Consider the following 62,063-nt stretch of genomic DNA (forward strand, 5'->3'; position numbering starts at 1 on the left):
ACCAAAGTAAAAAGTTAACAGTAGACGATCACGTCTAGACTATGGACACATGCAAAATTGATTTGCAAAGACCCAATAGTGATCCCCGAGAACAATATGGTTCACATTATTTAGCACACATGCTTTACCGGGACACTCGATGTCAAGAGACATGAGAAACGACCTAAGAGGTCAAAGTGGTCTAGATACGGCTTAGTAATGAACTTGGCCGATTACTCTCTTCCTACATATACAGGAAAGATCACGCACCAGATGCGTAGAATGTAGAAACCTACACTGAGGTTCACATCAGAGGGAGTAGTGCGTGTTGTACTCTTTTTCCTTCATCATGGTTTTGTCCCAATGGGTTTTCATGATAAGGTTTTAATGAGGCAACATGAAGTGTACTACAAATCCTGTATGGTTATGGCATCCAAGGGGGAGTGTTATAAATCATAGAGTGGATTGCCATTAACCAGGCCCTGTCCAAGACCAGCCCAATACCTAGAAGATGGAGAGACGGCCGAAGCCCTAGAGAGAAGAGAGAGAGAGCCGACTTCAGGAGAGAGAGAATGTCGACCACAAAGCTTAGAGAAATGAAAACCCTTTCCTTTTCCTAGTAGATGTAATTTTTCCATTATTATGTATTAGTAGTTTTCCTAATCATAGTGAATTTAGGTTTTGAATACTTTCTATTTATCTTCATCTTGTAATCCTTATATAAAGGAACCTCCTTGATCATTAATAAATACAAAAATATTCAGTCTCTAAACTCTCTAATTTACAACAATTCTATGCATTTTATCATTTTCCCCACCATGAGAATTGGTCCTCACATTTTTTCCATAGAATATATATATTCATATGGAAGATAATTAAATTAATTGTGTTAGCCTAGCTAATGCCAAATTAATATTCTTATTTATTTCTTTTATAACCTTTTGAAGAGCACTTTGAAATTATTATTTTTATAAAAGACCACTTTGAAAAGAGTTGCGTAATAAGAATACCCTTAGGTTCCAGATAGAAAAGTTGGCGATAAAACATGTTTTAACTTCGTCTATATAGCCTAATCGAACGGCCAGTGTTCTCAAATTCCACGTGAACAATTCTTGACCATCCATCTGTACCTCTTCCCAACCTCTTTGTTTTAATTTTAACTATAGATTCCAACTAAAATAAATAAGAAGAGAACAAAGAAATAAAAAAAAATAGAGAAAAAAGGAAAAAAAGACCTCTCTCTTCTTATTTCTTCTTCATCAACCATTGCCATTCTCTCTATAACTCATCATATCTCTGTTTTTCTCTGTTCCGTATCTGTACTTTGTTTTCAGGTAAAAAAGATTCTCATCATTTCTTTCACACATACACACACACACGTTTGAAGCTATGTTGTTCTTATAATCTTATGAGTCTTTTAACTTTTGCGCTTGACCTTTATCTGAATTCTTTGTATATATAATATGTGTGTTTAGTGCTCTGTTTCTTGTGATTAGACTCAACAGTCTTATCTTCAAAAAGAAGAAAATAAAAAAAAGTATATATATCGTTCACGTCTAGTAGTAAGCTTTTTTTTAGTACGACTAAGTATTCAGACATCTGCTCACGTTACTAATGTTTGTGTCTGTTCTATACTTACATATATTCTGTATACTTACATATATTCTGTCTATTGATTGGTTTCTTGGAAGATTTCTCAGAGAACGTTTGTTTATATGTTTCAGTCACTGAAGATATGGTGAAGAGCCTTAAAGTGGATCCTCTTGCTAAGGTCACTGCCTCCACCACTTCCATGGTAAAACATTTTTTTTTCTTCTTTTGTGTAATCTCTTGAGAACATTATCTCTCTCTGTTAATTAACATTATATGTCTTTTTGTACTTGTTTGTTTTGGTTTTGTGTGGTATAGAAGAGCCCATCAGAGCCATATTACAAAATTCTTGAGACGTATCAGGGCCTGCCTTGTCCATATGGTGGCTACTATGGATTCTACTATCCAGGTCTTGATGGTTCAGTTGGAGAAGCAAAGGATAATGGATACTATGGTTATGGAACAGAAGTTCAGTACCCGGTAACTAATAAGTTTCTTGTGAATCAAGGATTAGTTTACTCGATGAATCGAGCTTTTTAATTGATCATTTTCTTGATCTTGATTTGAAGGTTATGCAAGGGGAAGATGGATCTTTAATCTACATGATGCCAGGGTTTCAATCTTATGATGCTAGTCCCACTTCTATGCCTATAACCGCGGGTAGTGTGTCAAGTCAGGCTCTTCGTTCACCCATGTATGCAGCTCAAGGATATTATCAGAACCAATATGGCTATGGGGATGTTTCATCGCCCAACTATTTATGGGATGTGTATGGTGTAGCTTCAAGTAACCAACCTTTGAAACATAACACATCGTCTTCAAGTCATAACTATAGCAGTTATTACCCAAAGAGCAAGACTTCTTATGGCATGGGAGATAGGCCTAAAACACCGCGAAAAGTAACATCTTTCTTCCTTTGTTGTCTTCTTCTCTCTTTCACATATACTGAGAAGACTTGACTGGTCTTTTTCTTTGTTGTTTGGTTGGTGTTATATGAATTACAGAGCAGCTATGCTCCACTCCCAATACATAATGAAACAGAGAAGGTGAAAGCGAGAAACAAAGATAATGTTAATAGTACTGAAGGAGAATGTGAGTCCTGTGTAGGTTATGTGATCAAAAGGGATCAGTATAACCTCCCTAGCTTTCAGACCAAGTATGAAGAAGCAATGTTCTTTGTGATAAAATCATATAGCGAAGACGACATTCACAAGAGCATCAAGTACAATGTTTGGTCTAGTACTCTCAATGGGAACAAGAAGTTAGACAGTGCATATCAAGAATCTCAAAAGAAGATTGCAGAGAAAGGTGGAACGTGCCCGGTCTTCCTCTTCTTCTCGGTAATGCAGCGTACTCTCTATGGTTCATATTATAAGATGTTATGCATAAAACACAAAAACTAAGAAAATTACTTCTATCTAAAAATAGCATTAAAAAAATAAATTAAACAATCAATGATAAAAAACTATAAAATGTAATTGGTATTAGCAGTTTTCAATAGAGTAAAAGTTGACATTTTATATTTTGAAACACCAAAAACCTTATAAAACATCATATATTATGAAACATAGAGAGTATAATTTATTCATTTGAGACATATCTTGGTGGTGTCTGATGGGTTTTGTTTGTACTCAGGTGAATGCAAGTGGTCAGTTTTGTGGTGTAGCTGAGATGACTGGGAGAGTGGATTATGAGAAGAGCATGGAGTTTTGGCAGCAAGATAAGTGGACTGGCTATTTTCCTGTCAAGTGGCACATAATCAAAGATGTTCCAAATCCGCAGTTACGCCATGTAATACTAGAGAACAATGAGAACAAGCCTGTAACAAATAGCAGAGACACACAAGAGGTAAAAACAATCTATTAGTGATTCAAGAAGAACTCATCTCATTGTGTTTTACCTTCATGTATAGGTGAGGTTGCCACAAGGGAATGAAGTGTTGGACATCTTCAAGAACTATGCAGCAAAGACATCTATATTAGATGATTTCGATTTTTATGAAAACAGAGAGAAGGTTTTGGTTCAGAAGAAGCTAAGGTTACATCCGGTTCAGATAAAGGTACTTATATCTCTCCTCTTTTAAGAATCCTTTTCTCGTTGTATGTATGTTATTCTCACGAGGAACATGGCCTTTCTTTCTAATGTCTTTGATTACAGAAGAAAGAAGAAGCAGACGTGGTTGCTGACTTCAAATCAATGGAGATATCAAATACAGTCAAAGAAGGAGGCACAGACTTAACAGGAACTGTGAACTAACTAGGAGAAGCTGTCGTGTTTTGGTTTGGATTGGATTTTATTACAAGTGAGTGGCTTCTTGTTCTATTGTTTTGCTGTATTGTGTTTTGCAATTTGTAATCACTGGCAATGTAAGAATTTGATTTTTACAGTGAGACTTGAGAACAATAAAAATGCAGAAAAAGGATTATATATGAAATGAGTTCTCTACGATCAACAGTTTTCTCTTCAATGTGCCTGCAAATGATGGAAACATAAACATGGTTCTATAAACCGGTCTAGGCGGTAACTCAATCTTACCAAATTTTTTTTATTAAAATCCGATCTATTAGATTCAAATGATCTAAATTAGTTAAAAATTTAAAATCGGTTACAGTCAGGTTTAAATCGCCTAGTCACTAGTTTTAGACAGAGCATAATTACGGCCTAGTGATTTCTTGAACACTGTCTAAAAGAGATTATGGCTGGCTCGGGGATTGTCCCCCTCCACCACCACGTGAGGTTCGGCCACCACGAGTAAGCGTTCAATTGCCTCCTCGAACGTTTACCACTCAACCACGACCTCTGAAGGGAACTTGTAAAGGAGCTTGGTTGCCTGGTGAAGGAGCTCAGGCTCTTCCTAGAGTGGCTACTCCGGCTTGTCTTAGAGCTTCTTGCTCCTTTGCTTTATCAGCTATATGAGTTGTTCTACTTGGCGACTGCTAATTTTTTTTTCATTTCTTCAGCTTCTGGAGTAGAGTAAGTGGAAGGAGTAGCAGATGCTGAGACAGTATCGGCCCCAGCAACTTGTTAACTGTTTTTTTTGTTTGTAAATAGCTATTTGTTAATTGTTACCACTGTTGGTTTTATGAGAGGCTTCTTCAGCAGCTACATCACCTCCTTCATCGTTCTTAACATCTTCTAGAGGTGGTTCAATGGTTGTTTCAGCTTCCTCTGTTAATGCAAATGAGGCGAGGAAAAACAAGTGCAGACAATAAGAACACACAAAATTTGTCAATAGGGTCTGTTTCCTACATCTCCGGGACCTCGTCTAGATTTCATTGACTTAGAACAAGAAGCAACCTACAATTGATATATGGTATAACACACACTAGTGTCTACCACTCTTTCTAAGTAAATAATCTACAAAAATTAGGAATAAAGCATGCATGCATAAATCCATCCGGCGCACCAGAACACACTGTCTTCTACCGCTGCAATCTTTACAGACCACTTCAATGAAACCTCACGTGCTAAACTCCTCTGAGTCTAGACTTCAATCTTCCATCTCTTCGGAAGTACTTCACCAAATACGTCAGCACCCAACGCACACCAGTGACACAAAACGCTTGATCCCCCAAGCACACACGAAGCTCACCACGGGCTACACACGATGGCTAATTCCATCACACAAAGCGCCAACTCCAACGCCACCAAACTAAGTCCACGCTTCAGAATGTCCTTCGACACCAAGCAGTAACACACACCAAGGAAAACTCTCTCTCTTCTTTGAGGTCTGGTTTTTTCATAAAGCACGTCCCTCCTGCAGACCAGATCTTGCTCTCCACGTCTTCAACTTTCTCTCCAAGTCTTTTAAATACACTTAAGACAACTTTCCATTTTCTTTAATGGAAAACTTCATCTTCAAATAACTCTTTTTTTCTTTATGGAAAACGTCCATATGTCTTCATTCAGCTCCATCTTCATGACACACGCATGTAGTACCTCATGTAATACTTCGCGAACTGATACAGATCATCTCAGCAGACTGCATCTTCATCCTCCATTGTTGTCTGAACCTTACTAGGTGACCGTGTAGCTACATCCATAGTTTCTTCTTTGTCACCTTAAGCCTCTTGTTGGGCTTCAGCTATACTAGCTTAAGTATATTTGTTATATATAGTTTTGATTTATTAATTGTTGAACCGTCTTAGCTCAGTGGTTGAGCGCGTGAATTTTAATCCTGTGGCCGAGGGTTCGATGCCCACAGACATCGAATGTTGTGTTGCTTTTGAGTGAGCCTTATTTTTTACTATTGTTACCACTTATGAGAGGCTTAAGTGAATATTATCTGTTTTGAGTTATTGTAAGTGAATTTGAATAATGTATAAGCTTTTGTTTTGTAGATTGACATTTACCATACATTCTTTTAAGCTGTTATTTATTTTGGGGTTATCCTATTTTTCCTGAGTTTTTTTTGGTTAAAATCTGACTTGTGTCACAAGAAATCAACCATTTATTTGCTGATAAGGAAATCCGTAACGTGTTGAAACATACGTTGATAATGCTAACTGATCAATGATATAACATGGAATTGCTCGTGCCTACAAGAGATGGTGTGCACAACAACAACAAGCCAAGCCAGTTCCCAATTATTTATTTCTCACAATTAAGATGCGTAAAAGTCTTGCCATACCATTCCTCACAATCTATACAATGTTTGTACGTTTTAAGCTTTTTATTTGGAAGAAAGAACAAAGCCATGGACGTTTACTTTTCTTCTCTAAACGGTTAAACCAATAATAATATTGGTGGCATTTTGGATATATTTGAATAATTAGAATATAGTTTATATCTCAAATTTGATATATTTAATTACATTATAAGGCTAATTTACGTAATATAATACTCCATGTGTTCCTAAATGATGTAAGTTTATATGTTTTTACACATATTAAATTTTGTTATTAAATCTATTATTTTATGTTTATCAATTTCCAATTATTTTACACCAACAAGATTTCAAGAAGTGTTTTTTTGAAGTTTGTAATTTATCATTATTAACTAATAAAATATATTTAGTAAAAATAAAACATATATTTTTTGAAATAATATTTTGTAAGAACATTTATCTCTTAGAAACAGAGTGAGTATATACAGAATGGAATCGTGATTAAATAAATAATGGGGTTGATTGGCAAGTGTTTTAGAAGTGATGTAAGATTTCTCTACAACCTAAATTATTTCTACAGTCCAAAATTTTGCCAATCATGCTTTGTAAATTTTTTTTAAAGTTACAGATTTTTCTTTCCTTTTTATTTATTTTTAGCTGTGGAAAATCTAGAGCACTTAATTTTTCTTTAGAATATTTATATGTACGTTTTTGAATCTTTTTAAGCATACAGCTAATATTGGACATCAAAATTATCTACACCCACATCAAAAAAAATCTACAGATTTATTTCTAAAGCAAAAATATAAAGCTAAAGCTCTTTCCAATCATCCCCAATAGTTCATATTAAAAATTTGAAAAAAGTTATCTTTATTCTTTTATGGAACGTTATTAATTAAAGGCTTCTTTAATTTATAATAGTAATCAACATTAGTATCTTGACCAAAGAAAAAGCAATAAACGTTACTATAAAACCATGGAGAACGACGAGATGTATTGTAACAGCTCACGATCATCATCTTTAAAAAAGGAAAAACAGCTCACGATCAAAATCAAAAACAAAATTATTTTGTGAAGCGGACCTTTTGAGGTATCATCGATGGCGAAGAAAGCAGTATTGATCGGAATCAACTACCCTGGAACCAAGGCGGAGCTACGAGGCTGCGTCAACGATGTTAAGAGGATGCACAAATGCCTAGTCGATCGGTTCGGTTTCTCCGAGAGAAACATCACTGAGCTGATCGATACCGACAACTCTTCCACCAAACCTACAGGCAAGAACATCCGACGTGCGTTGTTGAATCTAGTTGAGTCGGCTAGATCTGGCGATGTTCTCGTTGTTCATTACAGTGGACATGGGACGAGGTTGCCGGCTGAGACAGGGGAAGATGATGATACTGGTTATGATGAGTGTATTGTTCCTTGCGATATGAATCTTATTACCGGTAAGTGACAAAACTAGATTGTAGTTGAAATGGTTTGCTTCATGAACATTATCTTTCTTGGGATCAAAGTATTCTCGAATTTATCAGCAGATGATTAAAGGAATAAATTGCTTAGGGTTTCAGATTCAATCTCAGGTTGAGATCTGGATGAACTGAAGCATGGTTTTGATGTTTTTATTTGGTTAAAGTCAGATACAAAAAAAAAATTACATGTATGAATCTCGCCCTAAGTAATATACCAATTAAAGATTCAGACTCTCCTAAGTAATAAAAAAAAATCAAATGCAATTTCTCATCAATTTTTCTTTCAGCTCAAGAAAATATTTTGCATATAGGCTATATAGCTTCAGATTCACTCTTTTTCATATGCATATTCTTATGTGGTGATTCTATTCTCAGATGATGAGTTCAGGGAGCTTGTGAAGAAGGTGCCAAAAGATGCACAGATTACAATCATCTCAGACTCTTGTCACAGTGGTGGGCTCATTGATGAAGCTAAGGAGCAGATAGGAGAGAGCACAAAGAAGGATAAGAAAGATAAAAATGATAAGAAGGATAAAAAGGATAAGAAGGATAAGAAGAAGTCAAAGAAAGACTCTGGAACCTCTTCAAGATTTGGAATCAAAGACTTGGTGACTGAGGCTGTAGAAGAAGCGTTTGAATCTAAAGGGATCCACATTCCTCACCACAAAGATGAGAAACAAGAAGCCAAGGTTAAAGAGGTTGAACTAGACAATGATGAAAAAGTCCATGTTGTGAACAAATCTCTGCCTCTACAAACCCTAATCGATATCCTCAAGCATGACACCGGTAACAATGACATCGAAGTTGGCAAAATCAGACCAACACTTTTCAATGTGTTTGGAGAAGATGCTTCTCCAAAGGTGAAGAAGTTCATGAAAGTGCTTCTAACGAAGCTACAAGAAGGCAAAAGTGAAGGTGGGATATTGGGAATGGTTGGGAAACTAGCTCAAGAGTTTCTTGAACACAAGCTGAACAATGATGAAGAGTATGCGAAGCCTGCGATGAAGACAGATGTGGAGAGAAAGCAAGATGTCTATGCAGGTGCAAGCAATGGTTCTCTTGCTGATAATGGTATTCTCATAAGTGGTTGTCAAACTGATCAAACTTCCGCGGATGCAAGTCCTGTGGGGAAACCTGAGATGGCTTATGGAGCATTTAGTAATGCTGTGCAGATCATACTTGGGGAGACAAAAAGTGAGATTACATACAAGGAACTTGTTATGAAAGCAAGAAAGCTTCTTAAGAAACAGGGCTATGCTCAACGACCGGGGCTGTATTGTAGCGATGAGTATGTGAATGCTCCGTTTATTTGTTAAGGGTTGGTACTCAACAAAGTATGTGGAGTTACGTGTTGAATAAGTTATCTGATTTCTTTGTTGTTATGTTATTGTAACTTTGATTTGAATGTCAAGCGTTCATTGTCCATTGGTTATTTTAAATTTTTTACCTATTTTTATTTAAATTCTCAAATATTATTTCTGAGAACTGTGCTTGCTGAGAAAAATATTCTTTTAACTTCTTAACTTTGTATGTTTTGGACATGCATATATCATATTTGTCCACTAAGGAAACGTTTAAGACCAAAGCAGAGGAAGTTTCTTGTTAGATAATAATCTTACATCTTCTTGCCAATTTACCATGTGATATACAAGCCTGATACTAAGACTAAGAAAATATTAAGCCTATAAAGTTCAGAATTATCAAAGAATTGATAAAATAACTAAGACGGTTTGGTTTCACCAGGGGCTCATTACACTAAGAGGTCTGAGTTTCAATTCCCGGATAAGGCGGAATTATACGAATTAAAGGAGAAAAGACTTACAAAATATCTGCAGCATGGCGCAAGCAGTACCCGTCAAGCATAGATCCCATAGGACGGCTCAGGTGATGTAGTCAGACGTGAATCCTCGAACGGCAGGTAGAATTGTCGGCAGTAGAATCGTCTGTAATATTTCACATAGTTGTAATATCATAATTATCTAGTGTTAAAAAATAAAACTAAGACGGTCTTGCCAATCTTTATTTCTTTTTTCCTTTTTTTTTTTTTTGGACAAAATATTTCTTTTTTCCTTTAATTTAACAATAAATAAATAAAAATACGAATCGGCATGGAGGAACTTGGCTGCAGAGCTTGGAGGGTTGGACTTGGTGTATGTCTTCTTCTTACAAATAGGACAAGAAATACTGTTTTTGTCTCAATCATCTATCTTCTGAACCCATGCTAAATCTGCAAGAAAACAAAGCGACACTAATCAATCGCCAAAGTAATCATTCAAGATATACTCAAGATGGAAACTACATGAGAAAACTTTTTTTGAAAATAACTACATGAGAAAAGTTTTTGTGATAATACCTTGTAATACAGTTTCTACAGCTGCATTTGGGATAGAGAGTCCCACTATTCTCTGATTATCCGTTGTAGTCTCTATGCGTGTGACTTTGACGTGCCTGCAAACAAAACGAAACCACTGTTAAGTTTTCTGGCCAAAACTAAAAAAGAATATTAGAGAAATTTAGCAAAGATTTACTTGTTTGGAAAGAGCTTTCTCAATGGTTCCCCATATGGGAATAATGAGGCCACCCACAACGTTTACTTCCTGTATTATTCTTGCAATACTCTTCCAGCTTACACTACCGTGCATACACTGTACCTCAGATACAAACTCATATCATTAATGCACAATGCTACATCAACGGTTATGACTTGTGGTGTGCTCTGCTCTATCTATTTCTGCCTGAAGAAAAGGGGTTATTTGGTGGTGGTGTGCTCTGCTCTATCTTTTTGTAATGCGATCATATATGAATCAGAGAACCAGAGCGGCGTGAGAGTGCAAGACTTGATCTTTTTTTTTTGAAACAAAAAAGTGCAAGACTTGATCTATATACAAATATTATACATACAGATTGATTTTTATTACATATGAAAGTTACCCTGTTTATGAATACATATGCAACGAATATACGTAAAACACACTCGAATTCATAATGAATAACAAAAAGTACAATTTCTTATATCTTGGATATTTCTAAATTAAGTTGACATATGAAAGAACATTTTTTATAGTATAATAGATTTTCGACATTTAAAACCAATGAAAGCATATCTACCACTACCAACAAGCGTACGACAATCAGGGCCGTGCCGGAAGAATGATGGGCCCCAAGCCGAAAATATCTAGGCCAATAATTAATATGCTGAGAAACAGTAAAAAGAAAGTTTGGGGAATGTTTGAACCTATGACCTTAGACTATCAAAAGTAAATAATTAAACTATAACCGATCCTTAGTTGAGTATTTTGGACACCGATTATTAGAGGGGTTTCTATCACACGTGTCAACACACAATGAAACATGATTTTTTTTTTCTCTTGGTTTCTCAGACGACGATGTCTTTTACGACAAAGGCCGATCTTTTCTTTTTGTTTCTGTTGATAAAAATTCAATTAGTTTCCCTTCGATGAAGATCAGAGTCATCCATTCACTCTTCTCCGCGTTTCTCGTAAACCCACCACTTGTTTCTCTTCGTCAAGGACTCAATGGTCTCAGCTCAGCCCTGGAAGAAGAGTTCCGTTGAGAAAAAGATTCTTCTTATTGCCTCCAAAAGCCACCAGAGAGCAATCAGGTCTTAAATTGATTTTTTCCCCAAAAGTTGTAGCCTAAAGTTGTAGCCTTTGCTGTTGAAAGTTCTGAATTTAGAGAGTCTTTTGGTATTTCCTTTAAGGTTAAGTGGGAGGAGAAGACGTGGTTCTGAATTTAGAGAGTCTTTTGTTTTTGGTTTCTTAGGGTAAAGGCTTCATCTTTGGTTTGGGTACAGGGAACAATAGGTTCTGATGTCTCGTTTATTCTTGGAAGCTTCAATGGCTTGTGTTTCTGGAAATCCGATCCTCAATGATGAAGAATTTGATCAGCTCAAACTTAAACTTAAGGTTCTATTCCACTCAAAATACACATATCATCATTCCTCTGAGCTTCATGGAGCACACAATTTATGGGTTTAACCTAAGCTCTTTCTTAAACCCACCAAACTCTTTTGAGTTTCTGTCTGAAAATAAGGACATGTCGACCTCATCCTCTGTTTCGTTGTGTTGATCGTCAACCCAAGTCAATGGGTTCGGTCTTAGGCCTCAAAGGTCGCTCCTTTACCAACCCACTTCCTTCTCTTTCTCCAGGTACTTCATCATTAGATGATTTGGTTATTTTAAGTCAATGCCTTTCAATGTGTTTGTGGATATGATTGAGTGTAAACATTAGTATAAGTTGAAAAGAATCAGTCTTGCATTAATTGTTATCCTCAAAGTCACACACTTTGGCTTTTGTTCAGAAGGAGAACACATGGTGTTTGCTTTTTTTTTCAGTAGAGTTGGCAGGTTGTGATTGGATCCATGTTGATGTGATGGACGGTCGTTTTGTTCCAAATATCATAATTGGACTTCTCGTGGTTGATGCTTTGCGCCCTGTGACTGATCTTCCCTTGGATGTTCATCTTGTAATGCTCTCTCTCTCTCCTTATTGGTTTATTGATATTCCAAGACAGGTTTTGATTTTTGAGATTTTTCCATTACTAGATGATAATGGAGCCGGATCAGAGAGTACCAGATTTCATCAAAGCCGGTGCAGATATAGTCAGTGTACATTGTGAGCAGTCATCAACTATCCATTTGCATCGCACTGTCAATCAAGTACATTGATACTTTCTAGCTTCCTTTCTTTTGCTTCAGGTGGAATATTATTCTTACAGTTAAGCTTACCTTTGTTTAGATAAAGAACTTGAACCTTTAATTAAAAAACTCCCCAATGGAGTACAAAATCTATGGATTTCTTAACTAAATTTCTTAACTAACTTTTATTATTAAATAATTCATTAAGAAATCCAAAAGAGTTTATAGGGTTAATGATGCTCTTAGGATGTGAGAAGAAAATATAAATACCACCAGATTACAACAGAAGTTTTGATTAAATTTGGCTCCTAAAATAATTAATATGGAAAAGGCCCCAAGCCAATGCTTGCTTAGCTTGCATCCAGGACCGCCCCTCACGACAATGTATGGTTTGTGTTCTTCGCATTCACTATTACTAACATAGCCAACTACCACTTTTTTTTTTGTAACACAATTTTCATTAATTCTTAAACATTCAAACTACAAAGAAGAAAAGAGTTTAAACAAACTTTACAAACAAAAGACGATACAACATAAGCGATAGATATAGAAAAACCTCTAAGATAGGTTGACAGCGAACTCAGAGAAAAACTCGAATGCGTCGAAGCAAGCTTCATGGCAATGCCAGAAACTTGAGAGATAGTCACTTTGTGTGACGTTGATACCCAATCCGCACCTCGGAATACCGTCGAAACGAAATCCGTTGCATCTTCAGACTCCGAACGGACCGCTCCACAAGATAGACAAACGATTATAGATATGGGCATACACCTCCATTTAACGTTTAGAGGAAAAACACTCATTGAAAAGGAGACTGGGGATAAGACGGATCGCTTCTCTGAAGAAAAGGATGCTAATGATTATAAAGACGAAAGTCCCGGTGAGTCCACCGGTGAATGAAAAGGTTGTAACTTCTTCATAAAAGAGAGATGACACATTGTGTGCAAGTATGTTTCGGTAAAAATCCCAATGAATCCACTGGAAATCTTTAGAAAATTGATCAAAAATATCAACATCCCCCACAATAACATGGGCGGTGAAACTTTTGGGCTGACTAACAAATCATCAAGAACTGTTGGGTCCACCAGGCCCAATCTCATTACTTTGTGGCTCAGCTCGAAATGGACGGAGCAACGCCGGCGATAGGTTGGATTGTCAAGTTCAATGTAGCGCCAGGTGAACGAACGGTTTTGGTTCGGTGAGAGGAGGAACGCCGGTGACCTCCGATCTACTGGTGTTGAGCTTACGTGTGGCGGAGTAGCGTGACAGAAGCTATCACTTTCCCGGAGGTGCAAGAGATGCTTCAGAACCAGAACAGATGGTGAAGGCGGTGGAGATGGCTTGTGGGTGGAGGTGAAGGGGGGGGGGGAGAGACGGTAAGGGGAATCCCCTGAAAATAACAGATCTAGCGGACCTATAGCAAGAAAGCCAGCAGCTTCCATCCTCAACGCCAAGTTGCCTCCGAGAAGAAATGTCGGTTTGAGATGGAGTGTTGATAGTAGCGACGGAGACGAGGACGAGACTTGAACAAGATGTTGACACCACGGAGACCCGAGGAAGACAGCAAGCGAGAGATGAAGGTGGATCTGGCTAGTGAGGAGCAGACCCATGGGGATACGACTCTGGGAAGTAGATCCATGGGTTTGAAGCATAAACACGGTGGTTGAAGGTAGAGCGGAGCACGGTGTGAAGGGGAGTCCCCCAGAGAGAGCCGAATCCGGTAAGAACAGTCCCGCGAAGCGGTCGCCAGCACATTCTGACGAACAGTCTCCAAAGAGAAGTTCCGGCGTTAAGCAAAGCGACCGTCACAACGGAGATAAAAAAACAGAAGCTTGAAAAAATGATCAAAACAGAGAAGAGAAGAATCATAGAGAGAGAAAGGTAAGCACTGGCCCGACGCCGACGGCCAAGGACGCCGCCGGCGTCATGAAATGGTAATAGCGCGGTTTCTTGATATTCGCGCTCTGAGAGAGTTTTGAAACTAGGGCGAACTATGATGATATATTCCTTCAGCCAACTACCACTAATAACTACAGTTAATAGTATTCATCCCAGGATTGGAAGTTGGAACGAAGATCATAGAAAATCATTTCAAATAACTCGTACATCTTCCATTAACATTAAAGCTAGATTATACATAAAACGACAATGATGTGCTTATAATTAAATCTACATTACATGCATTCAAAAATCTTCACCATATTCATATCATGCAATCACACTACTAATGATATCATTGTTACCCTGCCGATCTTTGCACTCTTCCTCGTCCATAGTGTCGCATAGATCACTCCCTCTAGTCTCTGGCAACGCGACGGCAAACAAACCAAGCAAGCCTATAGCTAAACCAAACAACCCGAACGACCAGAACCCGTTTTTCCGACCAGCTGCCACCATAATCGGGCTGAAAACCCCACCAAGCACCAATGCCTGTCTAGTCATTGCGATCGCCGAGTTCCTCACGCATGTCGGAAACAACTCGATTGTGTATATCATCTCAATGTTAAAAGCCGAACACGCGCAAAAGTAAGAGATCAGCTCTAATACCAATTGTAACGTCCCGTGGCTCCCGATTCTCATATTCGGTAACGCGAATATGAGAACGCTCGAGACACCTCCTAAGGCCGTAAACCCGATGAGTGCGTTTCTCCTGCTGAGTTTGTCCACGAGGAAAAGCGTTATGAGGTTCGCTGGCAAATCCATCAACGCGTTAAACGCTGCACTCATATAAACGTTGAAATCGAGATTGGATAACGCTAAAGGCATCCCGTAGTAGACCAAACCGATCCCAAACGCAACCGCCATAACCGCGGTTAATCTCCTAAGCGCCCATCTTTTTTCCACCAACACCTTCATGGCCGCGTAGATGTTAACACTAGGCTTCTCGTCTTCCTCCTCAGTTGGTAAGCTCGAAAAGCTCATGGTACCATCACTCATAGGAATCGAAGCAACTCTTTTGAGAATCGAAATGGCTTCTTCTCTACGACCTCTAACGAACAGCCACCTCGGAGACTCGCAGACGAAATACCGAACCAGAACACAGTAGATTATGGTCGGAACCGAGGTCCAGATGTAGAGTATCCTCCACGAGTTCCCTCTATTCATATAAGCCATGGCAGGGAGAGACAAGAAGCCAAGCATGAAGCCGAAGAAGCTCATGATCCCGACACGTCCTCGCCACCTCTTTCCGACAAGCTCCGTCGAGAGAACAAGCGCACACGTCCCGATCGTCGCTCGACCAAACCCGTTAACGAACCGGAGAAAAGCGTAAACCCAGATGTTCGGCGAGAAAACCGTAAGCATCGTTGATATCGACATCAAGAGACAGGAGAGAAACAGCATGTTCTTACGACCGAGAGAAGAATCTGCTAACGTTGAGAGAATCAAACCTCCGATTAAACACCCGACGAAGAAGGAACTCTCAGGCAAGCCTTTGACGAACGAGCCTGAGCATTGGAGACCCCACTCGGAGATGACGGAGACGTGAGGAGGGAAGTCCCAGGACCATGAGGTTTTGGGAAGGATGCAGATGTTGGAGATGGAGTCGTGACAGAACGACTCGGTGCAGTGCCATTTGGGTTCGAAGTCTGTGAAGACGGAGATGAATGTCTGTTGAGCGTCGAAAACTCCTGAGAAGGAGACTAATGTGGCCTGGAGGAACTGGGCCCACCCAAAGCTTCCAATGTAACTCTCGATCGTGTCGTCGAGGGATCTCGGCGGTGACGAGTTTGAATCGTTCAGAAGCGGCTGAGTTGGTTCAGCCATGTTGCACGAGTTTTTTCTTTTCTTTTTTTCGCTTTTCTCCCTTGTCTTGTGCCACAGCTTCTCAAGCGGCGAGTCTTTTGTCCTGCTTTTATTACAGAACATTGTGTTGACTTTTCAACATGGTAATAACAATTAATTTTTATCAAATTTTCTGCAAACTTCCATTAGATTCATTTAGCAAATTCGATGATATAGGTTAAATGCAACTTTGATTTGTATATAATCTGATATACACGTTATTAGTCTTCCTCTATTTCAATTTATTTGATGTTTTTAAAAAGTATTGCAAAATAGGTATTTATGACCAACTAAATAATACTGCAATTTTTAATTATATTTAATTATTTTATGTAACCAAGATAAAGTTTATAAAATTAGCAATTGCTTAATTTATGTATATCAATTTAAAATATCAACTAAATGATATAGAGAAAGTATGTATTTTAATTTGGTAACACTATAGTAAATAAAATAGTTAGTTTTATGTTGAATTTTAGAGAGTTTAGATGATTTTAAGTTTTCTATATATTTAGCGGTTTAATCATTGGTTGCGTTGCTGGGATTTTTCTACGTGTACTTAGAAATCCATCAAAATAAGATAGTGTATAATCTGACCTATACTTTATAATATAGTGTTAGTGTTAAGTGTTAACCAATTTGGAGGTAAAGCGTAGCTTGAGTAAACAACAATTGTACAGTGGTCCTTGTTATGCTAGATAATAGGCTGGTTGGTTGAGATCACGAGACACATGTGCTATAGAAACTATACCAACTTGTACTTTAACAGTCTACATTATAACGAGACGGTTTGGTTACTCGCCAGCGTGCTACATCAGCATTTTGTGGATCCTATTTTTAAAAAATGTGAAAAAATATCAAGTACATGGTTTGAACCCAAGTTATTATTAAGATATAAACACCAACATTTATATCACTAAACTAAATGATACTTTGTACATTGATGTCCGAAACTAATATATATTAATGAAGGCCGGAAGCCATTGCTTCTTCGGCTTGTTCTGAGGGTCGGGCCTACAAGTGTATTATGAATTTCATTTTTAAATGGGATTCATCACGTTATAAGAAAAAAGCTTAAGTTTGCAACAATTATAGTTTTCCCAAATTAAATTGTCGTCGTTTAACATGAGTTATGGTTCTTTTCATCATTGTCTCAGACAAGTCTGAGTTACAGAATTGCACCGTGTATCTGTTCGTAATCTATTTTTTTCACTGGTGAACTCTTCATCTCTCCATCTTAAATCGCTTGATCATAAATGTTCCTGATTTATAGTCCCTCTGTAAACCATATATATATGATTCTCATCTTTGATGAACCCGATCTGCATCTCCACAAAACTCATTGATTCCTCTTAGATTTAACCATCTTTTAGAAAATGTTTCTCTCTGCCTCTCCAGTTCCTCAAACCGGCGTCCCGGTGTCCGTCATTCAACCTTCGAGTCTCTCCGTCTTGGTCGTAGTAGTCAGAGCATAGCCTCTGGCTTCCTCCATTTCTGGGATTCCCTGAACTTCAAGAAAGACATGGAGTTTGTGGGAATCACGGTTCTCTTCCTTGATGAAAAGGTAAGTTAATCTTCGATCTATCACACTTATTTAACATAATTGTTTTTAATTGATTTTCTGATTCTTTGTTGAATAATATTATTTGCAGATTATGTGATTCATGGGTTTATTCCCGCCGGACGTCCTAATCATTACATGTCATCTTTGAAAGTCGGTTCCATTGTGAAAGTCGATCGTTTTGAGGTTGCTAGGTGCTCAAGCATGTACAAGATAACTGATCATTCATTCCTTATTCGTTTAATCTCACCAACCATTATTGATAAAGTCATCACAAGTGCTCCTGAGATCAATCTCTTGTCATGATTTGACTGTTCGACAATCTTCAAGTGATTGCGAACACAAACCTAGAACTCCCAAGTATATTATCATATTGTATTTGGGTTTATATGTTTCGAAATCATAACTGATATTTAAATTCGCAGATGTGGTTGGGCAAATCCGTTCTGTCCAGGGCTCTGACCTCACCAAAGAAACAACTCGAGTCATTATCCGTCTCCTCATTGATCCGTAAGAAACAATCAACACACAACTCCCTTTAAATTACTGTCTATATTGTGCTGACATCAATAATCAAAAATATTTCATACCCAAGATCTGTGGTCGTCTATTTATCTCCATTACTTACCAAATTAATTTTCAAAATAATTTTATTTTACAGCTCAAAAGAAACCACAACAACCCAAACAATCAAAACACCAAAAACTAGAACCCCAAAAAGACGAATCATTAATGATCACCTCTTTTTTTTGTCTAATCTTACAAATAAACTTCAAAACAAATATATCAAACCAATCACATCAACTAAAACTCAACTACACATACATCGAGTCAGCTAAACAAATACAAACTATAAAACTATTTAACAAGTTATAAACTTACTTTCGCAGATGCTTACGAAGAAGACGAAGATGACAACCAAGATCAGTGAAATTACCTAAACAAAAAAATAATAATAAGTTACGAACTCTGATAAATACAAATAATAATGATTTTTGTTTACATATTACCCATCGAATAAAAGAGAAACAAACACATCCACACCAGGAGATACAAGAGACAATCCCGACAGACACAAAAGCGGCAACAACATCTCCACCTGCTCACTCTTCTTGTCTTATAAAAATAGCTTACATGTCCAATGTCAACAGACCAATGTTATTGTCTTCTTATTAAAAATACATAAATTCGTTTAAAACCCATTAATGCTCAAATACTCAGAATTGTCACTCATTTTATAGTTATTTCTACAAGTCTTCATGTATTTGTTTTAAAGGTCCGTGAAAAGAACAACTTTAAAAATAAAATAAAACATATAACAAACATAATAAGGATAATAAAATTATTACTTAATACACACAACTAAACTACAGAAAAAAATATCCAAAAACAAAATGTACTCTCAACAACCTTAATATAATTATGTACTCTCAACATTACAAGAAACAAATTAAAAAGACAAACAAACAATAAGTTTCAGTGACACAGCAAGCAACACCACGAATTATATCAATCACATTACTAACACAGTTTAGTCATTCATAAGTGGAGAACTATGCATACACAGTTCATCATCACAATTCTAACCATATAACAATAAAAAACTTGAAAAACAATGATAAACCCAAAACGAAAAATTCACAACTACAATAACCCTAGTGTTATAAACCATATTGTGCATGTCCATAACCGGGCCGTCCATAACCGGCCCGTCCGTTAAAGAGAGAGAGTCGGCGTAGAGAGAGAGAGAGTCGGCGTAGAGAGAGAGAGAGAGAGTCGGCCGGCTGGTTTTCTTTTCTCTTGGCCGAGTTTCCTTATCCCTTTATACTTATGATTTGTACTCTTTCCTATTTGTAGTCTTTCCATTATTCTATGACGGTTTATCTATCTTGTAATTCTCTATATATAAAGAGTCCCTTGTTTAAGATTAATAAGAATAAGAAACTATTCTCCTAAGTTTCACAACACGTTATCAGCACGATTACTCTAAGAACCCTAAGCTAAAATCCAAAATTGAAAAAACCTAAAACCCTAGCCGACGAACCCTAATCCCGATCGCGAGAACCATCCTGATCGTGAACCTTCCCGATCCAAGCTTCTTCGCGTCCCGATCAGTTTCAGCTCACGGCGATCTCAGCTTGGACAGCTAACGTTCCGAATATCAGCTTCAACCTGTTCGCTTCCTGATCTAAGCAAGAACAGCTCGCGGCCTTCTCTTGTCCGATAGACGATCTCAGCCAGCTCGCGTTCCCGAAGGACAGCTCGCGTTCCCAATCCAACAGACGACGTCTCAGCTCGTTCCAGCTAGTTCGTGTTTCCGATCAGCAACGTCCAGCTCGCGTCTCTTCTCATTGATGGTCCATTCAACACATCTGAGGTTATGGTAACTCGAAACCCTAATGATCAATCATTGAACCCAAAATCAAATTTTGATTGCTTGATATGAATTGAAACCATAAAACCTTAAACCCTAATCGAAACTAATAAGCAAATTGAAATCTTAATGTGTTGAAATCGAAACCATAAACCCTAATTCGAAACCTTAATGGTTTTGAATTGAAACCTTAATGATCTAATGATCAAAATCGATTTCCTAAACCCCAATGATCTAATGATCAAAATCGAAACCTTAATACTTTAAATCCCTAGCCGCATGCATAATGCATGTTATGCATAAAATCGAACCAAACCCTAATTAATCTTTGAAATCAAAATTGATTGTTTTGATTGATTGAATATGATCACATAGAATGTTAAACCCATACTTGAATTTGGTTGATTGAATTGATGAACCTATTGAATGTTTTGAGATAAAGGAATTGCCTAAGGTAATTGTTCTCATCCTGTTTAAGACTTAACCTGACCGGCTTTGTTCATATGTTTAAAACCCTAGTCGCATTGAATATGATCCGTTAAGTTGATAGTAATTAACACCTTGATGCATTGCTTGATTGCTTGATCACTTAGAAACCGATTGCTAAGATGTATGAACCGATTGCATTAAGATCATATAGAAACCGTTTGATAAGATTGTTCATACCTTGTCTTGGCCGTGCGGCTTATCTTGCATCATACTCGTATGAAATGAATGCATCATATCCGTTTGGTCGTGTGACCAATTCGCATTACATACCTGATTGTCTTGTATAATCATAAGAACACTAAGAACATTATAATCTTTAAAGATCTAAATTATAAAACATATGATTTCAGATGTCGAAAATCAACAACTTGGATTTTGCTGCCCTAAATCTCTCGGGAGATAATTACTTGCAATGGGCATTGGATACTAAGATTATCCTAAAATCCAAGGGACTCGGTGAATGTATCACCGAGGGCAATAATGCAAGTGAGAAAGATAGATATGGAGCTATATTAATTATACGCCATCATCTTATTGAGAGTCTCAAAGATCAGCATTCGACTATTGAGAATCCTCTAGACCTTTGGACAAAGTTGAAAACGAGATATAATCACCAGAGAACGGTGTTATTACCAAAGCCTATGTATGATTGGAGGAATCTCAGAATCCAGGACTTCAAGTCCGTGGACGAGTATAACTCGGCCCTGTTTAAGATAGTTTCTAAATTGAAACTGTGTGGTGAGGATATAACGGATAAGGATATGCTTGAGAAAACCTTTTCCACCTTCCACACAAGCAATGTGTTGTTACAACAACAATACCGAGAGAAGGGCTTCACAACTTATGCTAATCTGATCTCTTGTCTCTTGCTCGCTGAGCAGAACAATGAACTGTTGATGAGAAACAGTGAATTGAGACCTCCTGGAACAAACCCCATTACCCGAGGCAAATGCGGCTGTAGAGCCTAAGAAAGAATCGAATCACGTCCAGAGCAATGGCCAACACGGCCGTGGCCGTGGAAGATGGCAAGGAAGTGGTCGTGGCCGAAACTCTTTTGGTCGTGGTCGTGACCACTATAACTCATATGTTCGTGGCCAAGGAAACTCTTATGGAGGCCGTGGTCATGGCCGAGGCCGTGGTACCGCATTTAAACCACAAAACTCGACCAAATCCGTGTGCCATAGATGTGGTATGGATAATTATTGGGCTAAGACATGTAGGACTCTCAAACATCTTGTTGACCTCTACTAAGAGAGTTTGAAAGGGAAGAATCCTGAAGCTCATATGACTTATCAAGATGATGAAGATGATTTCAATTATGAACAAGACGATCTCATAGAGTATGAAACGTCTGATTTTTAAAAGAATGAAGTTGAATTCAACATCTATGTTTTTGTGTTCTTTGCTTTTTGTTTTCTATGTTTTGATTGCTTTGAACTTATTTTATTAATGAATGAAAGTTTTTGATATAAAAGTCTCTAAAGTCTCATAGAGGGCTACGGCCAGGCTAATATCATGTTGCTTAAGGGTACGCATCTAGAGATATCTGATGCATTGTATTCACCCAGCTCTAAGAGAAATCTATTGAGCTTTAAAGACATTCGAATGAATGGCTTTCATATTGAGATTAAGGGCGGAGGAAACAAAGAGTTCCTTCAGATCATAGAAATCGGCCAAGGCTATAAGAAAGTCCTAGAGTCTATACATGCGCTCTCTACTGGCCTTTTACTATTGTAAGGTCGGAATGATAGAGACCAATGCTGGTGAGTTCACGTCCCAAGCGTTTAATGATTACTGTATGTCCATGGGGGTAAGTGTGGAACACTCCATGGCACATGTATATACACAGAACGGCTTGACCGAATCATTCATAAAATGAATTCAGCTAATAGCTAGACCATTGCTTATGAGGTCTAAGCTTCCGGCCCATGAGCAAGGGCAGTTGGCGGGGAAGCAAGAAGAAATCCAAGTGGCCGAACTGGTTCGTATAAGACCGTCTAGTGAACATAGATATTCCCCATTACAATTGCTTACGGGTCATGAGCCAGACATATCCCATCTTAAGACATTTGGTTGTGCCGTTTATGTTCCAATTGCTCCACCACAGAGAACAAATATGGGACCTCAAAGGAGGATAGGGATATATGTTGGATATGATTCCCCCACAATTATAAAATACCTTGAGCCAACTACGGGTGATTTATTTAAGGCCAGGTATGCGGATTGTCACTTTGATGAATCCGAACATCCAACATTAGAGGGAGATAGCAGTAAACTGGTAAAAAAAATTACATGGAATCAAACATCCTTATCTTGGCAAGATCCTCGGACTCAAGAATGTGATTTAGAAGTCCAAAAGATAATACATTTACAAAAGCTAGCTAATCAATTGCCACATTCCTTTGCTGACCCGAAAAGAGTGACAAAGTCATATATACCAGCTGCTAATGCACCAATTAGAATTGATGTTCAAGAGGGACACAATCAAGTTGCTACAGAGTCTAGACAACGTTTGAAACGTGGTAGACCAATAGGTTCCAAAGATAAGAACCCTCAGAAAACAAAGAAAGGTGCTGAATCCAAGGCCGGAACACCAGACATGGCCGCGGCCGATCCTACCCGAGATTTGGCTGCGTCCGACCATAGGGCTTTAGACATGGCCGATGGTCCTGATGTACCAAACACTGATGCTTGGGACGCCAAGCTTCATGGTACTGATGGTCCTGATAATAATGAGATCTCAATAAATTATGTCTTGTCTGGAATACAATGAAACAGAACGAGTGTCGACATTGATGATATATTTGCATACAAGGTAGCACTTGAACTTATGGATTTAAACGAGGATCATGAACCCACATCTATTTATGAGTGCACTCAACGATCAGATTGGATCAAATGGAAAGAAGTTATAAACGTGGAGTTAAACTCTTTAAAGAAGAGAGATGTCTTTGGACCAATAGTACGAACACCTTATGATGTTAAACCAGTCGTCCATAAGTGGGTCTTTGTGAGAAAGAGAAACGAACATGGTAATGTCGTTAGATATAAAGCACGGCTTGTTGCACAAGGATTCTCACAGAGACCAGGAATCGATTATGAGGAAACATATTCCCTTGTGGTGGATGCTACTACTTTTAGATTCCTGATAAGTGTGGTTATAAGAGAAAACTTAGACTTGCGGTTAATGGATGTAGTAACTGCATACTTATATGGTCCACTGGATAATGAGATATATATGAAAGTACCAGAGGGTATTGAATTGAAAAACAAATCGAGTTCTCGAGAACAACATTTTATAAAGTTGAATAAGTCACTTTATGGACTGAAACAATCAGGTCGAATGTGGTACAATAGACTAAGTGAGTACCTAGTGAAAGAGGGCTATAAGAATGACCCGATCAGTCCATGTATTTTCATAAAGAAATTCGAAAATAAAGGATTTGTGATCATAGCAATGTATGTTGATGATCTGAATATCCTAGGAACCTCTGGAGAGATTTCCCAAACAGTTGAATATCTTAAGAAAGAATTCGAGATGAAAGATCTAGGAAAAACAAAATTCTGTTTGGGATTACAGCTTGAGTACATTAAAGATGGAATCCTTGTGCATCAAATGACATATACAGAAAAGGTACTCAAGAGATTTAATATGCCGAGTCTCACCCGTTATCTAGCCCCATGGTCGTGAGGTCTCTCGGCGTGGACACTGATTCGTTCTGTCCTAAGATGGACGATGAAGATGTTCTAGGTCCCGAAGTGCCATATCTCAGTGGCATAGGAGCTTTGATGTATCTGGCTAGTCACATACGACCAGATATATGTTTTGCCGTGAATCTATTGTCTAGATTTAGCTCTTGTCCGACCCAAAGGCACTGGAATGGGATTAAACATATTCTTCGTTACCTGCAAGGAACGAAAGACTTGGGTTTATTTTATACTAACCATAACAAAGAAGGATTAGTTGGCTTTGCTGATGCATGTTATCTCTTGGATCCTCACAATGCTCGATCACAGACCGGCTACGTCTTTACTCATGGTGGTACGTCCATCTCATGGCGTTCCATGAAGCAGACAATCACGGCCACTTCATCAAACCATTCGGAAATCTTGGCTATTCACGAGGCCAGCCGCGAGTCTGTGTGGTTACGGTCCATGACCAACCATATCCGAGTTGATTGTGGGATGACCGAAGGCAAGGACGCACCAACCGTGATGTATGAGGACAATGCAGCATGCATTGCTCAGCTCAAGGATGGCTACATCAAAGGAGACCGGACTAAGCACATACTGCCTAAAGTTCTTCTTCACGCACGAGCTTCAGAAAGCCGGCGAGGTCCAAGTGCATTCCAGTGACAACTCAGCCGACCTGTTCACCAAATCACTTCCTACCTACACGTTCAGGAAGCTCACGCATCAGATTGGGATGCGTAGACTGAAAGACCTTCGGAACATGGGAAGTAATACGAGTTGTACTCTTTTTCATTCACCATGGTTTTGTCCCACTGGGTTTTCCTGGTAAGGTTTTAATGAGGCAACATCCAAAGCGTATTACAAACTATGTATGGTTATGACATCCAAGGGGGAGTGTTATAAACCATATTGTGTATGTCCATATCCGGCCCGTCCATAACCGGCCCATTCGTTAGAGAGAGAGAGAGTCGGCGTAGAGAGAGAGAGAGAGTCGACCGGCTGGTTTCCTTTTCTCTTGGCCGAGTTTCTTTTTCCCTTTATACTTATGATTTGTAATCTTTCCTATTTGTAGTATTTCCATTATTCTATGACGGTTTATCTATCTTATAATTCTCTATATATAAAGGGTCCCTACGTTTAAGATTAATAAAAATAAGAAACTATTCTCCTAAGTTTCACAACACCTAGCAAATATTGAAATGAAATAAGAACTCTGTCCGTAATAGCGCGGAAGCAATACCCATAGTAAGAAAAACAAGATAGTGTATCCAAACAGTTTTTTCTTTGCTAGATTTTTCTAAAACAAAAACTTATTTGTATACAGTTTTCATCTTTTATGACTAAAATATGTAATTAAAGCAGGGATTGACGTACTCATCATATCCACATGTTCAGTTTTCAAAAAACAATTTTATGTTCAAAAGTAAACCAAATCTTTTGACTACAATCCGTTTGATTGATGAGGAATATAAAGTCTCCTTCGTTAGCCACAAATAATAGTCCTATTAAACCCATTTGGCACAATCAGTAACGTTGCCAGACAAGTCATATCAGTATTCACTTTAATGGATGCGGAGACTCGACACGCAAATTCTTTTAAAACACACACAAAATACTTACAAATTGAGTAAGTAAGAGCATGCGCATCGGTGAACCGTTCATTGGGATTCAAAAAACTAATTTATTATTATTATTATTTTTTTTCGTTTGATTTAAAAAAAAAATTAAATAAAGTTACCAATAGCGGGCCGCCACGTGGCGTGGAGCCCGCTGAACAGTCACGACCCGGGTTCACTCGGGAGAGGTGGGACGAGCCGAAGTCTTCATTTATGCTTATTTTAATATTTTTTTTCGTAAAACGTGCGACCTCCTCTCCTTGAACTCCTGATGCGCATGCTCTAAGACGAAACTGCTAGAAGAAAACGATCTGGCCCGAGGTGACTTTGGATGTTGCTATCGATATTTATTTGAGTTCGAAGATAAATTAAGCAATAGGATAAATGTAAAATATACGATAAACCAGTCAGTAGAATGACACATTTGATGAAGTTACAATTTATTATATTCTTCTTTGTGAAGTTTGTTTTTTTTTATAAATATGAAAGATACAATTTGGTTAAATTTGTTTGATAAATCCTTAATTTTTCATTCTAATAAGTAACTAGGATATATATATATATATATTCTCAAAATATTGCAGAATTGTTTTTTCTTTGCTGGTGTTTTTTTTGGATTTTGTACTTATTTAAATTAGAAATATATTAAACAATAAAAAGTTAACCACTTAAGCTAGAAAAATAGTTGACCACCAAAAAAACACACTTTCAATTTAGGTGTTCACGTGATGTTGAAAGATAATGTAATGTGAGAGTCAATTTTTTTAAAAAAAATTGATGATTTTTTCATCAGAATAAACATAATCTACAATCGGATCTGTGTTTAGGTATATGAATCTTTCGTTAGATAGTATCGGTTGGGTTTTATGCTGCTCTCTTGGTTATTTGAGCCGTTGTTTTTTTCTCTTTTTTGTGTCCTATCGGTTATGTGTTTCATTCAGACCAAACCATCTATGTCTTTGATGGTTTGAAGTTGGACTCTTGATATTGTTTACCTTTGGTGATTAATACACATTCGCAGATGACCAAAAAGAAAAAAAAACATAATCGACAATCGTTTGGCTTTTTGTTTGGTGTCGGCTAAAATAAATTCGCAAAAAGATGATGTGTCTCCATTCCAAATGTTGCTGGCATATTCCATGATTCCATCCTGATGCTTAATAGTTTGTGGACAGAAACTAAGTTTGCTCGTGACCACATTTGGAACCAAGTGATATAGATATGGAAGAAATTTCTAGACATATATATATATATATCTTTTTGTAAAGATTTGATTGCAACTTCAGTTACAAAATTTTATAAAATTAATCATGATACGTAAGTAAATAACTCATACATTATGTAAATATCATATCTAAAATTATAAGTAATAAAATAATTTATAAATTTAGTAATATATTTGCATTTTGTGGAATTTTACAATATTCAAGTACATCGTTTGATGAAATATTTTACTATTTAGACTTCTGAAAGTTGTAAAGGTAAAACTATATTCTATTAGCATGGATAATTAAAGGTTTATAGTTGTTATATAATGGAAAATCTAAGTGATTTCGTGTATTAGGAGTTTTTTTAATTAAAAATATGAAAATGAAGATTTTATGGTATTTTAAGATAGTGATTTCTTTTATTGGTTAATCAATATTTTCTATAGAATATTATTTTGTTTCACTTAGGAGTGGGCGTTCGGGTATCCATTCGGATTCTGTTCGATTGTATTCTGATTTAGGATTTCCAGGGTTACAAATTTCAATCCCATTCGAGTATTTAATTTTTTTGATTTGGGTTCATTTCGGATCTTGGTGGGTTTGATTTGAGTTTATATTTCCCATTTAAGTTATTTTAAACATTTAAAATTCAAATATACTTTAAATTTCTCAAAATTAAAATATAAAATTAATATATTACATATAAATTTGAAAAATGTATGCTAAAATACCTAAATTTAACATAAAAATTGGTTTAGCTTGAATATTTTTTTTATAGATAATCAATATATATTTCAATTATTTTTGTGTTTTGAGTATTGTTTGGTAATTGTAGACATTTACTTTTGACTATTTATATATATTTCCAAATATTTTAGGCAACTTTAAAATATCTTATGTATTTTAGATATTTTATATACTAATATAATAAATATTTTTAAGTATATAAATATATTTGGATATCTGCAAATATGTTCGTCGGATTAACCGAATGTTTCCGGACGAAGATGTTCATCGGAATAACTGAATGTTTGAAACATGAAATAGTGTATTCATATGTCAAAATCGGAGTTTGTTTTGAAAGAGAAATTAAGGTCCAAAGTGAATAACATGAAAAGCTTATAAAGCTATACATTTGGCTAAAAGTAAAAATTCACCAAATGTTTCACTTTGGATATGTGGGCTTGAATTAGATTTAAATAAGTTTATTAGACAATGCATCTATTTACTTATTTTATAAATCTTATTCTTAATATTATTTGTATGTTTGTTAAATATAAAAATATAAAGCCATTAGAAAGTATTTTGTTGCATTTGACTTGGTCAACTGAACAAAATGAGCTTGAAAAATAACGTAGTCATTGATTGGTCAAAGGAATAACTCACCATAATGATAATCAATACGTTAGTGAATGATAATCAATACGTTAGTGAATACTCCATATGTCACAGTGTACGTTTCAGACTTTGCAAGTTATAAAACAACACTTGTGTTCTCATTTTTGATACAGAGATATACAAATAAGAAAACAATTCTCCCGTTATGAAATAGTTATGTTTATATTTTTTTTTAGTCTTTGTGTCTGAGAGTACAACACAAAATTAGGTTAGATAAATTCTGTTTTTCGGTGATGGTAAACAGAAACAATGCTGTAGTTGTATCCTGGGAATCTGAGCGCTATAAAACCGTCACAATACGGGGCGTTTAAAGATTTAAGGAAAGAGATTAATCATCTCGACTCTGCAATTCTTCTTTATTCTTATATTTCGGTATTGTAATTTTAAATTATGTCCTATGGTAGTGAAATAAGCTTCCTAACGTTTAAACATGAGTCTTTGTAATGAGCGAACATGGTACTATATGTATCATGAGTTTCATTACAAGAGATTCCATGTTATGTAATGATGATGTGTTGCTCTCGTTTCGCTAAAACCTTAGGTTTAAGTTATGTTGTGGCTCTGTTTATATAAACTTGATTGGCAGAACATTAGCATTAGCATAGTAGTATGTTATAGAAGCAGTATGCTGAAGGAGCTATATGCTTTTGCTAAACTATTTAATAGGATGATTGGTAGAGTAGTATGAGTATGTTATTTAAAATTATTATAAAAATTAGTATATAATATATTTATTTTTAATGAATATATTTCTAATATATATATATATATAAATATATTAACATATAAAATTAAAAATATATATAATTAATTTATTTTATTTAATAATTTAAAAAATATGTTTATATAGAAAAATATTATTTTAAAATAAATTTTATAATTAAAATAAATATTTTTAAAAATAAATTTTCAAATTTTAAATAAATTAAATTAAATTATATAAATTAAATTATATTTTAAATGTGAAATACTATTTAAAAAAAGATTTTTATTGTAAATTAATTTTAGAAATCAAAATTTTATTTTCTAGATATAAAAATAATTTTATGATATTATTAAATAAAATAAATGAATTAATTATATATTTTCCTTAATTTTATAAATTATAAATGCAAATTCTCTTCTAAAAACTTCATATGAAAGCATTGGCCAGAGAGCATTAGCATTTAGTAAATGCTTCTCTAAATGTTTTTCTAACAATTGTTGATTGGATAATGTAGAGCTTAGGGCCTGACTGGTTTCCCCGCTATCGCCCGCAAACGCAGCTTTTGCGGTTGGTAGCGGTTGACAGCGTTTCGAAACAATCATACAAACCGATACAAATCGCTTCAAACCGCTCCGAACCTCTTAAAATCAAAAGCTGGTTCCAGCTAGCGTTTGCCGTTGCGGGCGGTTGCGGGAGGATAATTTTTTTTTCTTTTTTTCAAAAACCATATAAATACAAAAATAAAAATATTCAATAAAAAATTTAAATTGGAATTATAAAAATACTAAAATATATCTATGATATTTTAATTAATATTATAAAATTTTAAAATAAAAATATTTTCTATTTAAAAAAAATTAAAACTATAACTTTCTAAATATGATTTTCATATTTATTATAATATTTATGATTTTTGATATTTTTATAATTATATAAAATGTAAATATTGTTAATTTATTATTTAACTGCTGTTGTATTTGGTAGTTAACCAGTCATAAGTATCCCGCAAACGCACCAATTTCTAACCGCATAACCAGTCATACAAATCTCTTAAAACTGCTAGAAATCGCAACCACCTGCATCCGCAAACTCCCGCAACCGCAACCGCTGCGTTTGAACCAGTCAGACCCTTAATGCTAATGATAATTCTCTACCAATCAAGACCTTAAGTGTAGAACGTTTGGTCCTAACTATCTAAATATTTCTTTTGTACCCTTTTATTTTATCTGATTTTCAAATTAGCCCCTAGTGTTCTGAAACTGTGTACACATTAACAAGAGAAAGGAAAAGAGTTGGAGAGTTGGACTTTCCAGGCGATCGGAGGATCTCTCAATGGCTATTGGTAGTTCACGGGATCATGACGTTCACGGTGGTCATCTCTTTCCTCTGCGGTCAATGGCCGACCTTCCAAGGCACACCTTTTCAATGGATTCAGTACTTCATCACTCGCGGAGCCTATGACCACTTACTGTAACTCTCTCCTCTCACCTCATTGAACATTCTTCCATTTACTCCAACGTTTGATCTTTGGTTTGATTTAGAGTTCCTCTGTTTTCGGTTTGCAGGAGGTTTGTCGGAATGGTGTTTGGTTCCAAGGGAACGCACGTTGTCTTAACGGTGGAGCAGTTCTGTTGCGACCGTCCTAATCCCATATTGGAAGTTTGTATCTTTCTTCTTGGTTTAGTACTGTTTGATCCATTTTAAGTAGCAGATGAATTTGATGCTGTGATTCATACTTTGATGCTTACCTGTGAATAACACAAAGTGGCGAGCTTTATACTATATATTTTTTGTTTGTTTTGTAGATCATATACATAGCTATTATTGGATTAGTATACTTTTTGATTGCAAAGTCTTCCTTTGTCTATATACCTGGATACTATATTGGCCATGTTCACAATAAAAATACCTATAATTTCCCAAACACTTCGATGGAGCCAACTAACTGTTCTCTGACTCACCTTGACACCATGCCCGACGACATGTTGAGCCTCATCATCTCAAAAGTCGGTGCTGCGTCGTCCACCGATTACTGCAACGCCGTGATTACTTGCAAGAGTCTGAACTTTATGATCCCTTGATCGCCAAGACCCTCAGCATCGCCCCTTTGGTGGAGAGGCCTCATCTAGCTAACGGGTATGAAAAAATGATGGAGAGCCTTTTGGCAGCCAACAAACTCGATGCGCATTACGTTAAGGGTATGTGTGAGTACTTTTATTTTGATAATCACTTTTTGGGACTCCATCACCTTCGTCTTGCCTCTAAAGGGGACCACAAAGAAGCTAAGTACCTTTACGGGGTTCTTCTCATGGCCTTGGGCATGATCGAGAAGGGCAAATAGATACTTACGAAGTTGACGGATGATGATGGCATCATCATTTTTTCATACCGTTAGCTAGATGAGGCCTCTCCACTAAAGGGGTGATGATGAGGGTCTTGGCGATCAAGGGATCATCTAAATCGAAGTTCATACTCTTGCAAGTAAGCATGGTGTTGCAGTAATCGATGGACGACGCAGCACCGACTTTTGAGATGATGATGCACACAACATGTCGTCTGGCATGGTGTCAAGGCGAGTCAGAGAACGATTAGTTGGCTCCATCGAAGTGTTTGGGAAGTTAAAGTGATTTGAGTTTTTGCCTTTTATTGGTGGTGATGTGTGGTGCTTTGGTCTGCTTATATAGAAGAGATGACCAGGAAAGAGTGAGGGTTTTTGGTTCACGTGGCTTTAAGTGTAACGGATCAGAATTGAATCATCCCACTAGGCATTTGAAGAGCTTTTATTGTAAGATAGTAATGTCGCTAATGGATTTCGTACAAGGTGGATCGTCAAGGAATTGGATCTTTCCAGACATTATTATAGTCTTAACAATATTGGGTTCTCTAACATGTGCTAAATTGGTAAATATGTGGATGATAAATTTGGCGTTTGTTCTTGGGAAAGTAGATAGCCAATAATTAAGTTCATAACATTCCTTCAATCATTATTATTATTAAAACATGTTTCATTTTGATTAGCATTAATATTTAAATTTTAATGAGTAAAATGATTCATATATGTTATCTTTGCTATCAGACTTACTAATAAAAATGGTCTGGTTTATTCCCAAACTTCAATTACATTGTCAATTTAAATATATATCTATAAGCGTAGGCGAAAAAAACCACCAAAAGGTTCTTTAAACAGTTATGTTATGAAAAATAACTTGGCTAATAAATGTTCAAATTATACGTTTTTAACGTCCACCATAACATGGATCGTTTGAGTATATGTGGTTATCCAGTGAATTCGTAGTTACTCATACACCAAGCTATGTTGACGCTAATTGAATGTGATATATTGAATATTCTTGACATTTTAGACTGCTTTGGTTGCTTAGGATCGAATATTATATGGACTGTTTTCTATACATCATGTGATATTGAATATTCTTGACACCCATTTGGTGGAATATTGAACGCTCATCTTCGTATATCCCTTATATATTAATTGAGAAATATTACAATATTTTTTGTAGCTACGTGTCAGTAAGAGAATAAAATTCAGAATTCTTAGAAAAATAAGTTGGTTCATCTTAACATATATTATATTTTTTATTAAACTAACTATCAAATTGATAAATAGTGTACAAAAGAATATTCTCGCACTTTCCTTAAATAACAACTACGGAATTACTTAATATGGTTAACATATATATGACAGTTAATAATTATGAATAATAAATATTTGATAATAATTTTGTATACTCCCTCTTTTTTTTGTTTAATTTTATATTATTAAAAGATATTAAACAACCACATTAACCATATACTAAAAATAATATTTTTTATATGTTATATTTTGAATCTTTAAAACAACTATAAATTATTAAAATGTTAAATGTCTCACACTAAAATCTTGTGATCAATGGTTTAACTTTTGTTTTTGTAATAGCAAGATACAAATGATCATAAATCGTATGAATATGAAGTCTCAATTAATACACATTCATATTATATATTAATATAGTTTAAAATTAAACTATATAACATATAAAATACATAAATATGTTAATTTATAAATTTGTATTGAAAAAATATTGAAACCTTTAATATTTTGAAATTTATCTTGACATGTCATCCGACGTGGACCCCCTGGGAGGGAATCAATATGTTCTTTATATATAAAGATTAGCATGGCTAATTAAAGGTTTAGAGTTGTTATTTAATGGAAAATCTAACTTGATTTCGTGTATTAGGAGTTTTTTTTATTAAAAATATGAAAATGAAGATTTTGTGGTATTTTAAAATAGTGATTTCTTTTATTGGTTAATCAAATATTTTGTATAGAATATCAAATTGTTTCACTTAGGAGTGGGTGTTCGGATATCCATTCGGATTCGATTCAGTAGTATTCCGATTTAGGATTTCCAGGGTCACAATTTTCAATCCCATTCGAGTATTTAAATTTTTTTATTTGGGTTCACTTCGGATCTTGGTGGGTTTGGTTTGAGTTTAGATTTCCCATTTAAGTTATTTTAAACATTTAAAAATTCAAATATACTTTAAATTTCTCAAAAATTTAAAAAAATAAAATTAATATATTACATATAAATTTGAATAATGTATGCTAAAATACCTAAATTTAACATCAAAATTGGTTTAGCTTGAATATTTTTTTTATAGATAATCAATATAGATTTAATTATTTTTTTTGTGTTTTGAGTATTGTTTGGCAATTGTAGACATTTACTTTTGACTATTTATATATATTTCTTAATATTTTAGGCAACTTTAAAATATCTTATATATTTTAGATATTTTATATACTAATATAATTAATATATTTAAGTATATAAATATATTTGGATATTCACAATATTTTGGTTCAGATCAGGTTTGGTTTCGGTTATCTAAATACCAAAATTTTAAATCTATTCAGATATTTAATAAATTTCGGTTCGGGTTCGTAACTACTTTTTCGGATCGGATTCAGGTTTCTTGCCCAGCCATAGCTTCACTGGTATTTTTATGTACATAGATAAAAAGGGTTTGAAGTTGTTATGAGAAATCTAAATTTATTTCTTCTATTTCATTTTTTTCAAAATTTAAAATACAGGAACAAAACGAAGATTTTATGGTATGTTAAGATAGTGATTTCTGTTTATTCGATAATCAATTTTTTTTTTTATGGAATATCCTTTAACTAGGTAAGATTTGGTTGAATATTTTTTATATGAGAGATCACGATTTTGGTAACTACTGCGTGACTTGTTAACCGAAGGTGGGTGATTGTTTTGATATGTTAATATTGTAAAGGAAATTTATTTAATATAGTCTTCTATTTTTTTATTTATCTAATCTGTTTGGTTTGATTTTACATTAGGTTCTCATTTTGGACATTACATGTATACAATATGGTACAAATATGTAGAGCATGTAAGTTTTTTGAGTACCTAAAATAGTCATGATACTGGGTATATGTCATTTTGTGTAAAAATATGAATATGTTAAATCGTTCCCAAAGTTACCTTGAACCGGTTTGTTCAGATTATGAACAAAGGGTTAATGACTTGCATGTTTACATTTGTTTATAAACATATATCTTATTGCTTATACTTGGTTTATATGTTTATTATTGTTTTATTATTTAAGAATAAATCGTTCCCACTTTAGAGTAAATCGGTTTGGTCAGTTTTTAATTAATGGTTAGTGACTTACAACATGTTTTCGTAAAATACGATTAAGTTTTAAGGGGAAAAGAACATCCTCTGTATATTTATTCTGAAGCATTACAACATGTTTTCGTAGCTACATGTTATCACTAGAGTGATTCTGAGAATCTTTAAAAAAATAAGTTGGTCCATACAAATATTATATTATACCTTTTATCAAACTAACTATCAAATTGATTAGTATTGCACAAAATAATATTTTCAATGCTCCTTAAATAAAAACTACGGAATTACCGAATATGGTTAACATATAATATATTGTTGTAATTAGAGAGTTTAGAGACTGAATATTTATGTGTTCTTATTAATGATCAAGGGGGTTTCTTTATATAAGGATTACAAGATGAAGATAAATGGAAAGTATCCAAAACCTAAACTCACTAGAATTAGGAAAACTACTAATACATAATAATGGAAAGATTACATCTACTAGGAAAAGGAAAGGGTTTCCTTTTCTCCAAGCTTTGTGGCTGTCTCTCTCTCTCCTAAAGTCGGCTCTCTCTCTCCTCTCTCTAGGGCTTCTGCCGTCTCTCCATCTTCTAGGTATTGGGCCGGTCTTGGACCGGGCCTGGTTAATGGCAATCTACTCCATGATTTATAACACTCCCCCTTGGATGCCATAACCATACAGGATTCGTAGTACGCTTCATGTTGCCTCATTAAAACCTTATCAGGAAAACCCAGTGGGACAAAACCATGATGAAGGAAAAAGAGTACAACACGCACTACTCCCCCTGATGTGAACCTCAGTGTAGGTTCTACATTCTACGCATCTGGTGCGTGATCTTTCATGTATATGTAGGAAGGGAGTAATCGGCCAAGTTCATTACTAAGGCGTATCTAGACCACTTCGACCTCTCAGGTCGTCTCTCATGTCTTTTGACATTAAGTGTCCCGGTAAAGCATGTGTGCTAAACAATGTGAACCATATTGTTCTCGGGGATCACTATTGGGCCTTTGCAAATCGTGTTTGCATGTGTCCATAGTCTAGACGTGATCGTCTACTGTTAACTCTTTACTTTGGTCGGAAAAAATAAGTACTTATGGACAATGTACTAGACATGGTTATCATGAACCTATGTCTCGATCTGGCCGATCCATGTCTGGGTCATAGACCTCGTCTATAAATGTCCACTACTTGTCTCATGAGTGTTCAAGATCAATGATCATTGCTGTGAGTTTTATAATCTCTCATTATGGCTATGTGGCCGAACACTCTCATGTATGTGGACATCGATTTCTTTGCCTTAGGCAGTACCATATCTATCTCGGACATTGTAGTCCTTTATCCATCTCTTGATGGTGTCTCATGACCTCTGTTGCTGTGGATTATATCACACACTGAAATATATATTATTAGGTCATAGATCTCGGCTCTCACAAGCTTATGGACTACAATACATTTGTATCCGGTTGATCTTTTGTCTCTACTAGCCCGTGATCAAGAAGAAGGGCCAGACGCCTTTTAGTCTTAAAAGCCGGACGCGTCTAGTAGAAGAGCCAGACGTTCTTTGCTGAAGAGCCGGACGCCCTTAGACGGACAGAGTCGGACTTCTTTGGTTTGAAGGCCGGGGCTGGACGCTTTTGGTCGGACACCCACATAGATTTATTCTATGCCTACTAACCTCTTTTAGGTTTATTATAATCACAAGGAATTTCAAATATATGGAATGTATTGGATTGTCTTTTATACAACTCCAAGATCAATGATCATGCGTGATCAATTTCATGATCAATTTCTTTTACATACTATATACAGCTGCTTTATGTTTCAGTCCATGAATCAGCTTAGGAACGAAGCTGTTCTTTCATCTTATCCAGTGATCCATATGCTGCTTACTACATCATTTGTATCTAATTTCTTTCTTATGACCAAACCATTTTCAATTTCGAAAATCTGTAGCAGCATCCACCACATAGGAGTTTATCTCCTTATAATCTGTTCCTTTGATCTCTGTGAGTACCTTGTGTAACAAGCTATAATCTAATGCTGTTAAGTAGGAAGACATGAACACTCTTAGACCTCGTGATCATGTGCCTTCTCTCATGGTTTCTTTATCTCACAAGATCCATCTATTTCACTGGTTTTATCAGATGGCGTTTCTGTATATGTATATGGCCAATACGCCCATCTCTCCTTTAGATACTTTGAACCTCCACGTTTATCTTTCAATCTAATCTTTATTCTTTATGATTGTATGAGTACTCTTTCGTGGGTTCATGATCCTCGTTCATCTCTTTATGTTCAAGTGCTATAACTTTATGTATCTTTATACAAATGTGTGTGTGTGTGTCGACACTTTCATGTGGTTCCATTATGTTCCAGACATGATCTGATCACTTTGAGATTTCGTTATCTAGGACCTTTGTTACCTAGAAGCTTGGCGTCCCAAGACTACTTGGTTTGGTACCTTAGATGTGTAGCTGCGCAGCCTTTTCTCAATGTCTGGTATAGTTTCTCTTATAATCTCGGATATGTATTCTATGCACCATTCTTTTCTATCCGAGATTCCTTTATCTTATGGAACATTTGGTCTATCTTGTATAGACTCTATAGCAAATTGATTATGTATCTTCTAGGAAATTCATTTGGTGCTAAGCTGGTTAGTCATTTCTCGGGTCAGTGTCTGGCATTTCGATTAGCTTCTCAATTAGCTAGCTTTATATAATCTTTCTTTTGGACGTCTTAAATTATAATCTCTAGTCCGAGGATCTTTGCCAAGACAATGATGGTTAAAACCATTCTTATCATTCTTTTACTCTTTAATCTTTCTTTATCCAGCTTATAATCTTTCTCTTTAATATTGAATATCCGGATTCATTTGTTTCATGCAATCCGTACCTGGCCACTATTTTAATCACCCATATTTTGGCTCACGGTCCTTTGAATTCGTGGAGAAGATCTTATTCTTATATATTCCCAATCCTCTTCTGAGGTTCCATCTTAGACGGCACATGTATGTATGTGGTGGTTTATTCAAAATCTCTTAAGATGGTGTATGTCTGGTTTTATGACCCGTATTCAATCTGAGATGGGAATATCTATGCTCACTTATATGGCCTGATGCATATTATCATTATATTCATGTAAATTCATAATGTCCCCAAGCTTATAGACTTTTACAGTCTTAGTCTTATAGATAATGGCTTACATGGCCGAACCTTTTATAGGTAATGGCTTGTGTGCGGCCAAGCCTGCACTATGCGTATACAAGTCGTGGCCAAGCCGTGTATAGGTGATGGCCGTGTATAGGTGATGGTCTTTGCAGCCGACCATAACATGGTCTCTTCGGTTTGGCCGTTTGTATCATGGCCTCTACGGCCGAGGAATGGTCCTTTATGGCCGAGTAATGACCGAGCCATATAACATGGTCTTAGACCATAGTGGTACACGAACTTGTAGTATTGATCATGAGTTTATCCTCTCTCCCCCTCATGATCATACTATAAGGTCGTGGTGCTTGGGACAATTAAGCCTAATGAGTTTTCCTTTGTGTACATGTTTCACAACGTGAGATCTTTTACGGGATAACTCTTTGTGCCTTTTCAATCTTTGCATCAAGTTTAGACTTTAGGATGGCTAATCCTATCATGCCATATAGTGTAAAATTTCGTGGTGTTATCTCAATATGTTTACCACATCTCTTGCCTCTTTATCATACTGATTTTTAGCATAGTTTTGATCAGTAGAGATCATAGGTATAGTCTCGACCACTTTCTTTCAAGGTCTTAGGCGTTTTTCTTCTTAAAATCTAAAAGAACTTGTTTCCTTCCTTACCCATTGTTTCTACTTGGAAACCATACATTATAACTTCAATGGGTCACATGTTCTTTTGGGTGTGTATAATGCCTTTTAAGGCAATGCCTTAGCCATAGTTTCTTTACTATGCTTATTATACCACTTTCATGATTTCTTACTTGGTATTATGCTCTTTAGGCAAAAATAGAATCATTCATATGTTCAAGTAAGATCAGGCAAGATAATGAATTCAAAACCAATTCCATTGTATATGTAAAATCGTGAAACATCAAAGCAAATCATAAAGCAATAAGACAAGTCGTATCGAAATTTAGTCTTTGAGACAATCAGAAGTCTCAAAATCCATTCGGTCATCTTTAGCAATGTCGGAATCATTATCAGCCTCATATCCGGAATCATGAACCATGTGAGCCTCAGGGTTCTTGTTCTTAAGACTTTCTTGGTAGAGCTCACATAAGTGCTTAGGGGTTCTACAGTTCTTGGCCCAATGGTTTCCCATTCCACATCTGTGACAAACGGATTTGGTCTAGTAAGACGGTTTGGATATGCCGCCTCGACCACGGCCATAACTACCTCGGCCACGGCCATAATTGGAACCACGACCACGGTTATTGTGGTTTCCTTTCTGGCCGGTCGAGTAGTTGTCTCGGCTGTTCGAGTAATTGTCACTGCCATGCCCCTTGTAACCACCACGGCCATTGCCGTGTGGTCTCTTATTGTTTTGGACGTAATTGCACTCGTTGGGTTCTTTCTTTTCAACCTCATTAGCTTCCGGTAATGGTGCCGTTCCAACAGGTCTAGCTTCACTGTTCTTCATCAGGAGCTCATTGTTTGCCTCGGCCAGAAGCAGGCACGAGATCAGATCAGTATATGTGGCGAAGCTTTTCATTCTGTACTGCTGTTGCAGTATCACATTCGATGAATGGAATGTAGAGTGAGTCTTCTCAAGTAACTCTTCTTCGGTTACTACTTTACCACAAAGTCTCAGCATCGAGACCGTCTTAAATAAGACTGAATTGTACTCATCCACCAACTTATAATCCAAGAATCTAAGATTCTTCCAGTCGTTTCTAGCCTTTGGAAGTAACATCGTTTTCTGGTGATCATATCTATGCTGTAAAGCATCCCAAAGTTCTAGTGGATTTTCCATCGTGATGTACTGATCTTTTAGACCTTCAATGAGGTGATGGCGTATAATACTTATAGCCATGTACCGATTCTTATCGGTCTCATTGTTGCCCTTGATGATAGTATCACCAAGTCCCTTTGACCTTAGACTGATCTTTGTATCTAGCGCCCACTGCAAGTAGTTATCTCCGGAGAGATTAAGGGCTGCATAGTCTCTGTTTGAGATTTTCGACATCTGAATCACATCATCATTCAAAATTAAGTCTCACAATGTGATCATGTGGCCGCAAGATAATCAACAAGCTCGGCCACAAACATGTCTTACGCATTTATGAAAAACAATACGCATTTATGAAAAACAATCAATCTAGAAACGACCATGGTGCGATCAATTCATCAAGCCACTCGGCCATGCAGTTATATCTAATGCAACCGGTTTCAAGATTGTATAAACTACATGCTGGTCGATTCTTATTTAAACAGTATGAATGCAATCCATATTCAGATCCATATGTATGCAAGAAATCCTTAATCAATCCTAGGGTTTCTGATTTAAACACTAGTAGGATTCGGTTTTAAGATTAAGGTTTCAAGGCCTTTAAAGATTTAAAACGAGATTTAGAGTTTTAAACATTTTCTCAGAATTTGGGATTACCTTTTTTTTGCAGGTTGTAGAAACCGGACCTCCAAGATGAATGGATGAACCTCGGACGCGAGCTGCGACGCGGATGCGAGCTGTCTTCTACCTATCGGGTCTCGAGTTGGTTGATTGGGAACTCAAGCTAACCGTGATACAAGCTGGAATCTGAGGTCGTCTAGGATCAGGAAAACCTTAGGGCTGGAGCTGATCGGATGTTGATGAGCTGGAACGCAAGCAAGAACAATTTAGGGTTCTTCGGGGTTAGGGTTCCAAAAGACCAAGGCGGCGCCGTGTATTGTTTCTGCGAGTGTGGGCGTGTCTGAGATCGGATCTACGAACGGTTTGCGCTGATGGATTCATCTCGTATAGAGCTTCAATTTGATATGTGGCTCGTCGTCTGGTTCCTTAGGGTTTGAGAGATAGATCGATCTTAAGTTGCGCCTCGATTAGGGTTTATGTGTGACGGATTTTAGGTTAGGTTTTGTCTCAGGGTTTTGGAGTCTATCGTGCTGATAACGTGTTGTAATTAGAGAGTTTAGAGACTGAATATTTCTGTGTTCTTATTAATGATCAAGGGGGTTCCTTTATATAAGGATTACAAGACGAAGATAAATGGAAAGTATCCAAAACCTAAACTCACTAGGATTAGGAAAACTACTAATACATAATAATGGAAAGATTACATCTAGTAGGAAAAGGAAATGGTTTCCTTTTCTCCAAGCTTTGTGGCTGTCTCTCTCTCTCCTAAAGTCGGTTCTCTCTCTCTCCTCTCTCTAGGGCTTCTGCCGTCTCTCCATCTTCTAGGTATTGGGCCGGTCTTGGACCGGGTCTGGTTAATGGCAATCCACTCCATGATTTATAACATATATGACAGCTAATGATTATGAATAATACATATTTGATAACAGTTTTGTATCCTCTCTCTTTTTGTTTAATTTTATATTATTAAAAAATTAAACAATCACATTAAGCAAATAATAATAAAAAATAGATTTTTTATATGTTATATTTTGATTTTTTTTAAAACGAGTATAAATTATTAAAAAAGGTAAAATCTCACTTTGAAAATTTTGTGATTAATGGTTTAAGTTTTTTTGTTCAAAAAGATACAAATGATCATAAATCGTATGAATATGAAGTCTCATTAATAGTTATTTATAATATATATATATATATATATATATATATTAAATTATATTATATTATATATAAAATAGGATAATTTTAAAATTTGCATTGAAAAATTATTGAGATCTTAATATTTTACTTTTGAAATTTTTATTGATAAATCTCACATAAAAAATTTTGTGATTAAAAGTTTAAATTTTTGTTACCGAAAATATATAAATGTTAATAAAATCATATAAGTAGAAAGTGTCAATAATAAAAATTTATATATAAAATAACTATATGTATATATATATTTATGTCAATATCAGTAAAGTTTAATCATATATCATATAAAGTAAATAAAATAATTTTTTTGATTTATTTACCAAAAACTTGTTTGTAAATAAAAAATTGTATTGGTTTTGATTTATGTGCTTACTCTAATATATATTGTTTTATGTATATAAATTATTTTTTAAATATGTGATTTCTGATATGTTATTTGATCCTGACAATTCCAGAAATACACTTCTTCAAATCGAAGTGATTTTTAATATTGGAAGCACTATATATATTATTTCATTCAGATTCTAATCACCTCCTTTTGAGTAGGCCTGAGCATTTTATCCGGACCCGAAGTACCCGTAAATAATTGTATATACTAAGTATATTTGGGTGATTGGATATATTTTCGGTATTTTGGATTTTTTTTAAGTTTCGGGTTCGGGCTTTCGGGTATAATTGTACGTTTCGGGTACAATTTTAGATTTTTAGAAAATATAATTCGGGTATTCGGGTAAAATTCGGGTATGTTTTGGGTTCTCGGGTATGTTTTGGGTTCTCGGGTCTGATTTTGGATAAATATTTGGGTAATTTTGCGGTTCTTCAGGTATTTTTAGAGTTTTCGGGTCCAGTTCGGGTATTTTGGGTCTTTTTCGGGTCCTAAATTCCCGAACCGACCCGGATCCGAAATATACCCAAAAATTATGGGTATTTTACGGGTATTGAAATTATAGACCCGAACTGATCCGAACCCGACAAGACCCGACCCGGAACCGACCCGAAAAATTATAGGTACGTATATGGATCTAAATTTCTAGGACCCGAAGGACCCGGACCCGACAAGACCCGACCCGAACCCGACCCGAAGACCCGGATACCTAGGCCTACTTTTGAGTTTGTTCAAAGAATGAGAGATTTGATCATACGTCTAATATTTGTTTCTCCGTAATACTCTATCTAGCTATTATAATTGTAAGAATGAGAGATTTGAACTATTTATTATAATTTTTCTGGTTTATCATTTAATAAATCAAACATTTATTACTTTATACATAGTTTACATATACTAGAATGGTAAAGTATTATTTTTTTTATCGGCATACTCTTAAGTAACTAAACCTCAAAAGTGTAGGTTAATAAAATAAGTAATTTATTTTGTTGTTCTAGAATTAGATGATTTCTCGACCGAACTCGTGAATGTATACTAGATAGACATTTATATTTCGAGTCTGAACTTATATTCTATAACAGTTTGATATTTTAGATTTGAACACTAATCTATGAATAGAGTTTCCCGGTGATATTCTTCAAAAATTTGATTCTTAGATATGTATCTGGAGTGAAAATAATTTTTACAAATGTCCATCTTTTTAAATTTCACTTATGTAGTTCACCGAATTCAAAGAATAAGTTACAAAAAGAAACAAAATTCATATCAGTGAAAAATAATCGAAAATGAAAGCATAATTTTATAGAAGTATAAAATAAAATCACTTATGGAGACTCACTAGTAAACAAATCGAGAGCAGAAAACCTAAACTCCTTTCGGCATTTTACAATCGATGTTGCCTATCTGGTTTTTGTGATTTTTGTCAGCCGCAAAACTTAATTTTTTGTGTGCATATGAAGTCTTAAAAATAATTAAAATGAGCTGTAATATGTTAACTCTTCAACAACAATGATAGACCAATATTTGTATTCGTCATTTTACAATCGATAAAATTGTGCTTACCCGGAGGCAGAGGATTGGCTGGAGATGGAAGGAATTTGGGTAGAGAGGACGCTGGAGGAAGTAGAATTGGTGATGAAGCTAGCTTGCAGCAATGAAGTAGCGGACAGAGATGATTGCTAACATGAGAGGTAGGTATTTCCGTGAGTGGGTGATTGAATGATTATGATGGTAGGTTATTTTATTTGAAGTAAATTGTCGAGAGTAATACTGAACAGATTTTGCAATATCACCACCTGCTAAAAAAGTTTTTCAAAAGCATAGGAAAAAAGATCTAATGCTCAGTAAGGTTCAAGTGTTTGAGAGCTGATTATTGCCTCCATTTTTTTTTTTTTTTTACAATTATTATGCTTGCTATCTTTGAGTCTTCATTATCGTCCTCATTGTTCTATTCCTCAATTTTTGACCGGCTGTGGATTTTATTGACATAGACTAAAGTCTTAAGAGGTTGTTCCCATTGTAAAAAGGGATGATTATTTAATAATATGTAAAGTTCCATTGTTACCTGCAGACAAGGACATGGAAAAGGATACGTCAACTTTAAGTCAATACAGATGATGATCCAATGGATTTTGGGTTTGATTCTCCAGCAAATAAAGATAAGAAGAAGAATTCGTTCAAGCTGTGAGTGTAACATGCCTCATATGCTTCTTAGACCATGTATACGCCTAATCTCATGCGGTTCAATCATGGATTTTTTCTCCTTCATCATGCTTCTTAGATTACTTCTCTAAGATGCAGTTGCTTGACAAAAAGGCCTAATGTCTCATACCAAACATTTGACTAACCGCCCCTAATCAATCAGGTTTCATCTATTTCTCTCCCTCTCTCTATTTTGTATCTTCCCTTACTATTTCTAACCAGTTTTATGATACCTTCATTGGAGCTGACTGGTAGATGTGTAGTTGCGGAGTTGCAGGAAGTGGGTAAAGTTTAGTCTGCTCAGATGCTTAGTACACTCACAAGAGCTTCCCATCCTGTTCTCGCTACATTACCTTGCTATAAAATTGATATGGTAAGAGCATAATGATGTATAGAATGTGATTATTATCTTTTAAGTTGAAGACATGGTTTATGTATGGTGTGTTTATGAAATTCATATGTATAACAGAGATGATGAGCTTTCTGTATTGAAAGTGGGGAAAGTGGGGGTCATCTTTTGATATCCCAGAACTGGATGTTGTAAAATGTATATCAAATTGATTTGCTTTAATTTGAGTTGTTAGATGTGACCACGAGGAGGCAAATTCAGCAGACAAGTGTTTGTCAGGGTATTTGGAATCAAAAGTTACAGGCATTTCTTTCACGATACTCAGGACAGTGACTTGAAAATGCTTCAGAAGGTTAGTTTGATGAGCTGTTTTTAACTATTCGGAGGATATGATATAGATATATTCGGTGAGGGTTTGAGGAGTCTAAATTTCTGAGTTTCGTATGAATATGAAAAATATAATCGAGTTTTGATTTTAATGAGACTGTTGAGTTTATATACTATCAGTGTTGGTTATTGTTGTGGAGTTTCTAATATATCACTTCTTTTGTGACTTGAAACTTGATACCCCAGAAAACAGAGGTGTTCTTCTTCTTCTTGAAGGTAAGAACATAATCCAAACTGAAGAGAAGTATCAGAAGAGCAAGGGTTGCAAGATAAGCCATTCTTTCGCTTCTATTAAGAGAAACCATGTCGTCTGAAAATGACAAAAACATCTACCAAAGCCTCTTTAGTTTGATCTGACTCTCCATCGACAATATATGAACTCATGTTGTCTCTCAGTTCTGACTCATGTCTAACTCCCCCACCACAAATTCTTACACAACAATAGACAAGAATAGCTCAAACTTTATTTGATCACCAGACATACAAGTTTGATTAATGGACTACGCCCTACATACTACGGCTTCACATCACGAGGTTAAAACTTACCTACCATTCTTCTCATATTTTTGCAGTAATTCCCCATGAAAGAACATATGCAATTTATGTTTTGGTCAATATTGCAGGCTCTGCAATAGTTCCAAGTTTATGAAGACAGCTTCAAACTCCCCATTGAGATCTCAAAAATATTCATGCACTCCAAACGGAGGTGATTTTAATCCCTCCCTAAATTATTTACACTCTATTATATAGAGACAAGTTTGTTCTACTGTATAGTATAGCATGGTGATATATTCATATTTTCATTCATACCATGTATTCAACTGATTGAGAACTAAGTGAATATACAATTTATAGCAAACGTCATCACCAGTCCAGTACCAACCAACGATTCTGATTCTCCACAAATACTCACCGACATCTTCCAAAACAGGTGAAAGTCTGAAAATATTACCTCATTTGCCATTAGTAAGGAATATTGTTCCCTATTTAGTACCAAACAAACACATTTAAGCTTCACTTGCTTGGAACCAGTAAATTTCTTTGTTTTTTTTTTTGCTTGGAATGTTGCTAACTATAAAGAGTTAAATATAAAGAAGAAGATCTTAATCAGCATCAAATTTTCGGTACTAATTCTATCTGCAAAGCTCATGTTATTTCTTTTATATAATGTATTCCATGTTCTTGAGATTGCACTTTCTTTGGAACAGGCGATCCAATGGGCGAAAGGTATGAGAGATATCACATCTTTGATCACGGCCGTAGAGAAAGACATGAGCAAGAAGCTCCAAGAGAAAGATCAGGAGATGATGACCAGTGGTTAGAAGTGTTAAGAACAATTCATAGGAGGCTATAGGCATCCATTAGTTTGGTGTATGCTGTAGGAGGCTGATTTATATAGCATGATCCATGAATAACGACTTGCACAGTATCTGAAACATTGATTGTAAATTTTAGAAACTTAGAATCAATATAATAATGATTTATATTCTTTTCTTGAGCATTTTGAATAACAATTAAAATGTACTAATATATATCCAAGAAAAGCAAGAAGTACTCATTGAGCAACTTCGGAAGAAGATGGCTTGAAGCAAAATGAATATTTATGTTTCGTGTTTATCAGAAAGAAATAGATCCTTAAATACACAACAACCGAAAGCATGAATTGCTCTTAAGTTATACTTTCATCATTTGTTTCATATTTTCAAATTATACTATCAAGTTAAAATAAGTTTATTTCTAAGAGATTGAAACAAAATCCCTACTTAGAATTGGTACTTGGTCAAATTTTTTAACCGTAAGCTTCATCTCTCTCTCACATGTGTTTTATAAATCATTTAACTTCAAACCTACATACACCAGATCGAATTGTATTTTCCCTTTATGAGCTGGATCCAACCTGTTGTTTGATGTGTGGCGAGAAACATAAGACTTTGGAGACCTGTATGGTTCACATGCATAAGCACCATGGTTTCTTTGTTCCAGATGTTGAGTATCTAATCCAGAAGGGCTTCTCACTTACCTCGGTCTTAAGGTTCGGACTCATCAGTTTAGCATTGTTGTAAAGCTTTGAATTTTCTTAACTTTTATTTACTCGTATCCTACTGCTGATCATGATTCAGGTCAAGAGAGACTTCATGTGTCTCTACTGCAGTGAGCTGTGCCATGCATTCAGCAGCTTAGAAGCTGTAAGAAAGCATATGGAAGCAAAGAGTCCTTGCAAATTGCATTATGGTGATGGTGATTTTGAGGAAGATGCTTTGTTGCATGTTTCCTTTTATAAAAAAATGTCATTGTTTACTTTACTTTTTAAAGACAAATCTGAATTTACGTTTCTTCTATCATGAATATTTTAAAAAAGTTAATTTGTTGTTTGCTACTTTTGAAATTCATTAATACTCCCTCATCTAGTAACTTCTGCCATCAACTTTTCGTTTAGGATAAACCAATAAACTTCAAAAAAGGAAAAAAAAATAAATCCCCTATACATACGAACCGTAAACCAATAAAATGCACCGCCTGCCAAAACTTTTAAAATTTTCACTTAGCAGGAGTCAAAAATGCATTCACATACCTTCGAAAGTTAAGGACTCCAGACCTGAGATCTCCTAACATGCACTCAGAAAATCCATTATTAGGTCATGACTCTCAATTCTTAATTGTCAACTAATTCTATGTTGCTTGGACTAACAACTAACAAATGAAAAATAAAACTAATTGGATTCAAAAAAGAAAACAACGTCCGAACCCGGCGCTACTCCTAGTATTAATATAAAAAACTCATCTTGCATATGCCCGCAGGATATCTAGTTATTTAGTACAATGGTAAGATCGTAGGATGTTTCTCGGTTAATGATGAGAATTATATGATATGATCTTTAAATTTAGTGACTTTCTAGTGAGAGTCCCTTTTAAAATATCAGAAAAAAGTTGCGATTTATATTTTAATAGATAAGATGTAAATTATCGGTTTATAGTCAACTTAATCCGCTCTGGAAGTGAAAAAATTGAGGTCTCGAGTAATTAACGGACGGACAAGTAGTTGTGAACCCCAACCAAAAGGAAATAATTAGTTTTATATCTAAATTACTTCTGAAATTTATATTCTTGATTTAGACAACATTTTCAGTTTCTTTTCCCAACAAAACTTTATTTTATTTGGTCTTATTCTCATCACAACGCTTAAAGAATGCTCATGATCATCAAATCAAGAAGAAGATGGATCCAAAGTTGTTGTTCTGTTTGCCACAAGGAGATGAATTGTTTAACCCCCTTAATACTCTGTTTATTCAAATGGGTTGCATTCTCGTCTTCTCTCAACTATTTTACCTCATGCTCAAACCATGTGGTCAAGCTGCTCCCGTCGCCCAGATTCTCGTAAGGAAAATTTCTTTTTTTTTTTGCATTACAAGAAATACTCGTTTTTAGGGCTCTCGAATGTTTCAGACTAATGTGATTGTTTTTTTTTCTCAGGCTGGTATTGTGTTGAGTCCTGTTCTGCTCTCAAGAATCCCTAAAGTTAAAGAGTTCTTCCTCCAGAAAGATGCAGCAGATTACTACTCTTTCTTCTCCTTCGTTTTACGAACATCTTTCATGTTCTTGATCGGTCTTGAGTTCGATATACAATTCATGAGAAGAAACTTCAAGAAAGTCTCTGTAATAACCTTGAGTTCCTTTTCGGCTTGCAGTCTCCTCAGCCTCGCCTTGGTCTATATACTCACCCCTTTGCTCCATATCAAAGAGGATTACTTAACGCTTTTCATGACTCTTTTCGTTACCTTGTCAAACACGTCATCTCCTGTCGTCCTCCGTTCAATTGCTGATTGGAAACTCAACACATCTGAGATTGGACGGCTTACACTCTCCTGTGCGTTGTGCATCGAATTATCAGACGTCGTGATCTACACTTTAGTCATAGCCTCCATCTCTAAATCTATGATAGGTAATATCTTCTTGTTTATTTTCGCCACCGGAGCCCTAATCTTGCTCAACAAGTTTCTAGCTGCATGGCTCCCAAAGAGGAACCCTAAAGAAAAGTACCTATCAAAAGCTGAGACTTTAGTTTTCATCATCTTCCTTCTCATTATCGCCGTAACAATAGAATCCTATGATGTTAACTCCTCGGTTTCGGTTTTCACCATTGGTATAATGGTTCCACGACAAGGAAAGACTCACAGAACGTTGGTTCAACGGCTTGGTTACCCTATCCACGAGTTTGTTCTTCCGGTTTACTTTGGTTACATGGGATTCAGATTCAGTATCACTGCGTTAACCAAACGTTATTACATCGGCCTCGTTATTATAGTGATTCTAACCTTAGCTGGGAAACTTATTGGTGTAATATGCGCTTGTATGTACCTGAAGATCCCCAAGAAATATTGGCTCTTCTTACCAACCATTCTCTCTGTTAAAGGTCATGTGGGTGTTCTTCTTCTCGACGCAAACTACTCCAAAAAGGTATTTTCTTAACATAGTACTCTTGATGATTACCGCTACTTTTTAAAACTCTAATCATATTCTATCACCCTTCACAGCAAAATTGATTTTAGAGTATGCTGTTTTTTACATTATCCACGCCAAAATAACAAAAGGATCTACTATATAGTGATTAATAACATTTATGATAGAATAGAGTTTTCATATTAATATTACGTAAGATAGATGTTCCAACTCAAAATCAACTGGATGTAAGTGGATGAGTTCATATCTCTAGTATATTATTTCAAATCTTTTTAATCTTTTATATGAAATTTTGTTACTAATACATCCATTCGAAATGAGATGATGGTTCTTTAACTATTAATCTTATAATATTTATGTAAAGGTCAATTAATGCACCAACTTTTTGAATTAAATTGATTATGAATTCAATTGGGTTGGATGACATGGATGTGATCTGATACTATATACTAAGTTACTTAAAACCAGTTGACAATAACTGGGGTAAATCATATTTATATACTACTTATCCTTTCAAACTTTCCAATTTCTAGTGAGATTTTGTCCCTGGTAATTAGAATATTAAAGATGGCATACAAATATTATTTGATAACATTGAACTTGTTATTTGTCACAACATGCATAGTTTCGAGTTTTTCAAAAAAATGATTTGGCTATATGTTAGATGATTATTATTATGATATTTTCACATTCTTTGTGTGAATCTGTATGTAGAAATGGTGGACAACAACAATTCATGATATGATGCTGGCATCGTTGGTGGTCACGACGCTAGTAAGCGGTGTCCTAGCATCGTTCTTGCTTAAAGCAAGAGAGAAAGACTTCGCTCCCCAGAAAACTTGTCTTGAATCTCACGACACTCACGAGGAGCTACGCGTTTTATCTTGCGTTTACGGAGTCCGCCACGCTCGTGGTACAATCTCTCTTATCTCAGCCTTGAGCGGTTCTCATGGAGCCTCTAAGCCCTTCGCGGCTCTGCTTATGCACCTCGTACCACTCCCCAAGAAACGAAAATCATCAGCACTCTTGTATCACGAGCTCGGTGATGACGTGCATGGAGATGATGAGTTTGGAACCAACGATGGGTTAGAGATCAATGATTCGATTGATTCCTTTGCTAAAGACAGTAAACTCTTGATCCAGCAGGTCAAGCTCGTGACCAAGATGCTTAACATGCACGTAGAGATATGTAACGCGACAGAAGATCTTCGCGTTTCGATTGTGTTTCTTCCGTTTCATAAACACCAGAGGATAGATGGGAAGACTACAAACGATGGAGAGATTTTCAGACAGATGAGCAGAAATGTTTTAAGACACGCTCCATGTTCGGTTGGTATTTTTGTGGACCGGAACATAACCGGGTTTCAACAACCGCATGGGTTTGATTCGGTACAACATGTTGCTGCATTGTTCTTTGGTGGTCCTGATGATCGTGAGGCTTTAGCTCTATGGAGATGGCTAGGTAACAACACTCTGATTCATCTCACGATTATACACTTCGTTTCAGAGGATTCTCAGACAGAGAGTCCCGTAGGGAACACGACAACACAAGACAATAACGATGTTTTCATCGAGGTTGCGGGAAGAGATCAAACTGAATACGAAGCAGACCGAAGTTTCTTAGAAGAATTCCAGAACAGGTAACTTACTGATACTCTTTTTAGTTCAGAACAACTCAATTTCCATAACAGAACCTTTTATGTTTCTGCAACAGATTTGTGACAACGGGACAAGTGGGGTTCATGGAGAAGCGTGTGAGTGATGGACCGCATACGCTGACGATTCTAAGAGAGATAGGAGAGATGTATTCACTGTTTGTGGTTGGGAAGAGCAGCGGAGACAGCCCTATGACGGTAAGAATGAAAGATTGGGAAGAGTGTCCGGAGCTCGGAACTGTCGGTGATTTCCTGGCTTCATCTTTAGATGTAAATGCTTCTGTATTAGTTGTTCAAAGACAAAGACATTCACATGATAACTTTCTAGATGATTAGCAAAACACATCTTAGTTTCAGCCACTTTTCTAAAAATCGGTCCGGCGGCTTCTAAACACTAATTCTCTATAAGACGTCTAACCACCAACTAGCGATTTCTTGAACATTGGATTCAGCAGACTTCTGTAGGTTTATGAAGATATTACATTCACATATGAAACACACTGAGTATCAAACGGTTCAGACCCCTTACAATATTATTCAGTAAAGAAAAAAATAGATTTTGATGAAGCTTAATGTTCAGCAACTAGGGCTAGTCTTCAAGGCTTGGTCACTCTGCTCTTGTGCTTCCATTGTATCACAAAGACTTGAACCTTTAGTCTCAGGAAGAAGCAAAGCGAATAACCCGAGACCCGACACTACCAACCCGAAAACCGCAAAGGAGATGGAAGGCACATTTCTTCCAACAGAAGCAATGATTGGACAACTAGCTCCTCCAAGTACAAGTGATTGTCTAAGCATTGTTGTCGCGAAGTTCCTCACGCATGTTGGGAACATCTCAATCATATAAACAGCCATCAAGTTAAACCCGATCCTCGCACAGAAGAAAGAGCCTAGTTCTAGAGCAAAAGCAATGTTTGTTCGCTCGAAAGTGGTCATGACGAAACAGAGGACTCCTAATGCTCCTCCTAGTAAGCAGTTCACAAGAACAGAACTTCTTCTGTTAAATTTCTCTAGCAAGATTGGTGTGATAACAAAGGTTGGTAGCTCCACCATTGCGTTAAGTGCTTCACTTAGATAGATGTTCACTTTTATGTCTCTAACCGCTAAGGGAACTCCATAGTACATCATTCCTAACCCAAACATTATGATCATAACAACCACTATTCTTCGAAAAGCCCATTTTCTGATGAACATGTCCTTGATGGAGCTGCTTGGTGATTGTTCTTTTGAATGTAACCTAGAAGATACTGATTCCAAATAATCTCTGTTCACAGGTGAAAGTCTTTTGAGCACTTCAATGGCTTCTTGGTTCTTTCCTTGCACATGAAGCCAGCGAGGAGACTCTAGGGCGAAGAAGTAGATGCAAACACTGTGGATGGCTGCTGGAACGGATGTGCAGAGATAAAGAACTCTCCAAGAAGCGTGTCTGACAAGGTAGGCTATTCCAGATAGAGACATGAACCCTAGGACAAACAGAGTAAATGGAATCATAGTAGCTCTAGGTCTCCATTTTGTGGAAACTCGCTCGCTTATCAGATTGATCGCGTACGTCCCGGTCTGTGAACGCGCGAATCCGATAACGAACTTTAAGAAAGCGTAAGTCCATATGTTGGAGGAGAAGAAGATTGAGATTCCAGTGAGTGACATTGCTAGGGTGGTGAAGAAAAGAAGTTTCTTGCGTCCCAAGAAACTATCCGGAACCAAAGCCATGAAAACGCCTCCAACGATAGAACCCATGTAGAAAGCAGACGTAGGGAGACTTCTGAGGAAGGAGCTCGAGCACTCGAGTTCGAACTCTGAAATGGCGGATTTACCCTTGAATCCGCCGTCCCATTCCCAAGCTGACCGAGGAAGTTTACAGATGTCGGTGGTGGTCGAGGGATTGCAAGCCGTGTGGTCGAGACAGTGCCACGTGGGATATGCATCTGTGAAGACGGTGATGAATATCTGTTGCGAGTCGAAGGCTAAGGCAAGCCCGACAAGAAGTATCTGTAAGAACTGTGGGAAGGTGAAACCAGACAAGCTCTCTTCGAAGATCTTGTGGAAACTCAAAGAAGGAGAAGTACCTTCGTCTTCAATATGGGTTAATAGTGGTGCTGATGAATCCCCCATTGTTGCTCACTTCAGTTGACTACTCTCTCTGGTAGTGAGAGAATTATTAGATGAAAAAATAAACAAAGAACTTGGGGAAAGTGTATAATCTTGAACCTGGTTGTATATTGTTTGTTTATCAATAAATTTTCAAAACTCGCATAAAATGTGTGGTCGAAGACTCGACAGATTGTGATCTTAAATGACACTGATTGAGATTTGTATGTATATTGTCTGACCAATAAATAATTGAAGCATGTGTGTACATATTTGCTTATGTAAGTGCACACGACATAACATCATTCATGTTATGTGTGTATAACTCATATATGGGCCTCTAAGTAAGCTAGCTCAAATTGAAACTGAAATCCCCACTTTGGTTCATGACATGTGCTGCTTCCACTTGTTGCTAGGGTCAGCCTAGGGAATGGGTCAACTCCTTTTAATTCTTGTCATCTCGCCAAGAAGTTATTATGGAAAAGAGAAATAGCAAATACAGAAAGTGACTATCAAAGTGAATAGTGACGATAAATTTTTGGCTTATAAGGTTAACCATCTTCATCTACCGTTCACCACCATGCTCACCAGTGACCTACCACCTTGTGTTGAAAGTTTGAAACACGACCGGATATACTGGGATGAAACGTTTAGTTTGATACTCAAATCTTAAAGAGTTAATATACACCAGGGGCATTGCCTCCGCGGAGTTTTGGACAAAGTTTTTGTTTCATCTCAATATTTGCTAGGGTTATTGTAGTTGTGAATTTTGCGTTTTGAGTTGTTTTTCAAATCTTTTTATTGTTATAGGGTTGGAATTGTGATGATGAATTGTATATGCATTGTTCTCCACTTATGAAGTACTAAACTGTGTTAGTAATGTGATTGATATAGTTCGTGGTGTTGTTTGCTGTGTCACTGAGACTTATTGTTTGTTTGTCTTTTTAATTTGTTTCTTGTACTATTAAGAGTACATAAATTATATTAAAGTTGTTTAGAGTACATTTTCTTTCTGGATATTTTTTTCCAGTTTAGTTGTGTAAGTTTTGTGTATTAAGTAATAATTTTTATTATCCTTATTATGTTTGTTATATGTTTCTTTTTTATTCTTAAACTTGTTGCTATTACCGGACCTTTAAAACAAATACATGAAGACTTGTAGAAATAACTATAAAATGAGTGACAGTTCTGAGTATTTGGGCATTAATGGGTTTTAAACGAATTTATGTATTTCTCATAAGAAGACAATAATATTGACCTGTTGACATTGGACATGTAAGCTGTTTTTATAAGACAAGAGGAGTGAGCAGGTGAAGATGTTGTTGCCGCCTTTGTGTCTGTCGGGATTTTATCTTGTATCTTCTCATTTGGTTGTGTTTGTTTCTCTTTTATTTGATGGATAATATGTAAACAAAAATCATTGTTAGTTGTATTTATCAGAGTTCGTAATCTACTCTGCTTTTTTGTTTACGTAATTTCACTAATCTTGGTTGTCGTCTTCGTCTTCTTCTTTGCGAAAGTAAGTTTGTAAATTGTTAAATAGTTGGCCGTGTAGTTTGTATTTGTTTAGCTGACTCGATGTATGTGTCGTTGAGTTTTAGTTGAGGTGATTGATTTGGTATATTTGTTTTGAAGTTTATTTCTAAGATTAGACAAAAAAGAGAGGTGATCATTAATGATTTGTCTTTTTTGAAATTCTAATTTTTGGTGTTTTGATTGTTTGGGATGTTGTGGTTTCTTTTAAGTTGTAAAATAAAGGTTTGCGTAAAATTAGTTTGATAAGTAAGGGAGATAAATAGACGACCACATATTTTGGGTAGGAAATATTTTTGATTATTGATGTTCGCACAATATAGATAATAATATAAGAGAATTGTGTGTTGATTGTTTCTTACGGATCAATGAGAAGACGGATAACGACTCGGGTTGTTTCTTTGGTAAGGTCAGAACCCTGGACAGAACGGATTTTCCCAACCACATCTGCGAGTTTAAATATCAGTTATGATATCAAAACATAATATAAACACAGATGCAATATGATAATATACCTGGGAGTTCTAGGTTTGTGTTCGCAATCACTTGGAAATTGTCAAACAATCTAATTATGACTGGAGATTGATCTTAGGAGCATCCGTGATGACTTCATCAATAATAGTTGGTGAGATGAAAGGAATGAGGAATGAATGATCAGTTATCTTGTACATGCTTGAGCACCTATCAACCTCGAAAAGATCGACTTACACAATGGAACCGGTTTTCAAAGATGGCATGTAATGATTAGCACGTCCGGCGGGAATAAACTCATGAATCACAGAATCTGCAAATAATATTATTCAAAAAAGAATCATGAAATCAATTAAAAATAATCTATATTATTTTCCTTCCCTTGGCCCGGCCAACAGAGAAAGCCGAAGAAGCAAGGGTTTCCGACCTTCATAAATATATATATTAGTTTCGGCCATCAATGTACAAAGTATCCTTTAGTTTAGTGGTATAAATGTTGGTGTTTATATCTCAATAACCCGGGTTCGAGCCATAGACTTGACACTTTTTCACACTTTTTTTAAAGTGGGACCCACAAAATGCTGACGTGGCGCGCTGAGGAAAGAACAAAAACTCAATAATTATAATATAGATTATAATTTTCATTTTTGTCACTAAATGTTTATAGTTTTTGTTGAAATGAAATGGATATTCAAACACGAATTATGTTATATGTTATATTATTTATTTATATATTCATTGGGGTTCTATATTGTGTTTTATAATAGGGCTTATTGGCGTAATAGCCATATTTGAGAGGGAAATCAAGAGAATGAACATGACTTTGACATAATGTAGTGACTGTCTTTTTGCCATCATTCCAGCCGGTTATACCCTTCTTAGTAACAGGTACCCGGTTCCTTTACATAAAGTAAACGACGTGGTGATTTTGTGACCCATAGTAACAATGAGAGAATTTTGAAAGCGCGTGAAATGAAAATCAAAGGAAGGAAAATATGCAGAGAGAGGAGTAGATGAAAAACGGAAGTGTAAAAGAAACAACGTTAAACAAACGGAGAATGCAAGAATCATATTACCATACTATATATTTTACATAGAGTAGTAGAAATACATATATAGTTCCAATTCAAATAGCATATACATAATATAGCGACAGTTGATGTCAGCATAAATAAACTGATGCACTTACTCAGTCACCCAACTTGGAAATAGAACATCTCCGCTCAGTCACCCAACTTATGCTTGTTCCATTTCATATGAGAGTATTTACCATTCTATATGCAAGAAATAGAATAGATTTACAGTTTATTATTTACTAATTTAATCACGAACAAAGACGGTGAAGTGTGCGGTTGGGGAGAGGCGATGATATAGTTAGTGCAATAAATTTACAATTGTGGGTTACAACTCTTCCGTATTAAAGAGTAGGGGAAAGCCACGTAGAAAGTTAGATTTACTGAGGATATTTTTACTGTGGAGAGGTAAACGAGTGGTGGAAATTAGCACCGCTAATCTTAAATGGTGAAGTGAAAGAAAACCATAAATGGTGTATTCCATATAATAATCACTGTAATCTATGTGAAGACCCTCATAAGCAACAAAGTGAAGGAAGTTACAGATTCACTGCTTGGAAGCAAGAAGGAGGTAAGTTCGTGTGAGAATATTCTAATAAACCTAGCTTCATAGGAAATTTACTCTTTTCTGATACAATAATACTATTATGAATCTGTAATGGAATAAATTTTGAAATATAAATGGATTTCCACTTACTTTTAATTGCAGATGAATAGCGAAGATAAGGTTTTACTGGTTGTTGGATCTTGGGTCAGTGGCAGACATAAAAGATGGGTGTTCGAACCAGACCATTCCTTCATTGGTGAGCACTACATTAACCTCTACCGTGATATGAATATGTCTGATTTAGTCAGAGGAGTAAGAGAGAAGATAGATCCAACTTATGAAGGAGTCTAATTGAAACTATCTTATCAATACTACACTTGACATCAAACACTAGCTGCAGAGTACAACATGTATATATTTAAGTATTATAATGAGAGCTTGGAGACATGTATTTACATTCATAATGAACCAGATGAAATACAAAACTAACTGACGTGATAATAGAACAGTTGAGAGTAATCACTAAACCCAAGTTAGGGGAGTATAAACCCCAAGACATAGGTAACGGAACCCAAACCTTTTTGAAATTAAATCCATCTGGCATACTAGGGGACATATGTATTTAGATGCTTCATGAGCAAAATCAAATACAAAGATATGGGTATGATAATAGAACACTTGACATCAAATACTAAACCCAAGATAGGGAAATATAAACCCCAATCCAGCACAGAGAAGCGAAATCTTTGGTAAACTAAATACACGTGCATTAATACACAGATAAGTATTTACATTCTTAATTAGCCACACGAAATATATAACATCAGCTTCTGGTAATACAACAGTTGAGTATAAACACTAAACCCAAGTTAGGGAAATATAAACCCCAATACATAGGGAAACCACATCTTATGGAAATATAAACCTCATGACCACATGGAATATGTAGTGGGAAACGTAGATACAAATCTTAGAGTGACATGTATATATTGTTGTACCTTTTCCATTCCATATACTGTATACTATGTCACTTGGATACAAATCTAATGGGGGAGTGGTAAAACTACACCTCATCCTCCAATGCACTCTTTATCACTTCAATCCAACAGAGATTGAAATAGTTGCCAACCCTTTTCTTCCCAGTGGGTTCACAGCATGTCTCAAACAATCTACTTGGAAGCTCTAACTCGCCAATAACAAACCTGGATGTTATCAAAAAAAGATAGACAAAGAGTGAGGATGGTTCATTTTGGAAAATGCAATATATAAATGAACAATGAGCTAAACAGAGGATGAACCGGGAGAAGAATGGAAAATCATTATGAGCGGCTTTACTATTCGATATGAAATGGAATACTTTGAAAGGCATACTATTTAACTTGTTTATAATATCTGAATACTATTCCACTTGTTAATAATAGGAACAACAAAACGTACATGAAGAACCTACTAATCAAACCACATCCAAACACCAATTGCAACAAATCAAGAATAATGAAAACCTATAGTCTACGACATACAATGGTATACTGGGTGACGAATACTATTACATTTGAAATAGAAACCGGATCCGGAAACTCATACTATGTGTACTGACAGGGTAATTCTAATGAATGATATGCTACAATCTGCACATGAATTACTACACCACTTATTTAAAATATCCGCATACTATTCCAGTTGTTAATAATATGAACAGTATAACGTACATTAAGCACCTACTACTTAAACCACACCCACACACCAGTAGCAGCAAAACAAGCATAATGAAAACTTATACTATACTACATACAATGGTTGAGTGGTTGCCGAATACTATGACATTTGAAATGAAAACCGAATCTGAAAATTCTTACTATGTGTACTGACAAGATAATTCTAAGGAATGATATTCTACACATCTTCATATGAATTACTACACCACATAGTTCACATCATCGACATGAAACAATTCAAATTTAAGAAACCCTCACACAACCCGAGAAAACTCAAACCCTAAATTAATTTAAGAAATTCCGACCTCCGAGGACGGAATTCCGTCACCAGAAGTATGGTATCCTGGTTCCTTCACGATGATACAGACAACAAGTAAAAACCCTAATTTTGTCGAGATGGAAAAATCAAATCAGAGAAACAGAGAAGAAGCATATGGAGTCCTGAACTTACGGCGGTGTCAGAGATTTGAGAAACCGGCTACGCTATGAAGTTGGAGATACCGGCGGTTTAACTTGCCTCCGCCGAGACCGGATGCAGTAGCGAAGACGGAGACGAAACCGTTAAGCAGTAGAGAAGACGGAGACGATCAGAAGAGAGAACGACGGAGATGCTCAGGGGATTGCATGCGGAGGCGAGCGGGTGGAGGAGAATTGCGGCAGGGGCATCTGGAGTGCGAAGAACCACTGATGAAGAAAGTGAGAATGGAGGTTGTGTGGAAACGGAGAGGACACGATTTACTTTGGGGGTAAAAAGTATTTTTTTTTAATTTTTTTTCTAACAGGTGAGCCGGTAAATTGGAGAGGGTATCACAGTAATATTATGTATATAAGACGCTGTGTATGCATCCGTTAGGGTAAACTGCTAGTCTGCTAATTATGGTTTTTTTCATGTTTATAGGCTCCAATTTCCCTTTATAATACAATATATATTCTCCTTTTATGAAAAAAAATAAGAAGAAGGGGGGAGAAAATGGAATCCGAGGCCCAGATCGTACGTAATGAGGTGCCTACAGATGATTGTTATTTAACTTGCATGGGAAAATGTGCATAGACCATCCATGAGACCGTTACCTTTATTACTTTTATTTATTTATTATGAGTACTTTAGTTTGCTTAACAACCATAATAATTAGCATATGATATGCGTACAAACATTAACTTTTGTTACTAATGGTATTATTTATTTAAAATTATGCTATAGAAGTAAAGCCACGATCAACATGCACGTTTAGGCATGTGAAACGCGAAAAAGATGCACAGTGAGATGGATAAATACTTAAAGCACTGAATACTTGTAATATTTAACTTATGGTTGGTATTGTGACTGAATATTCACTGTACATGCATCATATTGACATCGTCATTTCAGATCCATGTTTTAAAGAACCAAACCAAACAGAAAAATGAGGTTCAGTTCATACTATGATCCAAACAGATCATATATTTTGAGAACTGAAAAACAAAAATCATACTTAATGATTACCAAAATTTATATAATATAGGTTACGTACTTATAAATATTAATTATATTTAGTTTTAAAATAATTTACATATTTATAAAATAATATTTATAAACTGAATCACCCAAAGAAATCAAATTAACCAGATACTTTTTATTCTAATTATTTTTAAAAAATTATCTGAAGTATCTGATTTTTTTATCCGAAAATTCAAATTGATATTTAACTAAAAAATTGAATTATTCGGTTTTTTAACCCAAACTAACTGAAAAGCTAAAATTGAACCGAAACTAAATTATACCCAAAATTATTTTAGAGATGTTACCGGTTCTCAACTTCGGTATCCAAAACGAAAACTGAAATAATCGAACCCCAAAATGAAAATCGAAATAACCAAATCAAAACCAAATTAAATTTCCTAAATAACACATGGTATATCTCAAGAGCTAAATAACCGAAATAAACCAAACTGAATTGATATCCAAAATTCCCATGCCTATTTTATATAATGCATCTTCAACCGACGTTGCTTATCGAACCATAACAACTAATTCAACGCTAAAAACACTATATACTACTATTTTATTAGGTTTATAAATATATACATATATAATCATTCTTTATAGCGTTGATATATCACGCTTTTCAGAAACAATAATCAAACGAAATTATTTGATATTTCATTTAATTTTTATTAATTCGCCATGGCATTTCCTGTCTCCTGAGTATTAATCCATATATTGGAAATTACAAAAGGTCATGTTGATTATCACTCGACTAAAAAAAAAATAAAAATATAGAGTTGTATTAATTTAATAATTTGTTGTGGTACAAAAAAAATCTATCTGGAAGAAATGCATGGATAGAGTATAGTATAAAATGTCTGGATTAATTAATGACACGCAAATTGATTTTCTTAATCTCATTAAATAGATTTGATCAATAGGATAGCAGAGGAACGTAATTAGAGAGAGGTGTGGCCGTGTGGGGCTAGGTAAAAGGAGAAGAGAAGCTTCATCGAGAAGTGCACACATGGGAGTGCGTTTATATCTCTATCTGTATATGCTTCTCCTTCAATCCTCCTCTTTTTGCCTTTTGTTTTCTCAGCTTTTAAAGAGAGAAGAGACTGAGAGAGCTTTCTCTTTTAGATGCCAGACTGCCAGTGATGACCAGATCTTTATATTTTTCTATCTCTATATAACCAACAAAGCAAATCAGTATATATAATAGTACATAATGAGCCGTAATTTGAATTTTGTTGTGACTAATTAGATGCGTTTATCGAGTAATTAAACAAATGTCAGTCGTTATCAAGGCAAAACTTTTGATTTACAAACACTTTAATTAATTAAAAGTTTAAGACTTAAGACCGAATGTACTAATATTTGAACTTATTGGTGGTCATATGAAGAAAAAAAAAAGAAAGAAAAGAATAAAGAACAAAGATAACTACGGAAGGAAAGATAGATACTCAGTGTCGGTTAGTTTCTTATGACAAGTTCTTTTGTTTCCTTTCTTTTGGAAAGGATGTTGTAGCTATCAATCTCTACACATCCATACTTACTTAGACGTATGAAATCAAGTGACTATATACATTTGAATCAAAGTGTACATCTTTTCTTGCTGTTTGCATGTGGATTTCCCAAAACCCTAAAAACCTTTTGCTTTGATGGGGATCATCATCATTGTAACTATCTCTGTCCTTGACCCTAAAAAAATACTATCTCTGTCCTTCTTTTTCTTATTTACTCATTAGTTTTTTTACCATACTTTAATTTTAAGTGTGGTTTGAATTTTAGTTTCCCCATGCAGATATCCCATTTTAGCGTAATCATATATAGGGCATCAAAGTACAAACTAACTTGAGATAGAAATAACTAACTCATGAAAAAGCAAGGGGCCCTTCAAAAGCTTTAAAATATCGTACATGCCTTGAAACATGAGCGATCTCTATTCGGTACCCATAAATGTTAATTATTTTTCCTACAAATGTTACGGTCCTGCATGGGGTATATATACTGACTAAGGCATATTATATGTGATATACATATACTGGTTGAACATATGTATTTAAACTTTTGTAAATCGTAAAATAAAATCATTGTTATAAATCATATTGTGGATGTCCATAACCGGCCCGGTTCATAATCGGTCCAATGCTAAAGAGAGAGAATCAGTCGTGAGGAGAAAGA

At 35.9% G+C, this 62,063-nt stretch overlaps 6 protein-coding genes and 1 pseudogene across 8 annotated transcripts; 4 read left to right on the forward strand and 3 right to left on the reverse strand.

Annotated features, from left to right (window-relative positions):
* The first annotated feature begins 1,156 nt into the window (after positions 1-1,156).
* On the forward strand, positions 1,157-4,021 carry LOC106377385 (YTH domain-containing protein ECT2). Of its 2 annotated transcripts, none has more exons than XM_013817607.3 (8): positions 1,157-1,313; positions 1,704-1,774; positions 1,888-2,049; positions 2,139-2,468; positions 2,574-2,909; positions 3,205-3,417; positions 3,482-3,628; positions 3,727-4,021. In XM_013817607.3, exons 2-8 carry the CDS (start codon positions 1,715-1,717, stop codon positions 3,823-3,825), a joined length of 1,347 nt encoding a protein of 448 aa, XP_013673061.1. In that variant the 5' UTR covers positions 1,157-1,313; positions 1,704-1,714; the 3' UTR covers positions 3,826-4,021. The 2 variants fall into 2 exon arrangements, with proteins under 2 accessions (XP_013673061.1, XP_013673062.1); XM_013817608.3 differs by lacking the exon at positions 1,157-1,313 and adding an exon at positions 1,473-1,595.
* A 3,038-nt stretch (positions 4,022-7,059) lies between these two features.
* On the forward strand, positions 7,060-9,069 carry LOC106377384 (metacaspase-5-like). The gene is made up of 2 exons (XM_048747436.1): positions 7,060-7,620; positions 8,020-9,069. The coding sequence occupies exons 1-2, from the start codon at positions 7,275-7,277 to the stop codon at positions 8,958-8,960; spliced, it is 1,287 nt and encodes a 428-aa protein (XP_048603393.1). The 5' UTR covers positions 7,060-7,274; the 3' UTR covers positions 8,961-9,069.
* A 1,758-nt stretch (positions 9,070-10,827) lies between these two features.
* Positions 10,828-12,453, forward strand: LOC125581642 (ribulose-phosphate 3-epimerase, chloroplastic-like). Of its 2 annotated transcripts, none has more exons than XM_048747438.1 (3): positions 10,828-11,813; positions 12,003-12,130; positions 12,210-12,453. In XM_048747438.1, exons 1-3 carry the CDS (start codon positions 11,750-11,752, stop codon positions 12,330-12,332), a joined length of 315 nt encoding a protein of 104 aa, XP_048603395.1. In that variant the 5' UTR covers positions 10,828-11,749; the 3' UTR covers positions 12,333-12,453. The 2 variants fall into 2 exon arrangements, with proteins under 2 accessions (XP_048603395.1, XP_048603394.1); XM_048747437.1 differs by having other exon boundaries at positions 10,842-11,813; positions 12,000-12,130.
* Positions 12,454-14,378: 1,925 nt separating this feature from the next.
* On the reverse strand, positions 14,379-16,142 carry LOC106377382 (organic cation/carnitine transporter 2). The gene has a single exon (XM_013817605.3). The coding sequence runs from the start codon at positions 16,065-16,067 to the stop codon at positions 14,511-14,513; it is 1,557 nt and encodes a 518-aa protein (XP_013673059.3). The 5' UTR covers positions 16,068-16,142; the 3' UTR covers positions 14,379-14,510.
* Positions 16,143-38,640: 22,498 nt separating this feature from the next.
* Positions 38,641-40,852, reverse strand: LOC125581643 (annotated as a pseudogene).
* Positions 40,853-42,925: 2,073 nt separating this feature from the next.
* On the forward strand, positions 42,926-51,694 carry LOC106430661 (cation/H(+) antiporter 2-like). Its single transcript, XM_022695277.2, has 4 exons — positions 42,926-48,246; positions 48,343-49,326; positions 50,044-50,969; positions 51,044-51,694. Exons 1-4 carry the CDS (start codon positions 48,088-48,090, stop codon positions 51,318-51,320), a joined length of 2,346 nt encoding a protein of 781 aa, XP_022550998.2. The 5' UTR covers positions 42,926-48,087; the 3' UTR covers positions 51,321-51,694.
* On the reverse strand, positions 51,410-53,284 carry LOC111202419 (organic cation/carnitine transporter 5-like). Its single transcript, XM_022695279.2, has one exon. It carries the CDS (start codon positions 53,094-53,096, stop codon positions 51,561-51,563), a length of 1,536 nt encoding a protein of 511 aa, XP_022551000.1. The 5' UTR covers positions 53,097-53,284; the 3' UTR covers positions 51,410-51,560.
* Between the last annotated feature and the right edge of the window lie 8,779 nt (positions 53,285-62,063).

Source organism: Brassica napus, chromosome C2, assembly GCF_020379485.1.
Source record: "Brassica napus cultivar Da-Ae chromosome C2, Da-Ae, whole genome shotgun sequence".
Classification (NCBI taxonomy): Eukaryota; Viridiplantae; Streptophyta; class Magnoliopsida; order Brassicales; family Brassicaceae; genus Brassica; species Brassica napus.

Coding starts and splice junctions, on each gene's coding strand:
- LOC106377382 (XM_013817605.3), bottom strand. CDS start 16,067: ATGGCTGAACCAACTCAGCCGCTTCTGAACGATTCAAACTCGTCACCG.
- LOC125581642 (XM_048747437.1), top strand. CDS start 11,750: ATGGGTTCGGTCTTAGGCCTCAAAGGTCGCTCCTTTACCAACCCACTT. Junction 11,814..11,999: donor ACTTCCTTCTCTTTCTCCAG/GTACTTCATCAT, acceptor TTTTTTTTTCAG/TAGAGTTGGCAGGTTGTGAT. Junction 12,131..12,209: donor TTCCCTTGGATGTTCATCTT/GTAATGCTCTCT, acceptor TTCCATTACTAG/ATGATAATGGAGCCGGATCA.
- LOC106377384 (XM_048747436.1), top strand. CDS start 7,275: ATGGCGAAGAAAGCAGTATTGATCGGAATCAACTACCCTGGAACCAAG. Junction 7,621..8,019: donor CGATATGAATCTTATTACCG/GTAAGTGACAAA, acceptor TTCTATTCTCAG/ATGATGAGTTCAGGGAGCTT.
- LOC106430661 (XM_022695277.2), top strand. CDS start 48,088: ATGGATCCAAAGTTGTTGTTCTGTTTGCCACAAGGAGATGAATTGTTT. Junction 48,247..48,342: donor CTCCCGTCGCCCAGATTCTC/GTAAGGAAAATT, acceptor TTTTTTTCTCAG/GCTGGTATTGTGTTGAGTCC. Junction 50,970..51,043: donor TTAGAAGAATTCCAGAACAG/GTAACTTACTGA, acceptor TTTCTGCAACAG/ATTTGTGACAACGGGACAAG.
- LOC111202419 (XM_022695279.2), bottom strand. CDS start 53,096: ATGGGGGATTCATCAGCACCACTATTAACCCATATTGAAGACGAAGGT.
- LOC106377385 (XM_013817607.3), top strand. CDS start 1,715: ATGGTGAAGAGCCTTAAAGTGGATCCTCTTGCTAAGGTCACTGCCTCC. Junction 2,050..2,138: donor GAACAGAAGTTCAGTACCCG/GTAACTAATAAG, acceptor CTTGATTTGAAG/GTTATGCAAGGGGAAGATGG. Junction 3,629..3,726: donor TACATCCGGTTCAGATAAAG/GTACTTATATCT, acceptor CTTTGATTACAG/AAGAAAGAAGAAGCAGACGT.